At 37.5% G+C, this 72,089-nt stretch overlaps 4 protein-coding genes across 11 annotated transcripts in view; 2 read left to right on the top strand and 2 right to left on the bottom strand.

Annotated features, from left to right (window-relative positions):
* LOC116266866 (SAL1 phosphatase) overlaps positions 1–2,906 on the bottom strand; it is a 12,363-nt gene extending 9,457 nt beyond the window's left edge. For 2 of the 3 annotated variants that reach the window (XM_031648309.2, XM_031648308.2), the window contains exons 1-2: positions 2,394–2,906; positions 1,021–1,096 (exon numbers count right to left, since the gene is read on the bottom strand). In XM_031648309.2, the coding sequence (XP_031504169.1) occupies positions 1,021–1,096; positions 2,394–2,672 (355 nt within the window). In that variant the 5' untranslated portion in view covers positions 2,673–2,906. The remainder of the gene's footprint in view (positions 1–1,020; positions 1,097–2,393) is intronic. The other variant, XM_031648307.2, reaches the window with a different exon arrangement.
* A 17,187-nt stretch (positions 2,907–20,093) lies between these two features.
* LOC116266641 (ACT domain-containing protein ACR3) lies at positions 20,094–43,092 on the top strand. Of its 2 annotated transcripts, XM_031647945.2 has the most exons (9): positions 20,095–20,351; positions 22,539–22,638; positions 22,801–22,922; positions 24,375–24,420; positions 35,371–35,485; positions 37,140–37,207; positions 37,946–38,536; positions 41,528–41,632; positions 42,631–43,092. In XM_031647945.2, the coding sequence occupies exons 3-9, from the start codon at positions 22,852–22,854 to the stop codon at positions 42,946–42,948; spliced, it is 1,314 nt and encodes a 437-aa protein (XP_031503805.1). In that variant the 5' UTR covers positions 20,095–20,351; positions 22,539–22,638; positions 22,801–22,851; the 3' UTR covers positions 42,949–43,092. The 2 variants fall into 2 exon arrangements, with proteins under 2 accessions (XP_049937120.1, XP_031503805.1); XM_050081163.1 differs by lacking the exon at positions 41,528–41,632 and having other exon boundaries at positions 20,094–20,351.
* A 6,479-nt stretch (positions 43,093–49,571) lies between these two features.
* LOC116267102 (F-box protein SKP2A-like) lies at positions 49,572–64,640 on the top strand. 5 transcript variants are annotated; one of them, XM_031648674.2, is made up of 5 exons: positions 49,572–49,723; positions 51,376–51,595; positions 63,245–63,593; positions 63,665–63,806; positions 63,923–64,640. In XM_031648674.2, exons 2-5 carry the CDS (start codon positions 51,390–51,392, stop codon positions 64,285–64,287), a joined length of 1,062 nt encoding a protein of 353 aa, XP_031504534.1. In that variant the 5' UTR covers positions 49,572–49,723; positions 51,376–51,389; the 3' UTR covers positions 64,288–64,640. The 5 variants fall into 5 exon arrangements, with proteins under 5 accessions (XP_031504534.1, XP_031504533.1, XP_031504532.1 ...); XM_031648673.2 differs by having other exon boundaries at positions 49,595–49,815; XM_031648672.2 differs by lacking the exon at positions 49,572–49,723 and adding an exon at positions 49,767–50,157.
* Positions 64,641–68,321: 3,681 nt separating this feature from the next.
* LOC116267096 (uncharacterized) overlaps positions 68,322–72,089 on the bottom strand; it is a 4,023-nt gene continuing 255 nt past the window's right edge. Inside the window, exons 1-3 of the mRNA XM_031648662.2 lie at positions 71,815–72,089; positions 68,687–68,825; positions 68,322–68,576 (exon numbers count right to left, since the gene is read on the bottom strand). The exon at positions 71,815–72,089 is cut by the window's right edge and continues 255 nt beyond it. Coding sequence (XP_031504522.1) covers positions 68,392–68,576; positions 68,687–68,825; positions 71,815–72,089 — 599 coding nt within the window. The 3' untranslated portion in view covers positions 68,322–68,391. The remainder of the gene's footprint in view (positions 68,577–68,686; positions 68,826–71,814) is intronic.

The following is a 72,089-nucleotide window of genomic DNA, read 5'->3' as shown; positions in this document are numbered from 1 at the left end:
ACTTAGCACATGTTAAGCCAGACATGTACTACCAGAGGCGCAAGAGGAATTGAAACTTCTTTAGAAAATTGTTAGCATGAAAAGGAATATTGGGGCAAATGAAATTGAATGGACTTGAGTGGTTTCTATTATGAGAGCTTACATTGTTCCGTAGACTTTTTTATCTTTTCTGGACTTATATATTTTTAGTATGCAATTTACAACTTTGTTGCTAGCAGAGTCACCGAAAACTTTCTCGCATTTTAAGCGGCGAGGTTTTTCTCGGGTATAATACGGTGAGCTTGAAACAAAGGGGGAAAAATATGGTTAATTTTAAAAAAAAAATAAGAATGAGGGAAATAATAAAATAAGTGGGAAACTAATAACACAAAGTCACAAACACAAAGAAATAAGTAGATTTGCAACAAATAAAAACTAGAAAATGGAAAAAGAGTGAAAAAATGAAAAAAATGGAAACAAACGATTTTTTCACATTTCTTTCATTTTAATGTTTTTTTACGGCCCTCTTTTAAAGTTTTAAGCGGCTGATTTATTTGTTGAGCTTCTTTGCTTTCTTTTTGAAAAAAGAAAAAGTGTTTTGTGTGACTATGGCTGCAAGATATGCCTATTGAAAGTGATCTACTTTTAATTCTCCACTAAATTAGACATGCCCAAAACAAAAGTAGAAGTTGATGTCATCCCAATGTGGTGATACTGTCATAAGATGAAAACTTTGGATTGCACATATCCTGTTATGCATAATTGCTCTTTTCAATTATTCTTTCCGTAAATTATTGCTTAGCACGTGCATATTCTCTTTGAGGATTATATCTCATTTTCCAATATGCATGTAAACATAACATCAACATTAAACCATAAGTTTCAATCTACAGAGCAACCATGAGTCACATACACACCAATGTCATATTTTGGACATCTACCTGGGTTAACCCATGTTTTACTATTAACTGTTAACGTGCTACTCACTGTCTGTCAGCCAATTCATAATTAAAGAAACATTTGAAGCGTAAAAGCATATACCATAGTCAGCAATTGTTACAGGGCTTTTATCAGTCTTTGATTGGACATCTGACTGCAAAAGCGACTTCTGCACTTTCTGAAAAACAGGGTATAATAAAATTGTAATTAGTTACATTTGTATGTATAAGTCTCTGTGACAAAATAGTACGTTGGTCCCTACTGAAAAAGTCAAAAGCAACTAAGACGTAGTATCTTAAGAGTGATGCCTAGATTTTGAGTACAATGAAGCCATTCATTAGTGTTGTATGAAGAGAGGAAAGAACTACCAGTTGAAACCAAAATTAAATAATCAAGGACCAACAATATCACTCTAAAATGCTGCCATTAAAATAGACAAAATAGTAATTGTTAGATTTTAAATAGCTAGACAGAAAAAACATCCATTATAGTGGTGGCCCATCTTATCCTCATTTCAATGAGGCAATGGCAGGGGCTTCCTGGCAATTTTCATGACAGTAACATGAGAACGGTCTTCACCTTTTAACTCATATCTCAATCATTTTATGCGTAGACCAAATTTGTCACATTTAGTACTGCATAAGGCAACTAAATGTGGCAAAATCTAGCTCCAAGTTCTAACCTCAACTTGTCCAACTAGATGCATGAAAGTTGTAACTTGACTAGTTTTAAATGCAAACTCAACGGAAAAGTAAGGAAAATAAAGAAGATAGATGCATGTCTTGTCTCCTCCAATATTTGCAATAATTTTAGCGATGTTTCATAAATTGCAATGCTATATGGACAACTGAATCACATCACATTAACGCCTACTTGCAGATTCATATTAAACTTTTTAAACGCAAACTTAAGGGGAAAATAAAGAAAATAAATACGATAGAGGAATGCCTTGTCTCCTTGAGTATTTGCATTATAGCGATGACAACCTTCACGGAAAACAAAGCGATCTCCAAACAAGGAAGAGGTAAGCAGAGACACTTCAAACCATCAGGATCTCGCACGAAAATGGAGAAAAAGAATGGAATCTAACTACTAGCCACAAAATCAAACACCCCTTGGCCCTTGCCGCAGTGAAGACGTCAGTGCAATGAAGCATCATGCAGGAGAAATGCACGAGCATCTCTCTAAACATATTACATTCCCCTTCTTGTTGAACGATCGTGACACGTACGTAAGAACCATGTTTCATTGCTTCCCCACCCTACCGTCTAAGGATCCCAAAAGGGTCATTCAAATAAATATCATTGACAGATCGAAAGGATGCCTCCCCTTATGGAACTAGGTTAATCCAGTGCCTAAACTGAAAGGAAAACCGGCGAAGTTTTGGCAACGGAAACAGACGGAAGCACAATGACATTTATAGAGAAGAAGAAACAAGAAACCCAATTTGGAGATCGAGAGAGAAAAAGTGAGACCTTGCAGAGTTGGGCAGCGAGGGAAGCGGCCTTCTTGGCGACGGAGAGCTCCTTCTCGTACGCCATGGCGAAAATGGAGGCCCTGCTCCTCGTCCGGAGCTTCTGCTTCTTGGAGAGAAAGAAGTCGAGATCAGGATTCGGGAAAGGGAGGACAGACCGGCTTAGGTGGTGATGGCGGGAAGAGAACTGGAGGCGAAAGGAGGAGGCGCTGCCGGTTGGTGGAGCGTAAGGCGGCAGAACAGCCATTCCTCCTCTACCTCCTCTGATTAATAAAGCCATTGAAGTGGAGCAGCGAGAAAGGCGAGCGTGGCGGCTGCTGACCGGCGGACGCGGTTAGGTCCTTACGGGCCAAACATGGCCCAGCCATTTCTTTCTTCTTCGTGTAGGTGCGGCACCATCATCTCCAAGGTCGGGACTCTCCAGGACCAATTAAATTGGATCAGCACAGGGCTCCTTCGTTCCTTCCTACACAAATCCATACAGTTTTTGATTCTCCGAAACGCACGAGACGGATTGAGCAAGAAACCCAAAGTATACGATTTTCACCACAAATCTGTTGGCTATATCTCGTTCCTGCGCGCTTCAAATCCATTAAATTCAATGTATATTGAAATTTCAAGTAAAGTTTGTGAAAATCATTATAGCCAAAACCTCAGCCTCGTTTACATCCTTGAGCACCTTCTTCTTGTGCTGGGTTTTTCAAATTCAGTTCAGGTTACTCATGAGCGAGCCATTCGAGCATGCATTTAGTTCTGCAATGGTTGAGAGTGCACTCACAATCAAATGAATATAGCACTATATCAATATGATTAAGTGCTCTCTTTTTATCATTATATAATTCTTAACACATTTGAAAAGAATAATTAATTTTTACATTTTTCTATTTATTTTTCTAAGTGAGTTTTTTTTTTTTTAATGTTTGGCCGATTCAAAATGGATTGAGTCGTCGATCCACCGAATCCGTAGCACCATCGATTCGGTCTACGAATCGAGTTAAGATATAAACATTTAGGAGATGGTTTAGATATGTTGATTCTCTCTTCTTTTGAGTTAGATAGAGCGTGGTTTTTAATGTATTTAATTTATGACTGTCAAATTAAGTCTCCCGAGATGTCCATCAAACACCTTTTTTCCTTAGCATGGATCTGATTCAGTTGAGTTTGATAAAGACATCATGTAAGCTATTTGGAAAATAGTTGTCGCCAACTAATTTCCCTTCTTCCCAAAAAGGAATTTCAGAAGCCTTTATTTCTTTTTTTTTTTCAAGAAAAGAAGAATAACTAATTTTTTCCAAAGCACTCCCTCCCTGATCTCCGGCCGTCTCCCTCACTTTCTCTCTCTGATGCAGGGAGTCGGGAAAATAGCTTCAACACAGAAGAAACAAAGAATCTTCTAACAAGTTAACAACATAACTCTAATTTTTTCTTTTATTTTGCAATGGCTGAAAAGAATAAGAATGGAGACGAGAAATTCAGTCGACGAATCAAGTTTCAAAAAATCCCATTAAGCCGCCTCATTACGACCATCTTCTCCCTCCCTGATCATCACCGATCTCCTGTGGGTCACCATGCATGACCAGTAGCAGGGGAACGACGGATGATGACGAAACAGAGCCTTCCGCTCGTGCGCTGCCTGAAGCTGAAGATCTCGATGTCGATGTGTGCATGGAAGCCATTGGAGTCGGCGAGCTTCGACCAGTCTTTCTTCAAGACATAGGACCCATTGCTCGACCAGTAGATGAGGACAAGTGCCCATGGCCGACCCGCCTCGTCCAGCGTAGGAACCAGCAGGCCCTTCCCGCCTTCCTCGCACACCATCCTTCTCTCCGGTTCCTTCAACTCCTCGAACACCAAGTCATGCACGTCTTCTCTACGGAACAGCAGACGATTGTGGTGACTCCTGGTATCCGTCGCCGTCAGTTTCTTTACGCAAACGGATTTTACGAGCGGCAACATGGCATGGCACCTAACCACCGCCTCCGGCCACCCAAGAACCTTGCTCCGGTGTCTCGTGCTCTTGAGGAACGGGAACAGCGAGGCCCTCTCTCTCTCTGCTTCCACCTCCTTCCCCGTCTGCTTCGAGCACCCTTGTCGTTCAGCCTCTTCGGCCAGCAAGAAGAGGCCGCCATTGTCTGCCCTGTTGCTGCAACTCCCTCCTTCTGTCTTGTTCTTCATGTCTGCTTTTCAATTGATGCCTGATCTTCTGGAGGCGACGGAAACCTAAGGTGGGTACTGTGGAAGCTGAGGTTTTGGTAAGGAACGTGATCGGTCGATCGATCGATCTTGGAGGGTTTAAAAGAAGAGAGCAGAAACACATATATATTTATAGAGAGATGATCTCCGAGCAGTTAGAGGGCCTTCTATTTCCGGCGTCAACCAAAACTTTCCATTATCAAACTAGGAAACTAGATTTCGAGTTCGTTTTGTTTGAATTTTGAACCAAATCGCTAGGTCGGATCGTATAAAAGAAAATAGCATCCAGCTAAAGGAATTAAGCTTCTTCAGACAGACCATGGTGTCCATGAGTGGAACCCAGACTTCTTGGTATTTAAAGGCCCACCGCGCCAACCCCTTGGGGTGTATATGTGTCCGTAAGTATACCGATCCAAGAAAGGCGTTCGTATTGTCTGAATAATTTAATTAGTAGTTTGATTAATTAAATTTAATTAGTAGTTTGATTGCATTGCAGATATACCAATGTATGTTAATATTCAAATCAGAATGCAATGAATTTGAATCCTAATGAAATCCTCTCTCCAGCATTTGAAGAACAATGCAATAGAAAAATATTTTAATTGACCTCTTATTTTCGACAGAAGTTATCCAATGCATGTTCTCTTATTCAACCTACTAATAGTTGGTTTCCGTGCTAATTTATCTTAATGAACATGACAGATTTCTTCTCTCTGATGCATGCTTCCAGCACCCATATTTTGATGCTTCACATTTTGGTGTTTAAACTCTACAAAATCACCACAGCTACATAGAAAAATTTATTTTTTTATTTATTTGGAAACCAATTTCTTAGGCATTTTAGTTTTTGGTTTCTAAAAGAAAGGAAAAGGTAATCTGTTTGAGCTAAGAAGGATTGGGATCTCTAGAGAAAATTAAATACTTTTACAATTTGTAATACCGTTCAGGAGCATCTTAATATATCGGTGAAGACTATTTTGACATAAAACATGTTTTGATTGAAAAGTTGTTTTTATAAAAAATGTTGATTATTATCATGCCATGGGGCTATTCTTTTTTTTTATTATTATAAAAACACAATTAAAGTCTAACAAATGATCAACTTAATATACATTTTGCATAAGCTCATGCATTCTTAAGATCATATCAATAAGGTTAGATTGTGAAAAAGAACTCTGAAAATCAAAATCAAAGGGACCAAAGTGTCCGGCTTTTACCAACTTTACATATATATATATATATATATATATATATATGAACACCAAATATGATCTAAATGAAAAATCAAATTATCAAGTTTCAAGAACAAGCTGTTGAAACCTAGCGACTCCATACAAAAGATTCAGTAAACTTTGTAAATGAAAAAGATTGTACTAGATGGAAAAAATAATGATATAAATTAATGACTTGTACATCCACTTTTCTGACTCTCACTCTCAATCTTATAAATGAAGAAAAGGAACCAGCAGCAAGATAATGTTGAGCAAACAGATTAACAACAGCCTTTGCTCTGTTAACATGTGATAAGTAAGGAGAAGGCAGTCACAATCGGACTTGGACTTAGGAATGTCAAAGGATTGGATTCGGATCGGATATTCGGCCAAAATATTTTAAAAAAAATTTGGATATGGTAAAAACTTTTAACATCTGGATAAAAAATCGGATCAAATATGGATTTAAAAGATGATATCCATTCGAATTGAAAATCTGATCGGATATGCATTTAAAAGATGATATCCGATCGAAAATCAGACTTAGTTTTAAATAATTATCCATTGGAATAACACTTTTCTTAACATAATATATCCTTCCGAATTTAGATATCTGTCACCCATCTTAATCCGATGGAAACCGAATCCGAAACTATAAATCCGAATCCGGAATGTCTTTTGAAATTCTGCGCTGCTGGGTTTGGAACCGACAACCTAACAGGTTTAGATTGTTTTGGCAGTGCTTCAGCCAAGGGAACCAACATAAAATCTAGTGAAACCTGTATAGGCTTATCATTTTTCCATAAAAGGTTTATCATTTTTCCCTCTTGTGACCAATAGCTGGAAAATGAAGGTTCATAACTATATTTTCTTTCTCACGGATCCTAACCCATAATAAATTTGAATCTTATTTTAATTATATGAAACCATATAATTATCAAAAAAAAAAAACCCAGACAAACAAACTTTAATAATTAATTAAATTATTCGATCAAATAAACAATAAAACATAAATTAATGCAGTCAATTAATCAAAAATTCTTTTATTGAAGCAATTTCTTTTAACTAACATTGAATATATACATTTAATGCCCTATGCCAAGTCCTAAGTATAAATCAAAGTCCAATTTCAATTGGATTCGGATAAGAATTTGAAATTCAGGTTTGGATCGGATTTTGGCTTGTCGATACATTGGCTTGTCGTGTTTCAGCCAATTATTATCAGTCCTTAGTTGGCAAACCTGTGACTCGTTTTTGGATAGGCAGATCATGATTGGATCAGTGAGTTGATTCGTCGACTCGATTGAATTTTAAAATAACTTGAATCGAGTAAGTTAGGATGAGTCAAGGGCGAGCCGAAGCGAGCCAGGCCAACCTTGACTTCTAGTCAAGTTTTTTTTATCGATTTGAGCTGACTCGAGCGATTTCCAAACTAACTCCACGAGTCAGCCAAACTATGGAGCCTATCACAAACACATACAAAGTAACTTAACGTGAAATTATGGGTAGATTATGCGAGACGAACCCTTTTATCAGTTACTTTTTCTTGTTAAATTTCAAATACTGTAATTAAACTGGAAAGCTCCCATTTTTCAGCTTTTAATTTAAAGCTGCCCGATATATGATTACGCTATGCACCTTTTTATTCAATGGCCGGGAAATCCTTGTCCGTAATTCAATAACTAGTCTAGCTAGTTGGCAGAGCTCTCTCTAACCAACCATTTGGATGATACTAAAGCAGGTTAGAAACCTGATTCTTACCTTACAAGATTTTTTTCACTTAATTTTAACATTAAAATCAAGATCATCGTTGATTGGCGTTTTGTTCACGAACAATTTTTGTGAGAAGACGGTGGCAGTGTATCGACTTAGTTTCCCAATCAAACGCAGGATTTGCAGAATAGTCTCCGGCTGCAAGATTACATCCCTAACTCAAGGAATTTCATGTACGCTGATAGGAAAATCGAACACCAACAAATCCTTGTTAATTAGATCCATGAATCTTCTATCCGTGCCTCTAAGTGATAAGTGCAATTTGATTGTAAACTTAAAAATCAGATTCGAATATGATACAGATTGTTGTTTATCCGAATTCAAATCTGAATACGTAAATATCCGACATATCTAATCCAAATCTAATCCGTTGACATCCCTACTTGGACGTCAAAGATGATCAATTGGAATAAGGTTGGATTGAACAAATAATATTTCAATAATTAATTTTGATGGGTCTGGCTTCCACTAACTTATATACATATAAATGATTGTCTCTTTCTTCTTGAATAATACTTTTACTAAAATTTAGAAGCAGGGGAGAAAACAATCATTTGATAACGGTCAGTAACAGTCTTAATGGGCACATATTAAAAACGGTGGCTAAAAGTTAGCCTATAAAATCAACATGCCTCGAGTGGAATCAGCTTGATCAGAGGTTTCTAATGGAACAAGTTCAGTTGTTTAATGCTATGATTAATTGATTGATGAACAAGGTCTTCATCATCTGCAAGAAGGAACAAGCAACGAACATACAATGTTACAAGTAAAATGAGGTTGGTAAACAGAAATGAGAAATTAGGAACCATTTTCTAGTTAAAAATTTATAGGAGAAAAGCATTTATAAGTTCAAGCATCATTTATGCACTAAATAATTCAATGTACATATACGTTATGCATATTTCAGAACCATGAGAAACCAAAGTCGTCATTGAAATAATGTTACAACTATAAAATACATTCACTGAAGTCGTCATTTCAGAACCAACTCTTCCAACCTTTCGAAGAAACACAAATGGGCTCACATAGCTGCCAATAAGAACTATAAAACACATTCTCTGAAGTCCTCATTGAAATAATGTTACAAATCATATCGCTGAATAAGATCCAAGGCTGCATTAAAAGATATGCTTCCCAAATCCCTAGTTTAAACAAACTGAGGATCTCTATAACATGGATCTTAAATCTAAGTTACATGTTAAAAACTATGGATTTAAGTTGGATGAGGAGCATCTGACCTTAAATCTATGGAAGGATCTCACGGTGAAACAAACACACCCTAAGAGAAACCATGCAAATCCAAAGATGAAGCTCCTTTGATATTTGTGCACACAAACGAACATGAAAAAAACTTACAACATCCACCAAGTTATCATGTTGAATCAGAATACCAAATATAATAACAGTTTAACAATGCATCAAAAATTTTATCAACCACAAAAGTATACACTTCCTTCTTTTCAGTTTCAACCTGATCACATGCTGAAAGAACGATTGGTAATATTATTACAAATGGAAGATAATTTCCTTATGTAATTTCTTTTGCATAATTGACATAACTAGTAAAATCTGCAGCAGTGAGAGAAAAACTAGCAAAAAAAAGTGGTCTACTAGTAACTGACATAACTAGTAAAATTTGCAGCAGTTCATTTGAAATAGAATGCTCAACTCCAAAGATTGCGCAAACTCAAAGAAGCAGGACATCAGCCAGCCAGCCAGCCACTGTATTCCGCAAAAAACCCATTAAGCAGCCGCATTAGGAACGATCATCTTGTTTCTGATTATCATCGATCTCCTGTGGGTCACCATGCATGACCGGTAGCAGGGGAACGACGGATGATGACGAAACAGAGCCTTCCGCTCGTGCGCTGCCTGAAGCTGAAGATCTCAATGTCGATATGTGCATGGAAGCCATTAGAGTCGGCGAGCTTGGTCCAGTCTTTCTTCAGGACGTAGGACCCATTGCTCGACCAGTAGATGAGGACAAGTGCCCACGGCCGACCCGCCTCGTCGAGCGTCGGAACCAGCAGGCCGTTCCCGCCTTCCTCGCACACCATCCTTCTCTCCGGCTCCTTCAACTCCTCGAACACCAAGTCATGCACGTCTTCTCTACGGAACAGCAGACGATTGTGGTGGCTCCTGGTGTCCGTCGCCGTCAGTTTCTTCACGCAAACGGATTTTACGAGCGGCAACTTGGCATGGCACCTGACCACCGCCTCCGGCCACCCAAGAACCTTGCTCCGGTATCTCGTGCTCCTGAGGAACGGGAACAGCGAGGCCCTCTCTCTCTCTGCTTCCACCTCCTTGCCCTTCTGCTTCGGATGCACCTCTCGTTCAACCATCTCCGCCAGCAAGAAGAGGGCGCCGTTGTCTTCCATGTTGCTGCAACACTCTCCTTCTGTCCTGTTCTTCATGTCGTCCTTTGGGCAATCGATCAAGAAATCAACTGATGTAAATTAGGCACAACCCAGAACGAAGCTCTACCTGATCTGCAGCTGTGATTATAATAAAGAGTGGTTTGGGCAAGGAACGAGATCGATCGATCGATCTTGGGCCTTGGAGCGTTTGAAGCCTGAAGGAAGAGAGCATACATACACAGATATTTTATAGAGAGGGAGATGATCTCCTGATCAATTAGGGAACCTTCCATTTCGGGCGTCAACAGAAAGTTTCTATTTCCTATCTGAATCAGACTAGGAAACTGGATTTCTTCGAGTACATTTGTTTTTTCTTTTTTGTTTTTTAAAAAGAAAAACTTCCTAAAGATAAGATCCTGTGACGATATAAACATCAATTGTCCAAAATTCATGATGGCCTTTAAAATCATTTTGACATCGAGAAATCTGAACTTTATATTAGATTCTATATTTAGGCATAAAGAAATATTTATTTTAGTCTTACAACGTGCAATTGCATATATGAGTCATATTTCATCAAATGATATCTGGGTAAAGAAAAATTGGTAACCTATTCAGTTTCACCTCTAACTTGAATTTATCTTGACAATGGTGAATAGAAGCATGTCTATATGAAGTAGCTAATTAAGGCAGACGTTCTTGACATATGAACCCTCCCATTCCTCATGCCTTTGGGGTTCAGAGTTGTGTCGACGTCAGCAAAAGCGGCGATGCTCCCTTTAACGTGGATACTACGGCTTATTACCTTAAGATTCGTAAGCATAGCAGCCACGAGAATTGAACTAGATACATGTCTTTCTAGAGACTTTTAGCCTGACCAGCTATATTGTGCCCCTTTGACATTAGTTCACCATAAAATTACATATGAACAAGAGGATAGCTGTCTTTTATAACAAACAATTAATATGGATGTCAGTGAATTGGATATATACAGATCAAATATCCAACCAAACTACTTCAAAAAAAATAAAGTCGGATATAGAAAAAAATTTAACATATGATTAAGAGAATGGACCTGATTTGGATTTACAAAATTTCAGTGGAATCAACTTGATCAGAGGTTTCTAATGGAACAAGTTCAGTTGTTTAATGCTATGATGAATTGATTGATGAGCAAGGTCTTCATCATCTGCAAGAAGGAACAAGCAACTAACATACAATGCTACAAGTAAAATGAGGTTGGTAAACAGAATTGAGAAATTAGAAACCACTTTCTAGTTAAAAATTTATAGGAGAAAAGCATTTATAAGTTCAAGCATCATTTATGCACTAAATAATTCAATGTACATATACGTTCTACATATTTCATAACCATGAGAAACCAAAGTCGTCATTGAAATAATGTTACAATTTAGATGACTGAATAAGACCTGTTCCAACCTTTCGAAGAAACACAAATGGACTCACATAGCTGCCAATAAGAACTATAAAATACATTGAAGTCTCAAAAGAAAAATAAGAAAGTGAACACAGCAATATATATATATATATATATATATATATATATATATATAGAGAGAGAGAGAGAGAGAGAGATCTGTAACACGGATCTTAAATCTACGTTACATGTTAAAAACCATGGATTTAAGGTCGGACGAAGAGCATCTGACCTTAATTCTATAGAGGAATCTCACGGTGAAACAAACACACCCTAAGAGAAACCATGCAAATCCATAGTTGGCAAAGATGAAGATCCTTTGGTATTTGTGCACACAAAAGAACATGAAAAAAAAAAAAAAAAAAAACTTACATCCACCAAGTTCTCATCTTCAATCAGAATACCAAGTATAATAACAGTTTAATAATGCATCAAAAATTTTATTAACCACAAAAGTATACACTTCCTTCTTTTCAGTTTCAGCCTAATCACATGTTGGAAGGACGACTGTTAATATTATTACAAATGGAAGATAATTTTTTTATGTAATTTCCTTTGCATAATTGACATAAGTAGTAAAATTTGCAGCAGTTCATTTGAAATAGAATGCTCAACTCCAAACAAGTTAACACATAGTCAATACGTGTATTTCCATGGCTAATATGTGTATTTTTTGTATGTAATTTGCTCATCAAGGGTTTGGTATGTCCATGGCTAATATGTGTATTTTTTGTCATAGAGAGGAAGAGTCCATTCCGAACCCCTTCTCTCTTTGCCCTCGCTTCTTAAAAATTTGGAAGATAATCAGTAACAAATTCAACAATAAATGGTCAATACAATACACAATGAAAAATTTAATTCTCCATATGAGGATGTCTATGCCATTTGGACGCGTCATTAGGAGGAATTGAAGGCAATAAACAATAGATGGTACTTGTTCATACTCTTAGAAAAATTGGACATGTTCTTATATTTACAAGTATGAAAAGAAATCATCTCAAAAGTAAGTGCGCAAAAGTTTTGGTTTATTTTTATTTTTAACATTTGGCTTCTTTCACTAAACAAACATGAATACTATCGGTAAATGCTAAGTAAGAATATGATTTGTTGATTCAAATGTTTCTCTTGTTTATATGTTTTTGTGTATCAGATAATAATTATAGCTTGTGGTTTGTCATATAGGGAAGGAATCACAAAAAATTGGGATGTGAATGCAGAGGAATTAACTTGGATGGAAACAAAGATGGAATAATATATATATATATATATATATATATATATATATATATATATATATGTATTATCCACAATTTTCAAAAATGATGTGTCTAAACCCGTATCACCTTACCCAAACCCATACCATATTGGCGACCATGTGACATAGGATACAACAAAGATGAGGTCACAAGGTGTTTAAACATAAATATAAGGTTGTTAATAAAAGGAAGGGGACACTAATCCCATCAGGTTTGCGTTGGAAATATCATCAAAACTTGAAAAAAAAAATATGATATTGGAGATGATGAAAAGAAAAATCATAAGTTATTTGTTTTGTGTTATCTTTCTTAACTGCATCCAACGATATTAATGCATGATCACATTATATCCAAATAACTCAGTTTTTCTCTTGGTATTTAAAGTAATTATGTACTTTTATATTAAATGGTGGGAAATTTTTCAAAGGAAAACTTAAACTGTATTACCAATGTTAGGCACGTTTTTCGTCTTATTTTAGAGGGTAAAACAGTCATTTTCTTGATCTCATAATTAAAATTTAAAAGAAAAATAACCTTACAAATCTTTTTATTCATCACAAAAAAATATTTAGGAGAGTGTAATGGTAATGGATGCTATTGGCTGACGCAACCTGCAAGTGCATGTGGTTCGGAGTTCGCAGTGCAAGTCACGGTTACTCGGTAATTTTTTTAGAAAGCAATATTTTTGCTTTTTCACTTTTACCCTTGCAGGGAGAGAGAGAGAGAGAGTCTTTTTTTTTTTAACATATGAGGTCATTTTAGTCATTTCAAGTCTAAACACGCAGAACGCTTGAGCCAACTTGGCCTCAATTCGAACTTGCTCAAAAAAACTTGGCTCGTGCTTGATTCATTTATAAACGAGTCGAGTTCGAGCTTACAAATATACTTGAAATGATAAATGAGTCTAGTTCAAGTTTTAGGACCTCGAGTTGACTCGCAAACTGGTACTATATATAATATTGTCAAAACCGGTTCACCGAATCACTGGTTCAACCAAGAGTTAAACAAATTAACACATAGTTAAACGACTTAATGCTTACACGAGTTAACGTCTAAATGAGTTAAATGGGTTAAGAGAATCAAGTTCAAGCTCAATTTTGTGTAGTCGAGTTTTTTTGAGCCAAGCTCGAGCTCGAGCTGGCCAAGCTCGGGCTTGACTCGGCTGGTGTGCTGCCCTACCGTTATGCCAAAATGTATAAGCTGTATTCAGACATAATTCTGTTTTTTCACAATATAAAATTATTACATGTTTTTCTTTTTAATGCCACGAATTTATTCAAGGGGGGCTTTTCAAAGTTTCAGTAAGTATAAGCTAATGGGTCACTTAACAGGCGTAACGTTGCCCCTGTTCAGTTATATAAATTATCATCCTAGTTCATCATGTCTCCAATCATTATGGATTATTGCTAGATATCATATTCAAATTTAACGCCCCGAAGTGTTCTATCTGGGTCACTTCTTGGGTAGAAAAGCATATGCATGTTCTCTCTTTCTCTCTCTCTCTCTCTCTCTCTCTCTCTATATATATATATATATATATATATATATATATATATATATATATATATATATATATATATATATATATATAAAGAGAGAGAGAGAAAAATAATTGGTACTAGGTTATAAAAAATCAAAATAAGATATTTTAGTCATATATCATTGATTAACAACATTTTCTCCTTGATTTTCTTTCAACATTTTATTTTATATATATATATATGCAGTATATTGTCAGATGACTTAAACATTACAAATCGGTCAATAAAAAATAGTCATAATGTGGCCATTAGCGATGGATTAGTGCAGATATTTTATGGTGCTTCTAGTAACGATCAATGATTCTTTCAATTGCAGATTTAAAATGTTTTGGTCATCTGGCAACATTTATTTTGTATACATATATAAGAGCTTAGGACCAAGATGCTTGTTCTCCATCTGTTAGCACCCCCTTCTTTGTTTAAAAATTAATAATAATAAATATGTTATTCTTTTTGAGTGGCCAAAATGCCCCCTGTCCACCCCAAAATTTTGGACTGGACTGAGAACTTCTTCTTGGAAGAGAACACCAAATTTGGTACTTACAGTAATTTTTTAAATTTCTCTTTGTCTTGGAGAATATCCTGCACTGTCATGTACACGTATGAGGCATTAACCTATTGGTTGACCAAGTATCCTTTTTTTGGGCTTACAGAGTACCAAAGGCACTAAAAAATTGTGAGTGGCAACCAAAAGTACCCATGACCGCAACTAGAATATTTTCATTTGGTAGCGGCGGAGTGGGCAGGTCACAAAAACGCTTATATCATTATTGGTTTATATAATTTATTTTGTTCAGACCAACCTGTACCTCTATGAGGGTGTTTGATTCTCTTGATTGATTGTCTCTCATCTTTATATATATATATATATATATATATATATATATATATATATATATATATATATATATATATATATATATATATATATATATATATATATATATATCCTTGCGCCTAAAAGCATAAGTCAGGTGTTTGAGTGTCAATGTAAAAACAATGTTGTTTGAGAGTTCATGGCCCATCATATGTCTGCCATCAATGGCAGAGTCAAAGATTTCATGAGGGGAACTGAATTAATGTTTCTAAAATTTTGACACGAGCCAAAATATCATTTTTCAAAATTTTTATGTAAAACAAGTAAGATATTCTAAATTTTACATGTAATTTTTAAAAAAAGTTGTGTAAAGCCAGGGCCCGGGCCCAGGCCGTCCCTTGACTCTGCCCTTATCTGCTTTTCGTCATCTACCACTTCCCTTCTCTACATCATATGGCATCCAAGAGCTATAATATATACACTACGGATAATGTTTTGTATCTTTACAAGATTCCTGCCAATTAAAAATTAAATCAATGCATGCCTGAATAGTACAACGTGTTATGGCTCGAGGATGGAAACAATCCTGATTTATGGTTTGGATACAAAGAGCATGGTAAGAATAATAAGAATCAAAATCCAACAACTTGAAGATAAGAATGTTACTGTCAAACATTCATGGGGTCAATAAATGGCCATTGTAATATTTCTTATATTTATATTCAGCTCTATAGAGCCCTTGATTGCCATGATCCGGCCTGCTATTATACTGGACTCAGGCTCCCAGTATGGCGGATCACAGCCCGCCCCCTTAACAGTTTTGGTACAAGCTTTAAAAAAAGGATATGAACTATAACAATCAATTACTTAACAACCCCATTGATGACCCTTAGTAAGTCCCTCTCATGATTGCTCATAATCTTTAGCGACTAAATTTTTTAATGGGGTATTATAATCCACCCCTTAAGGCACATATGTCTACACAAGTGAGACCTTATAGGTTCAATTAATAAACCGGTTTTGATATCAGCTGTCATGACCTGCGTGTTTCCACACCAAGTTTGAGTTCCTAGTTTAGTGATTCCCAACCCACATCCTTGTAGCTTCACCATGAGCTTCAAACATATTATTATGAATCAAATCACAACAACCAATCACTTAACAACCGCTTTAATAAGTCCTTCAATGTTTCACATAAACTTACAACACTAAACTTTTCAATAAGGTGTTACAGTGTAAATGGCTAACTAGGTGATTGGTTGTCATGGTTCCTAACTCTTTTAGGGATGAGTCAAATCTGGTATGGAGTGGGTTGGATGCACCAAACCAAGAGTCAGATTAATGTGAAAGTGTGTTGGGCCGTGGCATTTAGTATTAGAGATGGTTCAACAATCGAACTTGAAGTCCAGATGCATAAGTCTTAAGGTGCTAGATATGATAGTTTAGTCATGCATAACAAGTTTGTGAAAATTCATTGGAAACATGTAAGAGATTGTCCTAATTTCTAGCCACTTTGAGGAACGAACCAAAAACTACTATGCGGTAGGTTAGGATTTGCCCAACTAGTATAAATGATGTTTTGTATCGTGCCCCGTGCACTTGTAGATATAATTTTGAAGTCTCAAAAAGTTGGTATATCGAAGGCCATTCATTGGTTTTCAAGATATTAAGATACTCATAATTTTGGCAGAGTTACATGTTTTAGAACTTGTATTTTACTTGAACATGTAAATGAGGTTGCATGAACAAACAAGTGCATCCTTTATGGAAAAACAACTTTTCCATGTCAATGTATGTGATTTTGATAATAAATGTCAGATTCCTTGGGTAAGAAATAAAAACATTAATCATTAATTTTTTGTTTCAATTTAACCTTGTAGATATGATCTTAAAGTGATTTAGTACAAATTTATATTAATTTTAATAAAGTGATTTTAATAATTTTTTTAATAATAAAAAATAGACGATTCTTATAACATCTTTTTTCCACAAAAATAACTTCGAACTAAAATATGATCTATGTTTAAAGTAGTTTTGGTCAAGGCACTTTTCAACATAAATTTAGAAGTCTGGTTTGTATCCCTAACCCAAATGGCTTGATAATGTACCAATTATATATATATATATAAATGAAATCTCAGTAAGCGGTGGCACTACAAGGCTTGCTTTAGTTCCCTTAAATAAGAATAAAGATGACAAGTATCATTCTTCTTGTTTTGGTGGTAAAAGCTTATACACTGGAAAGAAAGAAACAAAGACACGCTTTGAGAGAATATATAAACATAACAGAAGCTGCTTCCTTGTCAAAGAAGATTATAGAACAATTGGGAGAAAAACAATATGCGCATGGATGGTTTTAATAGCCGGAGAAAATTTGTCCACAAAAAACTTATCTGGGTACTTAGAGAACAGAGTAGTTCTTTCTTAAAACTTAATAAAGGAGATCATTCAAGATATCCACAAGAGCACCAAAGCCTATTGTTTCTTCACCTAATCAACTATCCAAGTTCTATGTTTTTATGTTCTTTGTGGGCTGTACAACATGGTGCCCAAGATAGATATGATAAAAAATGAAAGGGAACAAAATAGTTGAGGTGGAAGAAAAGATGAAATAAACCAGAGGTCGAGCGCGGCACCTCAAAGGATTTTTTATTTTCACTTAAAATTTGTGATGGATGCCTCGTCTAGAAAATTTTTCTGGCTCCGCCACTAGAATAAACTATTAGGTATAGTTATATCAATAGTGGTGGAATTCCTTATTTGAAAATTGAACTGTGTCATGGTGGGATCATGACGATGCGACTAGCAAGCTATGGATAAGGAAGGGAAGAGCTAATGGGTTGTTATTAACACATGTTTAACTACATTCAAGTTTGTGTGTAGTTTTCTCTCTAGTTTATTAATGTTAAAATGTTTTCAATAGAAAATTGGCTATATTTTAATGGTAGTCACCACATGAGCAGAGTTAGAAATTTTTCATGAGGGGGTCGAATTAAAGTTTTTAAATTTTGACTAGGGCTGAAATATCATTTTTCAAAATTTTTATACAAAACAAGTGATTTTTTTTTTAAATTTACAAATAAATTTAAATAAAAAATGAGGTGGGCCCAGAACTCTTGCGGGCCCTACCTTGGCTCCGCACGCACATATAAGAGAGAGCGAGAGAGAGAGAGAGTTTGTTAGATGCATAGTTGCAAACTCATGACTTGAACTCAGAACTGGGCCAGAGGACCAAAGAGTTGATTCGATGACTCTGAATTAGGACATAAAATTTTATAGTGCATTTTTTTTATAAATGAATAAAGAATTGAAAAATGCCAGCATTTCATGTGTGATTTTTTTCATCATCTACAATTAAATAACATGTAATAGTGTTTATTTAGTAACATTTGTGATATTTCATAATTTAAAATTATTAAAATCTAATATTCAGCTATGCACGACAAAAAAGAACATGTGTTGGTTGACGATCCTAGCTGATTTGGCAGACCCTAACTCTGACCCACTAAATGGACGATTATAACCAAATCGGAGGACTCACGATTTAGATCAGCGATCAGCGAGCTTGACGACTATGGTTGGATGCTGGATATTGCTCGATGACTAAAAATTAAAGTCTGTCTCGTAAAATAATTTATAAATTGAACGTGCGCGCTGATAGTTTATAGTGCAACAATTATTTAAGGTGCCTTATATTTACTTACTCTACTTGTTGTTAATGATTCCCGATGAATATAGTGTGACTTCTTGTAAAAATAGGTGGGCTTCAGTGAATCGGCCAAGAATCGGTTGGGAATTAGCCAAACAAATTAAAAAGTCATTTAACAAAAAACTAGCGAAACGTATAAAAAAGTAAGCATGAAACATTTTTAAATATTTTAAGAAACTATTAAAGTTGACATGCGATGGTAGTCTTGAGTCAGCCACAAAATCGAATCAGTTAGCTACAAAATCCATGGAATCGGTTCGCTACTGATTCAGGCTTTTGAGTGAGCAGGGTTTCACCCATATTCTGAAAAAGGCCGAAGTCTCCACCTAAACCCTCGAAACCCTTATCTCTCCAGGCACATAGTCTGTTTTGGTGTCTGCAAAGTATTGCTCTTCTGCGCTTCAACTTGCAGCACTTCGAGTTGCCACTCAAAGGTTGGTCGTCTACCAACCTTTACCCGATCCCATTATGCCAACCCCCTACATTGTTTCAACAAGCTAAACCGATCAATTTGAGGTTGATTTTGCTGATCAAGGTTTAATAGCAGTCATTCTATTTTAATATTTATTTTGAAAATTAATCCACAACATTTGAACTTGATTTTAAAATTCATATACAAGCCGATAGATTTGACCAATACCGCATATTGGTAAGCAAACTAAGTGAGCGACAGAATTACAACCTCCCACCATCAACGCTGATTACGAAAGACGTAGGCTATCACTACAGATGCCTTGATTTTAGGACTCCTAATTTCTGTCCTCCTCAACTAAGCATTACATTCTAAATGCAGTCGATTTTTTCAATTTTCAATCAAAAGTGCATTGTATAGCTGGTCAGACTAAGAACTTATTTAAAATCTTTATTTTGACTTTTAAAGGCATTATATCTCTACGAAAGACAAGTTGTGGAACAAAGAAAAAGGTTTGACTTGCATTAGGTATTAAGGACGACATTATGCCTTAATTCATCAAACGAATAATAACATTATAATAAGAAAAAAGAATACCGAGAAGCACCGGGACAGTCTGTTTTTGTCCGGAGACAAAAAGTCTGGGGGAAAAAGTATAAGAAAAAAAAAGTGTAAGAAAGAGCAACTTGTCCCTGACAGCGACGCGTCGAGTTCCAGTCGCCACGCCACAACAGTACCATCTCGGGAGGAGCATCTCCACATCACTGTGCACGTGTTTCTACTGGAAGGGAAATGCCCAAAGAGCCCTCCCTTTTGGCCCCTGATTAGCTGGTAAACTAAAAAGTAGCTCGTCCAGTATACAGATGAGCGTGGGCCTCATCAGATCAATTGTTCATTTGGATTCTAACGCTCCGAGCAAAGCTCAGTTATGTGAACCGTTGATTCGACTGAGGGCAGAAATGGTATTATGGTTTGCCCTATATTAGGAGAGTGGGAGGAGGTGATGCGAAGAGGGAGGAATGATGATGTTGATGACGACGATGCTTCGTTCTGGTGAGTGCGATTCCGACGTCGAAAGGAGGAGTGGGCGAATGCCGTTACCGGACACTCGTTAGGCGGCTGTCTTCTTCTGCTTCTGCTTCTGCTTCTGCTTCTTATGTGCGCTAGCAAAGCCGCCCCCGTCTTTCCTCCTACGCCGTTCCGTCTGCAAACAAGGGCCGCGCCGCCGGAAAAGTGCCAGAGAAGTGTGAAGGTCAGTGAATTCCCGATCTTCTTATTCCGTGACGTTTTTCGACATTTTTTTTGAGATTCCGACTGGCTTTGCGGAGATTCTGCGGTGTCCTTTCTTCGTTCCCGGTTACTTCATTGGGCTTGTGAATGAATGATCTCTTGTTTCTTCGTCGAGGCGGTGGCGAGCCTTACGTTTTTCTTGCAGGAATTCCTTTGATTTCCGTGTTTCTCTTCTTCGTTCTTGTTGTGGATTTGAGTTTGACTGCTCTCTGGGGTTCCTACTGGGATCGAACTCATTCTCATACCAGATTTTTTGCTTCCTGTCGGCGTCGCCTGTGGATTTTATGAGCATTTCTTCTCTTTCTCTCCTTTTCCCGGAATGGCCTTTTACACCGTTTCGGGTTCTTCCCCCTTTTCGTTTATAATTAAATTTTCCTTCCGTGTTTCCGTGCTCGATGCATTCCTCTCCATCGTCTACGGAATTTTACGCTAGAATGCCTCTTCTTTCGCGTAATTTTAGTGTCTTCCCTGTTGCTTGCTCTGTTTTTTGTTCTTCTGAGAAATCCGCTCCTTTTATTTCCAGTTCAGCGTTTTCGCACAAATTTCAATGGAAGTTTTGCTAGTTTCACGGTTCTGTTTATGGAAGAAGTCCAATTTCCATTCGCCAGAGTGATCTTCTACGTTTTTCTCATGCGTCAAAGAAATATGGAGTTCCGGAAGTTCGTCATTTTGTTTCCCTCTGTTAAGCTGCCGTCGCATCTAAGGCGTCTGGAGAGCCGACTAGACATCCGTGTCCACTAGACTACTTGCTTTCCCGCCTCTCTTGGATGGCCGCCTGTGGAGAAAGTTTTGATATCTTCTCTGGAAATCTAGCAGTTACGCCGTCTTCCCTGTCAATCCCACCTTCCGTTTCTCGCCCTCTTCGTCAGCCTCGAATTCATTGTGCCCCGGCTATTCGTTTTCCCTTTTCTTGTCTGTTTGAGCCACCGCTCCGAGTGTGATGGATTCGAGCTGACCGTACGGCAAATGAAAGGGTCCCTCTTCACCTCTCCCCTCTTTGGCCAAGTATCCGACTTTTTCCCCATCCTTTGGCCTACCTCCTATCCGTGGTTTGGTGTATCTGAAGAAGGAACGTGCAGTCCTGTTGGCAGATTCCGGTTCCGAGTGTGTCCCAATCGATGAAGAGTTTCAGGAATAATCCGTGGGTTATCGATTTGTTGGCTTCCCCTCTCTTAGCACAGCTTCCCGTCTCAATTTTCGGCTGGTGATGAATCGATCGTTGCCCTTATTTTATTCTCTCTCTCTCTCTCTCTCTCTGACTCGCTCTCTCTCGCATCAGACAGGGAATGTTAAAGAGTGGCAACTTTCTGTTTAGCCATTCCGTCTGGTTGAGTGGTCGACCATTGGTGCTTATTTTTATTAAAATGACAACCTAATCGCGAAGCTTACGATATTATTTGTTTTTCAATTTATTAAATATTTTAAAATATTTATCTATTAAATTTTAAAAAATAAAAATATCGTACGAGGCAATATGATGGCTGGCATGTCGTATGGCTAGAATGCCGGACAGACATGAAAACTGGATCCGGCAACGAGTCTAATTCTGACTAATGCATCTTATATGTTTATCATGAAAAGGAGTGGGATTCTATCTCGATTAGGCTATCACTTTGTTCTCCAGTGTGTTCGTGCTGCAAAAGATAAATAAAACGGCACCAGTGGTTGACATGAAAAGCGTCGATGATCATCTAAAGTAAGAGAATCTCGATTATTAAACACGTTTTAAAATTCTTCCTGTGCACATTTGTCAAACGCACAAACAAGCTGCGATACAAAAACTCGAGTACCATTGCGTTTTTTTAATTGGAAAATGAAGTAAAAATATTGTCGGAATGTGGAACCAACCAAGTAAAAGTTTGACAAATATAGACGTAAGCTTAAACATAACAAAGGAAAAAGAAAGAGAAATGATGAAGATGGTAACATTCTCTGACATCAGTGATGTCGTTAAATGTGGTTAGAGCTGTCGTTCCATCATGCATGGCTCATACAGTCATGCTATACATCATAACTGATTATCCAGAGGTATAGTATCTTCAGTTTTTAAAACTAGTCTTCTCTTGTTGAGGTACTAATGAATTTTTATATGATCTTTATTTCTAGACTTTTATGTGTACCTGTTCTGTCTTCCTTTCCATGTGCGTAGACATCTGCTTGAGATTTCCGAAAAAGAAGAATCGTGAGATTACATATCACTTTCCCAGATTTTCCGAGAGCAAGATCTGCGACCTTGATTCCGAGATAAGGTTTGTCTCTTTTCTTTTTTGACATGATAAACCGTAGAGGGCTTTATTCTTGTCTTCCTCCGCATATCCGAATTCTAATGGATGGTCATGATGGGCGGTGGCAATTGTAACTTTGGGCTCTTCACCTTTTCAGTACTCACTTGCTTTATGCCCCACATGCAGGAGCCTCGGCTAAGAAGTAGAGTGGACAAAAAAGGAAGCCAAGGCGCATGCATGGGGAGCATTTGCTGGCCTTACTTTGATCCTGAGTACGAGACACTAAACCAGAGAATCAATCCCCCGAGGTAGGCCTCCTGCTTCCTTCCCACGGTTCCCGCTTAAAGTCAACCACCTAGCTCCGAAGACATCGCTGATTTTGACACTTGCAATTTTATGCGCTCCTTTTTTCCTTTCCTCTTTGTCCCAATCATTGGAATCTCTAGGTTGTGGGCTTGCTTGGACGCCCCTTTATCTAGAAGTTCTTTTAATTTGACAACATGAGAACTGCATCGAATCAAGAAGATTTTCTTGGTTGAAGGAGGAAGAGAGTTAGAGAGCGGCAAAGAAAATTGCAGGGAAATAATGGGATGAACTGCTCTTGTACTGAAAGTATTCGTACGTAGTGAGTAACTTTGGAATGTGAAAGAAAATACTTTCTTCACTTAGGCGTTTGTCTCTTTTTTATGTATTCAGAAGCACCCACTTTCCTTCCATCCCAACTTGCTTTGGAGAAATCAACTCTCAACTTGCCTAAGAAAGGACAGGCATTAGTGACAGTATGGCTCTTTTATGTGGTTGAACTCCACTCTGACTCGGGGATATTAAGATAATTAAGGATCTTCCATTGTTGAAAATTTTACTCTTTTTTTTTTTTTGGTCTCAGCTTTGGTGAAATCAACTTTCTCGGCCTACCTAAGAAAAGGGCGGACGTTAGGATACTATGGTCCTTTTATGTAATTGCGCTCCACGCTTAAACCGAAACATTCAGATTTGGAGTCTTCCATTATCGAAACGATGGCTTGTTATTTGCGGGATCTTCCGTTATTGAAAAGGTGGCTCTTTATTTCGCTCCCGCATGCAACTTTTTGGAGGTTTTTTTCTTTTTTGTTTTTTTGTCAATCTCATTCTTGTATAGAAATAAAGGTGTTACATCTGGAAGTCAGGAGAATGGTTCGTTCTTCTTACCTTTTATTGAGGGGTACTTTTTGTTTGTTTAAGGGTATTTTCATCCCTGTCGTTTTTTTTTCTTTGGAGTTTTTCTTTCGAGTTTGTCCTTACAAGTGTTTTTTCTTTTGTCTTTGTTCTTTTCAATTGAAAGGCATTTTTGTGTTTTGGCCTATAATATTTACTTCAATCTGAACAATCTGTATAATGAATCTTTGCAAAGGTGCATGGAGCTGGTTGTATGCACTTGTCCATGTATAATTTTTTTATGCATTAATATGCTTAATGCTATTAAAGAGAACTTTTTGTAAATACAAAAAAAGAAATCGAAAAAATTTTAAACGATTAAAATGATTTTCAGAATACCCCAATTTTAACCTTTTTTTTTTTTTGCAATATATCAGTGGTGCACCCAACTCACTCTCTTAGCTAGGCATCTTGACCCACTTGTGCAGCAGCAGGTCCATGCAGAACCGGATTTTAGCGATAGACCCAAGTTGGATCGCCCCCGATTCTTCGTCGTGGACTCGGTTCTTTGTAGAGACCGAGTCTCTTTTGGGTTGGTGCTGACCTGCGTCCTCTTCACTTTGCAGGGTATCCATTGATAACGCCACCTGCAGCGACTGCACGCTCGTCAAGGTAATCTCTGCCCCCTCTTCCACGCGAACCCACGCTTCTTTAGACGCACGAATGTAATGAGGAATAGGAGAATGAAATGATGCCCGGCAAAAGGTGAGATCCGTTGACAGCTACCGGCAACCGGGAATCTTCCTCCCGAACTGAAAAGCGAAATTCGGTGTTTTTTCTTTTCTATAACAAGTTTTGTTCAAAGGACCACCTTTTGGTCATAATTGCGAATATGAGCTTCTTTTCTTTTTAAACTTTTTCGGTAGTAAGTATGACACATGGTCCCCTGTTAGGGACCATAACATCTAACCTGCTTTGAGTAGGACTGCTATCAAATAACTTTTATCTCCAGTTAAAATATTTGTCAAGATAAGTGTTTTCCCTCGTTTTACAAAAGAGAAAACCACTTTTCAAGTTAAGAAGACATCGTCGGAAGACATAGAAGCTCTTGTTTTCACCAGTATATGGTTTATGGGGTTGGTTGTGATAGTTGTTAGCAAAAATAGGGCCCACATAAGTAAAAAACCTGAGGTCTGTGAATGGAATTATGGGAGGGTTCCGAAGAATACAATCCTCTGAAAACTTTTTTCCTCGATGAGCTACGTGGAATTCCAAAAAACAGCCCTGAATTGAAAAGTTTCATCTTTCAACTGTGTTATGATTCTTGAACAACAAGACTAGAAGCAATATTGTGATCAAATTCGATTGAAGTATTCCTAAATCAGTGTACTTCAAATTGAGTTGGACAAAGAGTAAGTATTTAACCGTTGGTGGAGCCAGAAATTTTGGGTAGAGGGACATTCATTCAAAAACTTTAGAGACACTGATATACTTAAATGATGAAATTACTTGAAAGCAGTAGTGTAAAAATAGTGATTTTTTGTGGGCCTGGTGTGGGTAACCATTAACACTCTCCCACATGTGGCTCTGCCTGGGATATTTAAAGGATATTTAAATTGATTTAAGCTCATCTTATTTAAAATATATTAATTATTTTATGTTCTTGTATAAAATTGAAAACACATTTAAAGATTTAGTAATACCAAAATCTCATCTAAAACTGCATCTAAGGCATGCTTCGGTGACGGTTGAAACTGGTTTTACAAAAAACCAGTTTTGGAAAAACCACCTTTTTAAAAGGAAATGAATAACTTGTCTCCACTCTCTCCTGTTACAAAGTAACTTTCCACAAAACCCGATTTTCAGAAAACGTTGTTTTTTAAAAGGTGTTATCTAATACAACCTTAAGTGTTTTATATTATAAAAAGGACAACTAGGTTTTTCCCGACTTGATTAGAAAACCCCATTATATTATCTATCCTAAGATCCGTGAAAATTTATCATTTCCCCTTAAACGGTTTGCTACTTGATCCAATTTTGCTAATTCTCGGGTCTTATTCAACAGAACCGCAAGTTTTTTTCATATTATAAAAAAGACAATTTAGGTTTTCCCCTACTTAATAAAAAGATCCGTGATATTATCTATCGCAAGATCCTTGAAAATTTACTATTTTTTCCGCTTAAATGATTTCCTACTTGATCCAATTTTGTCAATTCTCGGATCTTCTTGTCCAGTAGTTTGATCTAGAAATCCATTTCAACTATTAATGGAAAATGAGAAGAGTAAAGGAGAAAGGGCTGTGCAGATCCACGCCTTTGAGGCCATATGGTATCTTGATTTGTCATATAATTCTCTTTCCTACGTCTGAACTTAGCTTTCCAGAAGAAGGAAAAAAACATGTGTATCTGTGGTTGGCTCCGAGTGTATGTCATATCACTGTCCTAACCATGCCTAGTTGAATGTAGGATAGGTTCTGCCGAGATATGCTTAGCCCTTGTCACATCCAGCTTTTGCACCGGTGGCGTTCGCTTTGATCCTTATCCCTTCGTAAGGGATGAGGCTCTCTATCCGGACTCTCTACCACATTGTGGGTGCTTCACTGGACTATGTAAAGCCACTGGACCCGTCACTCTTTCTAGAAGAAATTCGAACTCAGTTTTGTTTTCAACCTTTACCTCACCTTTATGCTTTGTTGCTATCACTGATTTGCCTTAGGCAAATTTATAAAATAGTCAAGATATCAACTGCGTAAAGTAGATTAGGCTAAGTATTTCAAAGAAAAAGTTTACATCGATCTAGTTAGGTGGCTTAGGGAGTGGGTGGGAGCTTCGCTCTGTACCATAAATAAGCCTTTACAGTTGATGATTTAGTTGTTGTCCCTTGAAGGTTGGGGGCCTCAAATGTTTATATATATATTGAATTTATTTTAGTCCTCCCCAAGTGTCCACCAGCCGTCAACTTTTACTTAGAATCACAAACAACCCTTCAACATTAATGCGAAGGTTGTGGGCTCATTTGTGGTCTTTTAAAGGTTGAGGGCTTGTTTATTTATTATTGGCTCAAATGTTGGGCTCCTTTATAATTTTGTATTTATTTAAGTCCTCCCTTATTACTATACGTTGCCCCTGATAAACAATTACATGCTGGTGCCCACGTCTCCACTAGCATGGTGTCGGCAAGGGAATGGTCGACCAATACAAGCTAATTTCCTCAGATTTTTTTTACGCTGCCTATAACAATTTTTGTGCTGTTTTTTTTATAAAAACCATTGTTATGTTGGGAGGCTTCAAACAATGTAAAATTCTATAGGGTTGTTTCATAGTCCGAGATCTTAGATCCGACCTTGGATATTGTGAGAGGTTTGAAGTTATATCAAGCAAAGGATCTAACATCAGCGGAAGTCTTGAAATTTATGGATTTGAGGTTGAACTATTAAGAACTGGAGATATCTTTTCTTCGTAAATAAAAATTGAATGATCAAGAAAGCTTCCACAAAAACTGCACCTTTGAATTCATTGGGAGAAATGCTCGTACCTAGCCCGGCCCGGTCCGATGCTAGAAACCCGAGCCCGGCCCAGCCCAGCTAAATAAAAAAAATATTTTTTAAAATATTAAATAAAATATTTTGAGTGTAAACAATATTTTTAATAATAAAATATATTGTTAATAAAATAAAATAATATTAAATAATTTACTGAGCTGAATCGGGCCCCATTGGACCGGCCTGGGCTGGTTTTTTTGGGGCCAGACCCAGGCCCGATGCCCACCCTGATCGTATCCATTGTAACCACTGGATTGAAAGTCTCGTCGTAGTTTTGCCCAAAATATTGTGTGAAACATTTGGCAAACAGTGTGGTTTTTATATAGTTCATTGCTACCATCCAGTTTATACTTGACTTTAAACCCACTTGGAACCTACTGTAGTCTTCCATTGAGGTACCGATATTACTTCCCAAGTTTCACATTTATAGAATGTTTCTATCTACTCATTCATAGCCCTTAGCCATTAACTAGGTTTATAGGTTTGACATAAATAATTGGAAAACCTATGTCACCAAAATGCGGGGTGTGGGTTTGGGTGCGATACATCTCAAAAAATTACGTTTGCAGCGGTGCGGCGAGGGTATTTATTATTATTATTAATTTATTATTATAATATATTAATAATATCAAATTTGATAAAAAAAACTAAAAAAAACTGAAATCAATAGGGTGCGGGTTGGGTGCGAATCTGGGTCGCACCAGCACCCGCGTCGCGTCGACGCGAGTGCGTCACCAGGGTTGCCGCACCCTGGTGACATAGTGGAAAACCAAAGAGAAGCTTTCATAACTGATCTATCAATCAATGAGGTGCCGAACTCGTTTAGATCTCCTTACATGTTGACTAACTCGTTCATCATTCATGTCCTGATCTCTTCAACTATAGACTAGCCCAAAAAATTGTTGAATGGCAGCTTACTTTATGTTAAAAGTCATTGCTAGGCTTAGCTTGTTCCATGGTAGATCAATCATGGTTGGACTGAACATTTCTTGCATGTGCACTCACAAGAGGGCAAGAAGATACATGGCTGAGCTGCCATGGGCAAAAGCTCCCAACTTAACCAAGGATCATAGACCTTACTCTATAATGAGAGTGGGTCGGTGGGGCCACATTTCTTGTCAAAGTTATAGGATCATAGATCTTACTCTATAGTGAGATTGGGTCGGTGGGGCCACATTCCTTATGAAAGTTAAATTCATCAAACACCACATTCTACGAAGTCTATATTCGTTTACTGCCTGGATCATAGCATCTGAATCCCTTATGCTCATCTGCATATTCAACAAAGCTACATTTTAATGTTTTGTCTTAAAACTTATTTCTCAAAGATGTATTTATGTGAAACCAAATATGCAAGGATCATTATATGCAGGATGTTGCCCATAAAGAACTCAATAAGAATACTTGTGCTCCAAGATAATCATAGGCAATCGATTTATGATATGAACAACATCTGAAAAGTCTCTGCCTAAAGGCTAGCTGACATATTAGCATCATTCTCAAAGTAGTCTCTGCAATGTGTCGGTGCTTCCACTCAACTACCCCATTTTACTAGAGAGTGTGCAGGCAAGATATTTGTTTACTCATCTCATTATTTTGAAGATATGCAATAAAGTCTTTGGATTAATACTCTCATTCACCATCACAGTCAAAATGCACAATATTGGAGGAGAGTTTGTTTTGAATTAAGACATGAAAGTTCCAGAAAAACTTGAAAGCTTTAGATTTATTTTTCATAAAATGTATCCAGGTATAATGGGAAAAAGAATATATGAAGATAACATAATAACAACTACCAGGCAATGAAGAAATTGGGGTAGGCCTTGACACATCAGAATAGACAATCTCAAATGATTTAAAATCTCTTTTATTCAAAATATAAAAAAGAACATGGCTTTATAGAGTTGAGAACTACGGTACTGTTTGACTTTTGAGTTAAACTCTAAGCTAGACTCTATGCGAAATTACCTGCAATAAGTCTTTCATTAAAACTTCGCGTACAATGACCCAAAAGGTTGTGTTATAAATCAAGCTTATTACATTAGTATAAATTTAAAACATCTGAACTATGAATACGCAACTGAGTGGATGCACTAATAATTAAAGAAGCAACTAGTAAATCAATTGAAGAAGAAACTGGAACTGTGGTTAGTAGAGTTTCCTTGAAATAGTATATATTATTCTCTTTTACCAAATGTCTTCTTCATTGAAGATCCTTGACATACACAAAAGAGGGAGTGAATTTGACAGAAGAATGTGTATAATCAACATGTTTAGACACTGAAACAATATTTTTTTTATTATTTGAAGCAAGGAGGACATTAGACAGGGATAATGAAGAATTAGACATGAGAATTTGTGCATTTCCAGTATGAGTGATGGAATGATATGATCCATCTAATGTGATGATCGATCCTTGTTCTGAATAAGTAGATAAGTTAGGCAATTTTACCTGTGTTTCTAGTGACATGAATGGCTGCCCAAAATCCACTTACTATTGTCCTTGATCATTTTGTTTGAAGTTCATCTTGAAAACACAATCATAAGTATATGTTGTGAATCATCTGGTATAGATTTATGTGTTTATATTGAGTTCTCTACACTCCTCCCTCGTAAGCATTCCCTTTATTTTGTGGATTTTACTAACAATTTTCCTTAACACGCCCTTTCTTGTTACATCGAAAACATGTCATGATCCTTCTTTGATTTCTAATTCTTGTAGAGATACTAGGAGTAGGAAATTTTCAACCTGACCAAATTGACATTGCCCTTGTCCTCCTTCATAACTTCCTCCTCCACAAACATACCCAACTGAAGTACCAGCCATCAAGACATTATGAGAAATTTCATCATCTGCATTGAAATTTGTTCCCTATCCATCTCATGCTGAAGCAGTTTAGCCTTGAGTTCATCAAAACCGAGCAGAGCAGGAACACCAGAGCAGTACAAAATACGTGTATGTTGGTTTGAGTCCACTTAAAATTTGCTGAACTTTGTTGTCATCTAAAACTGCACTCCCAATCATGGCAACCTGATCCGTGACTTTTTCATCTGAGTCAAATATTTCACAACATATTTTGATTCTTTCTTGAGATTATGAAATTTTCGCTTCAGCTCTAGACCTCTTGCCTCTGACACTTGAGAATATCTCATAGTTGTGCTGCAGTAAGATCATCAGAAATAATAAGTGCCTCCTCTGAAAGTGTTGAAGTGATGTATGCCACAAGCGATTGGTCTCTTTTCATCCATTTGACATATTCTGGATTTTTCTCCCTCATGATGGATTCTCCTTTGCCATCCTTACTTTCTTACAAGATAAACTGCAGTCGGTCTACAGAAGTTTCATCTAGATGCCCAAATAGATTATGACTCCTTATAAAAGAAACTAGTTGCCACTTTTAGGTCAGGTAAGTTGTATGCATAAGTTTCTGGAAAACAAGTTGGGTCAAGAAACTGAAAGAATTGTTGTTTGAAGTGAAATTCATGAAAGAGACAAAAACAAAAGAATATTAGGTGAGAGAGTGAACATTTTTGCCGGCAACAAGAATCAAAAGTTAATGTAAATGATGTGCCACAAGCAACAGTAACTAAAAGACGATGTTTTGTTTTTCAACCGATGGACAATTGTGCATAAATCTGTTATTGTGCAAGCATAGGAAAAGACATTGTTGTGGCTATAAAAGTATCTTTTAGGATAAAATAAGTGAATGCAGACCGGACAAGGAAAGTAGCTCTAGGTATATCGTCAAAATACAAGTGGTTGAACACAGAGTGGCAGACTGAATACAGTAAGACGACAAACGTTTCAAGGAAAATTACGTGCAAGAGAAGAAGAAAGTGTTCAACACCATAAACTGACGTCAAGAAGAGTGAGGACATAAGAGAAATTAACAGAATGAGATATTTCAGACGTTAAAGTTGCGACATTAAAGAGAGATATGGATATAAGAAATAGCTTGGAGATTAACACAAACTAGAAAAGGAGAATAGGGTGAGAAAAATGAGGCAATGATGAAATCTCTGAGGGAGAAACAATGAATAAGGATGAATGAGGTGACTAGAGGTATGATGAAATTAAGTAGATAGTTATCTTTCTTGGAAGAACAAATCAGATTTCTTTGGGCATTCCTTCTGGAGAAACCACAAGACCTTTGCTCTGATACCATATAAGTTTTGATGCATCAGCCTTGCATGTCCATCGTAGTGGTACTTTAGCATAGAAGAAATTGAAGGAGACAAAGAAGAGGTAAAGAGGGAGACGACTGGCTTGCATATTGCAGCCTCAACCCTAAAACACACCTATATATATATATATATATATATATATCGACCTTTAAAAGTTGAGCAATAATGCCCTCAATTACTGAAATTTACAGAAGATGCCATTATTGAGAGAATAACAACACATGAGAACAATAAGAGAAATAAGAAATCACCTAGACCTAACATGTTTGGAGTTAGGTCCAGAGCTAAACACATTTAGACACTCCTTAACACTTCACAAATGTGACTATCACAATTTCTAGTAGTAATAATATCACCGACATATATGAGTAGCCAACTTGGGATGGTCTTCTCTACCACAAAGATCATTACTCTTGTAAGGGACAAAATCTTGTTGCTTATACAGATGCAAACTAAGTTGGAGATTCACATGAGGAGTATCAGGTTATTATGTTTTCACTGAAGAAAATCTTTGTTTTGTGGAGTAGTTGGAAACAGAAGGTCGCAGCTCTGTCTAGCATGGAAGCGGAATACAGAACTATGTGTGGTCGGGACAACTGAAGCTACATAGGTGAGAAATTGTAACGATAATAAAAATTTAAGGCGACAAAGGACCACCTCACAATCACAGTCTTCAATTCATGTCAAACTACTCTCCTGGAGAGCAAATGATCATCATACAAGTCGAAGCAGTAGAATAGCACGCTGATAGCCTTTGAATCCACTCTTCCTTCAAATTCAAAGGCACGAAAGGATGACTTTATGAATTCCCAATTAACGCAATCATATGCCTTCACTAGGTCGATCTTCAAGCAGCAGGCTGGACGGGAACTGTGTCACAGTGTGTTCATAATTTCGTGACGTAGAATAACAGCGTCTTCGAGGCTTCGCCTTAGCAAGAAAGCTGGCTAGCTATGTTCCATTAATTTGGTCAAAATCAGATTCATCCTGACCACGAAAAACTTTGACTGGAATTTGTACTTAGAGTTTGACAAGGCTATTGGCCGAAAGTCCTGAATCCGGCAATTTCTGTCCTTTTGACTTTTTTTTAATTTTCTCAGATCTGAGAAAGGAGTTAGCCATTTCTGTGAAATCTCTTCCTATGCATTCCCAATGGTTCTGATATAAGGAACCTGGGAAACTATCAGGTCGAGGAGTCCTGTAGGGATCAGATGCAAATACGATGTCTCTTGTCTCCTCAAGGGTCGTAGAATGGAGGTGTTTGCTATTCTCCTCCCCCATGACTTGAGATCCCTGTTCTGCTCCCACGAGTCTCACCGTTGTCTTCCAGCATTGCCAAAAGCTCGCAGAAGAAAGCATCACAAGTGTTTCTGATTTTCGTGGGGTCTTAATTGCCTGCTATTCTGTGTATGCAGTTATTGGTGTGCAACCTTTCGCCATTCCTTGAAGAAAGGGATATTATGATCCTCCTTGGACAACCACTTGATTCGAGCTTTTTGATGCTGGGCACTCACTTCTTCATCTAGCGTCTCTTGAAGCTCCTGTTTGAGCACCCTCCTCCACCTTCGACTGATCTATAATTCCATATCAATTGCTGATCTGAAACTGATAACGCCGTCGCTAGGATTACCAACCGATTTCTCATCCAATTTGAGAGGTCGGATCTAGTCAGCTTGAGTTGGTTGATGAATTTAATTAGTGGGCGCCAAAATTGGGCGTCCAATAAGCCTGAGTGACAATGTGCTGCATTCATCTCCTTCTCTCCAGTGTTTGAAACATAGCCTGACGACTAGCTGGATTTCATCACAGTAGATTTTAAATTTATGTTTCGTAGCAAAATCCTTGGATCCAAGGTAGGGTTGGGCTGTGTAGTTGGTCGGGCTAAGGTCCTCTTTAAAGGCAAGTTTCTAGTTATGGGTGTTATGCTCTGCATGTTTAAGTGGTTGGACATGTTAAAGGGTACACTACTGTCGCTGCTGACGCCAAAGCAGCTCATGGCCCCTGAAATAGGAGGATGAGGAGGCCTTTAGGGCTCTTTCCAGGCGTTGTTAACCTTTCAGTTACGTGGAAACAGTTGACTTTTTTTTTTTTAAGTGAATGGGACTCAACTGGTAAGAATTTCTTTGAATGCTAATGTACAGCCCCTAATTACATAAAAAACTTCATCAATTCAATATATTTTTGTGGTGGTTAAAGTTTATTTGTCCATTTGTAACAAGGGGAAGAGATACCAGAACACGAAACTTAGCGTGCTCTTGGCGGCATAAAACTCTAGGAAAGGTAACTTGGTGGTTAAGGCCTAAGCCTACTTAAGCTTCTTCAGACCATGGTGTCCATGAGTGGAACCCTGACTTCTTGGTATTTAAAGGCCCACCGCGCCAACCCCTTGGGGTGTATATGTGTCCGTCTTGGGTCAAGGACTCTTTAAAGGCGTTCGTATTGTCTATCATAACTGTAGAACACGTTAAACAACAACATTTTACATGATTATCTCTTAGTCAATCTACTCTGAAATTTTATCTTGAGTTAAGCATGAGAATAGTGCTTGTACGTTATTGATTTGCAGTTCATAAAACTTTGCAGTTTCTTCAATAAATTTGAAACCCTAAGGCTTCCTTTTTGAGATTTGAGTGAAAAGCCAAGTCCTTGACAACAGTTTCCTCAATGGAAATGGTAAAAACAGTCACAAATATCATTTTCACATTTTAAACGGTGAAGTTTTTTAGGATATAATATTGCAAGCTTTAAAAAATGGAAAATACAGAAAAAAATATGGTAAATTTTAAAAATCTTAAAAATTGGGGAAAAAAATAAAATGAGAAACTAATAAAACAACATGAAAATATAAGTATATTTAAAAATTAGAAAATAGAAACAAACAGTTTGGCATGGTATTAAAGAAAACGTGAAAAAACACATAGAACAAAAAAAAAAGGGGGGAAATGTGAAAATACATGAAAACACATAGAATGGAAAAAATGGGAAAAAAACGAAAAAAACCAAAATTAAAAAAAAAAATCATTTTTTTTATGTTTTATTCAGCCGACTTTTTTTCATATTTTTAACGCATTTTTTCAAAAGAAAAACATGTGTTTTTGTGATCAAGGGTAGAAGTAAGAATGGTGATCAGGTTGCACATGTAGATAACAAGTTGAGGTTAAACATCACCCTGAAAACGCACATAAGATGGTGAAAAGAGAATCAATAATCACATTTCGTTTCTTGTGACATTCCATGCCAGTACTGGTTTTTGACGGTCTGACCAATAACCTTACTTGTAGCATAGCATCTCGAATTCCTAGCTAGAAGCTTTAAATTTATGAAGCAGGCAAGTCGTTGTATAAGCATCTCGAAAGGTGCCTTACATGAATATCATATTTTAGAAATATTTCATGTATGACAATTTTTTTTCTCTTGCTTAATATATCGTTCTTGAAAAGCGCTGCAGTTTCACGTTCATCGTACGTTTTGTTAATGGTAAACTTTAATGTTTGTATTTTTATCAAGTTTTGTTCATGTTACTAGAACATTCATCCTTTCTTATATAACATATGCAATTAAATGAACGAAATCGAAACTTAAACATGTTTTTGTTATTCACTAAAAGATTAGGCACGTTTTTATAAAATTTTCATTATGTTTTTTAGTATGGCTAGTGTTCTCATTTGACTATATCTACTGGGCTTTGACCTGTGTTAGACGAAAAGTTCGGTTGGTTCACTATTTATTGCTCCTAGAAAACAGAGCTCCAATATTATGAACTTAGAAGACGTGGAAGTGTAGAAAAGAAACCAAAAAACGAAAAATATGTGCGTAAATTTGTCTCCGGCAGCCAAAAAATTGAAGCAAGTACTGACTTGAACTTGGCCTTTTTCCTTTTTTCCGCGTGCTGCAGGTTGACAGCGTGAACAAGCATGGTATACTGCTGGAAGTTGTTCAGGTCCTGACCGACCTTGATCTCAGCATTTCCAAAGCGTACATCTCCTCTGATGGAGGATGGTTCATGGATGGTAAGGAAATTGAAAAATAAAAATAGAAAGTGGGTGAAGGAGAATTGTCACACCTTGTTTGGTTTCCTGGGAAAGGAGGTTCCTCGTCTGTTGGAAACTATTAGCAGCTTGGGACCCCCCTTTTCCGGCCATGGTGGAAAATTCACGATCATCTACGACGTTGCCTGACGCATAGTATAAGCTGGATTTCGAACTTATAAAATGGCCTGAAATGCCTATGTTCGCAACTTGCTCCTCTTGTGTAAGTCTTTCCGGTAAAAAATAGCCTGTTCTTGTGTGTGTCATTCATGTCCAAAAAGAAAACTTGCTGATTTCCCTGAATAGTTGCAAATCGATTCGGACCTATTCAGTAATAAAATTTGATCATATAGATGTGATTTACACAATTGAGTTTTACTAGAAGCTACCATGAAGTTGCTGGAATGTGATATGTATGTAGGATTTCGTAGTATGTCAGAAGTCAGCCCCATGAAAATGCTAAAATTTAGTGGTTTAAACATACATATCTTGTAAACTAACATATCATTACTGGGGCGACAAACTTTTAAGTTGATTTCTACATGAGCCAAACAATTCAAATCAACCAATGGAGATCACTTCTACACGGTCCAATTTGGTTGCAAAGACTTAAATAAATAAATAAATAAATAAATAAATAACTGAGGTTGAAAGGCTCGTTGTGCATCTCGACCCTTTACTGGATCGACTGCGGATGGTAGGTTCTGCATTAATTATGTTAGTTCTGGGTATTTTGACATTGAAATAGGAAACTTTTTTGTGTAGGCTGAAAATTTGATGCTCAATACTGGTTGAGTATTTTCTGTTTTGAAGCCCTCAAGGGTCAGTTCTTCCGGAAGCCCAAGGGTTATGGGCTCCATTGGAGCTCGGGCTGCACTTCAATTAGCGCACCATTTACCTTTTATGGGGAGAAGAGATTTTGATGCCCGTGTCATTTGAGCTAGTAACTGGCCGTCCGTCAGTAATTAGCCCAAGCTAGTGTGTCAAACCTAAGGGTGGAAACAGATGTAGGCATGTGAGGACAGTTGCTTATAGAGTCCCATATAATTTTACATATCTGTTGACCACAAACATTCGCATATCTATAGGGTCCAAAATTTATTTAAAGGGTCCAAAATGTATATCTAAGATGCCCGTAAGCATTTAGGTATTTATATGTGGTGCCTCTAACTATTTGTTATATGCTTAAATGATCCAAAGTTTTGTTAATTATTACCCCTTAACCAAAACTTTCTAGTTCTGCCAATGGTCAAACCACCACCACCACACCCCCCCCCCCCCCCCCCCCCCGCACACACACACACACACATCAGCATGGGCTGATCTATACTTTTCCTGCTGCTTGCTTTGCCCTATGACTGTTTATTTGCCTTTAGTTCTAATGATTTCTTATGGTAAGATGCATAAGACAACCACATGTTTGTTGCGCCCGTAGTTCTCTGTTACCTCTCAATCGCAGGTGTGACCTTGTGACCAACAATCGTAGAATAAGAAGTCAAACCTGTGATTCTTGAGCCTGTAATTGTGGCTTACCAAGGGGAAAGCAAGCCACGGCTTGGGATTCTTTTGTGGGTACCAACTACTTGGCGCGGTTTTGCATGTCACTGACTGCATGTATTGCTTTGTCCTTGGGCAGTTTTCCATGTCACGGATCAGCAGGGAAACAAAGTGACAGACCCGAAGATGATCGAACAGATCGAAAAGGTGAGGACCTTAACTGACACCGTATTTCTTTCATAGTATGATATCGCAACACGTACCAGAAAAATGCATCTAGCTGGCAGAACCGAAAAATTTGAGGTTGATCAACCTAGGCATTTAAGCTCGGATCCCCTGTAAAATTTTATTCACCATGGCCCATGTAAGTCCGGCAACTTATTAGTCATGATAAAGATAGGGGAGAGACTGGTTTACGTCCGGTTCAAAGTTGTTCCATAGCGAATCGTACCAACCAAATTGTTCTCTCTAACGTGGTTCAAGTTGGAGCTCAATGGGTCTATGTGACTATGTCTAGCCAGTTTTATAAAACTTTAAATTTATAATTTGGGTCTAGTTATATAAAACAACTCCATGAAACCCAAGTCACTGCCACATGGCCAATTAAAAATTTGTTAACTAGATGCTCAGCATTTGATGGAAAAAAAAAGGCTCTGCCCCTACCTGGTTCATAAAGCAAGATCAATGGTAGCTTATGTTCTGTATATCAAGTCAGTCTTTTTGTGAAGTTTAAAACAGAACGGTATATGATGGTATGTGAGTAGGAGTATGGTACATTGACAGATACCGAACATTCCGGTGCACTCCATGAAGTTTGTATCATGATTCATGGAGTTATTTCTTGCTTAATGATATTGGAGGTTCAATCCCTGTGCAATTCTGATTCTTGTCGTTCTTTCATTTTTTCTTTCCTTTGAAATAAATGATGGTGGTATTCCTTAACAGGCACTGGGGGCAAATGGGTCTCCTAAGACGCGCGTCCAGTCGGTCGGGGGAGAGTACACAGCGATTGAGCTCATGGGCAGCGACCGGCCGGGCCTCCTCTCCGAGATCTCCGCGGTGCTGGCCGACCTCAACTGCAACGTTGTGGCTGCACAAGCCTGGTCTCATAACACCCGCATTGCCTGCGTCTTCTACGTTACCGACAGTGCCAGCTCCCGGCGCCTCGACGACCCTGCCCGCCTCGCCGACATCCAGGAACACCTCCGCAATGTGCTCCGTGGCGGGGACGGCGTCGCCCACACAAACGTCTCTACGGACCTTACCCGCACCGATCGGAGGCTGCATCGGATGATGTCCGACGACCCGGACAATGAGTTGGTGGTTGATGGAGGGTATGGGGAGAAAGCGGGCCCGTGCTGTGATTTCCGGCCGAGGATCACGGTGGAGGGATGCGACGAGAAGGGATACTCAGTGGTAAATGTAAGGTGCAAGGACCGCCCCAAGCTGTTGTTTGACACTGTGTGCACTCTCACCGACATGAAATACGTGGTGTTCCACGCTTCCATCGTGTCCGATGGGCCTTACGCCCTCCAGGTAAATAGACCCCCCAGTGGCTTCACCCTTTCACTATATGAGTGCTTACTGTATGTTGTAGAGGTAATTGCTGTGTCCTGCTCCTCCATCTCTGTAGCTTACAAAACATGTACCTTACTTTTTGACTTTTCATATTCGTTTTCTTTTAAAATTTTCTATTTTGTTTATTTTTCCGAAAATCATTCATTTAAATCTGAGGAGTGTAAAACAAGTAGAAGATGGTACAATGAATGTTCTAATGTATAAGAGCTTTCGTTTTTGCTGATTTGTTCGTAGTTGATATTTTTAGTAGATGGCTCTAAATGTTAACTAGGTGGGGACATTTTGGATTTGGATGTGAAACATCGAAAGATATTCTGCGTGGTTTGCTAGTTAGGTATAGCTTTGTAAATTTGTGTCAAATGAAACTGATTGAGACACTTGCATATCTAAACCTGAATGTTTTCAATAGTGTACATGGTTATTGTCCACACCCATGTCGACACAAGTGGGCACGCTTCCAGGCGAGTTCATGTGCCATAGATGGCATAGTGAGTACTTCCAAGTTCCAACTATATGTTTAAGATAAATATTTGAAAATAATATCTTTGAACTTGGGATGGATTAAAGTGTTGTAAATATGTTTCCATGACACAGATATTGAAGGAAAGTTAATGCTGGTAACTTATCAGGGAAAGCACATCAAACAAAATATAAGAAAGACCCAACATGACCAATGTTTACACGAACATACAATTTAGGTGGATATAAAGTTGACTAAGCATTAGCTCTCAATTATTTCACCCACTAATTGGTTAACAAATTTATCAATTGCTGAAGCTTTTGTGGGTGGCTAATTGGTGAAACTTGCTCATAAATAACACACCCATGAATCTAATAGATTACATTCTACAAGGGAGAGTCTGTTGATAGGGCTAGAGAGAGGGCCTTCAGGTTTGCTTCTTTTTAAGGAACTTGATCAAAGAAAGTTTGAGGCAGAGAGAGAAAAGCAATCCTCACAGAGGTGAATGTTGTGTCCATCAAGTACATGTTAGGTGATTAAGATGCAGGAATGGACGGTTACTCTTGTCTTTGTTTACATGGCCAACTCCCATGTATTTTGAATCATATTCAATTGGCTTTTTCTAAGTTCTGATTAGTCTAATGACTCTAATCCATTGTATTGGTTTTCATGGGATAACCTATGTCACATAGGTACGGGTACGGGTGCTGGTATGGGGAAGTGGGTATGGGTACATCGTTTTCGCCAATTTTGGTACGGTGGTACGACAATAGTTATATATTTTTAATTAATTATTACAAATGAAATCAGCAAAAAAAGTAACATAAATATATGATGTCATTTTTGTTGTAGATATGTTGTATGAAGGTAAGGAAGAAAGAGGAAGAGGCGTCAGGAAAAAATAGGTTCATTTAAAGTGACATAAGTATTATGTATGAGAAAGAAGGAGGAAGAATGTACCAAGACGTACCGCAGTGCAGGTACCGGTACGTGGGTCCTTCCCACGTACCACTGTGACATAGGGGATAAGTAATCATGCTAGACATCATGTTCCCTAAAGGATACTGGTGGTATTTGAATGCCTGCAGCTGTTAGAATTAGGCATTAGGTAATGCAAACTTCAACTAAATTATACCTTTTCTAGATAAAAGCATTTGTACACTATCCTGCCTTCATGATGTACACGGTGCATCCTGATAACTTTCGGTGATCATACTGAAGGGTGTACAAGTCTAATACACTTAGTTGTTAACGCGACGCCTAGGCATAGGCTAATTATCAGTGCATATCCCATGCTAGCGCCTAGGAGTGCCTACTCAGGACTAGGTGTGCTGGTGCCTAGTCCATTTGGAAGTTTGGGTGATTTTAGCCTCTGATATTTGGCTTCCCAAGACATGTTATCCCTTGAATTTAGCTTAATTTTATTGCAGGGACTCTGATTTGACCCAATGGTTGCAAAATTTATGTTGAAAACAGAGAATTTTTGCTATAAGTATCTCAGAAAATTACAATTTGTGCAGAAATTAGATTGCTTGCAAGGTCTATCTTTCACCTGAATTGATTGAGTTAGGATTGTAGGTGTGATTTGAGTTCTGCTAATGTATGCATTAAACAACTTAAGTCAGGGTTGTGTGGGCGTCTTTTACAGTCTTTCACATTTGTTCATATTCAGTTGCCATCTACCATAGGTCCAGTTTAGAGAGCACAGATTCGAAGTAGGTATTATTTTGGTTATTTTCTGTTTCATGTATATTGTCTAAAGGTCATTTTCAGTTCTACCATGAGAAGTCTATCATCTGGTTTAAATTCAATGCATTAAACATTTTATTTTGCAGTTTTATAAGTTGAATTTGACTAATCCTAACTTTCTAACATGCTAACTTGACATATAAAACATAAAGCTAACATTTTAGAATTAAAAATAAATAAGCAAAATTGCAACAACTTTTGGATGCCTTTTTAGGCTAGGCACCAGGCAGCGCCTAGCCACCTTGACAACTAAGCTAATACAGAAGAGGCTTTGGTGCTCATTGCTGCATAAAGCACTATTCCTGTGCCATGCAAAAATACCCTACATTATGGTCTGGTTTGTATCAGGTTGTGGGATCTGGAATTATTTGATCCAGAACTCTCTGCTGGACCAAGACTTCCAGATACAGAAGTCAGCAAAGTCGACCACCTTAGATGCACCATGACTTGCAATTGGGTATTTGGATGACGAATTGGACTTCACAGCGATTCTTGACCAAGTTTGGTAGATGGAATTTCAAAACTTGTTTTAAAGAATCAAGAATTTTCTTGTGAACTTCTTCCTATTATGAAACATGTACTCTACTTGATCAAACTGAGAAGAAAATTCTGCAGTATTATTTTTCAGAGAGGGATTCCAATCTCTGCAAGTGTGGGCAAAGGAGAATTCTCTCTGAAAAAAAGATTCTTTATGACAACCAAGAAACTTAATGCAAGTTACTTGGGCTTTCACTTTTCAGGAGTACTACATTAGGCATATGGATGGTTGCACTCTCAACTCAGAGGCAGAGAAAAACCATGTCATCCGGAGTCTCGAGGCTGCTATTCTGCGTAGAGTATCTGATGTGAGTAAATGACAAAACCTTGTTCACCAATTGAATTACCTGATTGGTGAAAATCAGCGGAACTTTTCACTAGCTGATTGATCTTTGAACATCATTACATAAAGCCATTTGAATTCATGATCTCGGACATTTGAAGTTTGAATAATATGTCGAGTCATCTCCTATTTTGTGTAATAGATCTCTGAAACATTTTTGTGGGCTTATGTGCATGAAATTCCATGCTAATGAATTCCTATGTTGCCCTTTTAGTTGTTTATAAGGTGTTCTTGGATATTGAGATGAGAATTTTGTTACCCATTCACTTGTCCTTTGAACAGTTGCTTGAATAGGATTCTATCTCCCCCATTTTCCCCAAGTTCCATGGCCATTGAGGAAAAAAAAAATCTGTATCATTATGTCAAATGTGATAACATCACTTTCATGTGATGCTTTATAATGCTCTTAGTCGACCTCATTCATTTTCATATTATCATGGGTTGTGCATTGCATGCTCTTGTAATGTGCTTTTGCATTAGTATGTATATACGTATACTGTTTGCAGAAAAAAACAATCCCTTGTTTTTCCCTTAGCCATTATAAGTTGTTGCAAGATGTATGATTCTCCGTTTCGATCTAGATTTGAGTTGCTTCAAGTTTGGTTGCATAGAAGTCTCTCTGATTTCTCTCCATTGGCCTGTCTCTTGATTTCTGCTTGGAGTTCCAACTGTTCCTTGTATATTACAATAATTTCATTTAGATCCCTAAAACACGACATTTGATCACCTAAAGGCAAGTCCTGGTCTGGGACTAATTACCGAATTTCTACCAGGTTGATCAATATAATTGTATGCCATCTTTGTACTAAGTCACATTTATGCATTGTCTCACTACTTACTGGTCCAGCCCAAGCAAAGGACATTTGAATCTTCACATACTGCATGATACATGCAGACCCTTTACATCTTGTTCCCTTTTTATAACTAAAGGCAGTTCTTCCTTGTCTCATGTCATTTGCATAGGGTGTGAGCCTAGAATTGAGTGCCAAGGATAGAGTGGGATTGCTATCAGACGTAACTCGAGTCTTACGCGAAAACGGGCTCACTGTGATGCGTGCGGAGGTGTCAACAGTAGGTGCCAAAGCTGTGAATGTGTTCTATGTGAGGGATGCATCAGGGAACCCGGTGGATATGAAGACCATTGAGTCTCTGCGCAAGGAGATAGGCCATACCATGCTGCTTAATGTGAAGGCACCAGACTTGGACAAACCCTCGCAGTCTGTGGGGACGGCTAAATTCAGCTTCTCTTTTGGAAGATTATTTTGGAAATTCTTGCCTTGAATGTGCAACAAACGGCAATATTTCTTACTGTGACATATATGTGTCATTAATGTATTATCTCACGACAACATTTCTTACTGTGACATATATGTGTCATTAGTGTATTATCTTCCCTCTCTACGTGTATCCACGGGGAGATTTGCATTTGGAATTCTTATTGACATCCATATAAGGGAGAGAAGAAAAGAATAAGAAACTCCGTTTCTCAAATCAAATATTCCTGTATCATTTATCTGTAGCCATATACTTGAAAGCATCGGGTGGTGCTAAGATGTGCAGAACCTTGCTGATTAGAATGGCAGAAACCCAGCAATATATTTGCAGATAAACTGTTTCAGCTTTTCTAGTAAAAGGTACATCCTTACACTCATAGGCTATGTTTATTTACTTTGGATCTGAAATCTAAGGTAATTTGAGATCATTGAGGATCTTGAGTCCAAAGATGTAATGTCAATTGAATCCTTAGTGGATATAAAATCCTGACTGCTGATATTCACAATTTGTTTAAACTATCTACAGTGAGTCTCATAAATTGTGGATTTCAGATTAGCCTTTGATCTAAGATCCATCATGATTGAACATACGCCCAGATTTAGGAAAGAGCAATGTTGTCAACAGTGGTGTGGATCAGCTGGGCTTGAATTTTTCAAACAGTGTTGTCTACATGGGTGTGTATCAAACCCAGTTTTGATCACTCACTGGTTTTGTCTTCAAAACAACGTTTTAGAGTGTCATCTAAATGCGCTTAGATGTTCTTAAACCTGAACGATTTGCGTGAAGATACCTTTTAAGAAAATGTTGGCCATATTCCGTATGCGGTGTTTGATGTGTATTATATTGGTAATAAGAATGTTAATGAATCGGATTCAGATCGAATCTGAATCCAATGCCCAACTGAATTGCTTCAAGCAAGTCAGATACAGAAAAATTTGTAACATTCGACTGAAAAATAGGATCAAATTCAGATATAAGGAATGAGCATCTGATCAGTTGGACATATAATTTCAAAATATATAATCGGTTGGATTTATTAAATTTAATTTTAAATAAATATCTTATATCTACTATCCATATATTTTGGAACCTGCGTTTTAGCATATAATATTGCAGTTCAGATTCAGTTGTGAATTTTAAAATCAGATTCCATTGTAAATATAAAAGTTGGGTTTAGATCTGTTTCGGATTTCAAATTTAATTTTCAGAGTCAGATACAATATACACATCTGAGCATTTAAAACATTCGACAAACTGCATACTGGATAAAAATATTTTTCAATTTAAATATGATCCATTGACATTTCTAACGGGCACTAAAATGAAGGAGCTGATATATATGGTGCCTTATGACTAATATAATATCAAATCAATTAAATATATTAATGAGGTAATATTAAATTGTTTTTATTTATATTAACATAAAAAACCCATTTAAAACCATTCGTGCATCAGCCATTATGCGAGCCGATTGTTTACAATATTTCTACTGAGCTATTTGGCTTGAACTTCATTAACAGACTCAGCCAAATTCAACGACTGGTGGTCCGTGAGTTTTGACCTACAATTCACTTGGGAAAGGCAACACTCGGCCACCCAAACCCTCTTTCCCACTTAATGGTCTGTTTGGATGGTCTGTAAATCATGTTAAGTTCCAGATATCAGAATCTAAACAGGTTTTTCAAATGTTGTTCTCATGCTGAACAAGTTTTTCGACATGAATTCAGGTGTCATCCAAACAGGTCCTTTAGCATTTATTTGCCGACCAACTTTAGCTACAAAGGTGAAGGTTAGATGGCCAATTCGTACCATATCATCGTTTTCTATATAGAGACTACTATTCTTTTTCTTCAGTCATTTTCTGGCAATAAACATTGTTCAGATGACATCATCCAGCACGCAACACTGTTTCTAGTTGACGAGCAGACCAGCGTTGTTTTTTTTTTTTTTTTTTTTTTCTTAAGTGTATCTCTTAAAGTAGTCAAATATTACCTTCCATGACTATATTTTATTTTATGCTTTTAGCTAACGATTTTTGTTTTTCAAGTTATCAGAAATTTAATTCTCGATCTTTTGCTCAAATTTAATTCTTAATCTTTCACTGAATCTTTCACTGAGCAGAAAGAAATCCCTTCATCCATCTTCATAGGATTCGAGACTGTTTTTGATGTTTCAAAGTGATGATCTCTTCATGCTTCAACTTATATATCTGTGTCACCTTCCTTTCCTCTACACCTTTTTTATCACATGTAGAGTTGACACTAGGGAATTCAGACCTATTAGCTTCCATTTCTTCTATTATTCCTAAGGCAGAGCTAGAAATTTTTCATTAGAGGGACCTAATTAAAGTTTCTAAATTTTGACTAGAGCCGAAATATCGTTTTTGCAATTTTTTTTTTATAAAAAAAGTTGAAGTGGAGCCGCGGCCCAAGCAGACCCTTCCTTGGCTCTGCCCCTGGTTACGCCACCTTTTTGAAAAGTATAATCCTTACTAAAAACTTGTACATAAGCAAAAGGAAGGTCTGAAAAATCAAAAGTTCCCGCATTTTATATTCTGCAGCCATGGTTGGGCAACAAAACAAGTGAACGGCACTGGTGATACTCACATGAGATCATACTCCCATTGTTTATTTGTGTGGAAGGAAGGTAACCGGCCTTATCTTCATTCTTTTTTATTTTTTTATAATTAGTGAATCTTTTTTTCTTTTTTTTTGCAAATTCAGATTGTTGAAAGCCACATTTTTGAAGTAGAGCTTGAATGCTTCCAAATTTGAGCCCCAAGGTGCATAGTATAACATAACGATTATGTTGATGGCATGAAAATGACATGACGCTCATTTGATTCCCATAGGTGTTATGTTTCCAGAGTGATGTTCTACTACCGCTGAATGACGTTGATGCATGACACAAATTGGCTGGGCTCCAAAACGTTTGACTCGGGCACGCCCACCCAGGGGCAAAGCAACATTTGGGCTTGTGTGGACTGTTGCCCATACAGTCCCACAATTTTGTTTATTCACACATATTGGATCATCTCACAAAATTTGTCAGTTTAACATTTGTTTATTTATGTGTATATTGTGCCCAAAATTCAATTTACTATTAATTTAAATCTAAATTTTTTGAATGCTTTAAAATTTAGTTAATTTGTATACATGCCCCTCGAACAAAAATTCCTAGCTCTGCCCCCACGTCTACTTTAACGTTCACCCGGACCAGAATATCTTCATTCAAGTTGACCGGCCTGGAACCTGAACCCCTACAACTCTACTGCATTATATATGCAAAACAATTAATAAAAAAGCAAATCAAGAACTTGAATTAGTGAAAACAGAGAAAGAACTTCGAATCCCATGGACTATCTCTAGCATGAACTGGAAACTAAACCAGTCCCCTCGTGATCTCCTCTAGTTGGAGATGAGCACTAACTGTTGAAATAGACAGACAAGTAGGGATGTCAACTGATCGGATTCGGATCAGATACATCTTCAATCATATCCGTTTTTTCGGATATACATATATTCGGATTCGAATTCGAATAAAGCAAAGTCATATCCGAATCCGAAATCCGATTTTACAATCTGAATCCGATCCGAATCCAATTTTTATATTTATATCCGAATCCGAATCCGATCGGATGTCATTTATTAAATCCAAATCCGATCCGATTTCTTAATCGGATATTAAATTTTTATCCATATCTGATTTTTTCGAATCGGATCGGTCGAATATCCAATTCAAATCAGATATATTGACATCCCTACAGACAAGGTCCATTGTTCACCATCCTTTTCTAAGCAATAGCGGAATCTGGGCCAGAGGAAGGTGTGGGCACTTGCCCACACAGACCTAAAAAACAATGTTTATTTTTTATATTGATAATTCTGGGTAATTTTGCTTTTTCATTTATACATTTGGTGTGCCCCTTAAAATTTTATAAGTAGTACCCCTTAACCAAATTTTCTGGCTCCTCTCCTAAGTGGATACTAAAACCAAGTACTATTACCATAAAAGAAAATAATAAATGGATTTACATAGAATATATGAGATGGATAAGACAAGGGGGTGTCTGGCTACTAGGGATCTTAAACCTGAAGGCTGAATTAAGGTGGAACCATGGCTTTAATGAAAATCATGAATTTAAGATAGACATTATGCATGAATCACAAATTAAAGGAGATAGTCTGACTTGAGATTCGTGGATTTTGAAATGAGAGGACGACAAATTCATCATGTAATCCATGCATCAATCAAGCAAAGTACTTAAGACCCTAAATTGATCTGAAATATTTGGATTTAAGATCCCAGAATCATAAAATCACCTCTGATTTTTGACATTAGGGAATCAAACACCCTAATGGCAGCAAGGGTTGACGGAGAAATGTAAATGGTGTCAAGCTAAAACCTTAGATCGAGTTACAATCTTCATTTTGTTGCATAAACTTTTTTATGGTGCTGTATTTAGATATTTATAAAAAGTGGGAAAAGCAGATTTTTTTTGGCTGAAAAATGCTAACATCAGGAATGGAGCCAAAAAATTATGGTCAGTGGACACTAATTGTGAACTTATAAATTTTTAAGGGGCACCAATATATAAACGAAAAAAATTGCTTTGAAATATCAATATAAAAATAAGCATTTTTTTGTTGGTCAGGCTTAGACAATTACCTACATATCACCCACACCAGCGACCCAATTTTAAAACTTATAGAAAACTTTAGAATTGAGGGACACCAACATGTAATAAACAAAATTATTTGAAGCCACTAGTATGCAAATAATCTAAATTGTATAGCTCCCTGAGACTGTGTTATTAATCATGCTAATGATGCATAGAGAACCTGCATGAGGTGGGGACATTGTAAATGGATAGGCTTTGTTTTCGAGATTTCGGCCTTTTTAGCTACACCGAATTAAAATGCACCCAAGAGTTCGACCCGAGTGTCGATATTTTCAAAGGGGTTGGCGCAACAATTGGGGTGGAGGCCAAGAGGCGACCAATTCAAGCAGACCCTATATCATGGAAAAATAAAAAGTTGGGTGGCAACTTCAGTAGAAGGTGGGAAACCGTGTTCACCCATAACCTATTCAGTTGAATAGATTTTGCATCAACAAAAAATATTAAAACAAATTACTTGTTGTCAAAAATAAATGAACAATATAAAATCACTCACAAAAGAAAATTTAAAAAATATATATTAAAATTTCACAAGTGGCACTCTTGGGTCAGCTCCGTTTGATGTCAATTCTATAGGAATCGACTTGCCCATTTGAAAATTGCCTTGAGGACTACGCTTTCCTATTTCTCCTCTTCCTTCCTTGTCTATTGTATGACGCCTTGTAAAGATGATGACGCCTTTGAAAGATGATGACGCCTTCATCTCCTTTCAATACGAAAAGGAAAAATTTTTCATTTTGTGGTTTATGTTTTGCCTATAACTTTAAAAAAAATAATCTTTTCAAATTTTTCTTAAGTTGCATTTGCAAAAAAGAATGTTAAAAAGCCTTAAAATAAATCTTCATTAACAATAAACCACTTAACATATTCTGATGATAATTTAATGATAAAAGATAATATTGAGGAAAAGCTAAAGCTACACGTTCAGCTCTTAGTTGACAGTTTTGACGAATACTTTGTGGACTTTATAAAAAACTAGAATACACAATTTGAGTTTTTAAGATTACAGACAAAAGAAAGGAACAAAAATAAAATTCTGCTACAAATTTGACAACAATAAACGGAATTCAATGGAGGCTATCGGATCGGATGTTAGTAAGGCATGGTCTTTATTTTATTTTTATTCCATTTTTTTTTACTGTATTAAGTCGGGACTAGGAGAGGAGGTTGCACAAATTCGTCCATGCTCTGGTCCAAAATGAGCGCTGCTCATCTTTTTGGACCTAAAACTGTTATTCAAAGATTTCTCTTTGACACACGTATTCAAAGATTTCTCTATGATTAGATTCAAATATTATTTAGACGACTTCTTCTACATAAGTTTCTATTTCAGACCTCGAGAGGTATAGGTCAAAAGGGCAGTAAGACATGTTATTTGATATGTTCACATGTTAGATTTGTGGGGATAGGAGTGAAGCCAATTTTTTTTTTTTTTTTTTTTTTTTTTTCCATTGAGCATTAAATGAGCAGTAAATGTATAGCTAACAAATTTTTAATTTGTTATGAAGCAGTGACCCGAGTTTAGTGACATGAGTTTAGTGAAACTGTCCTATATTGGACCTAAATTCACTTAAGTTTAACCACTAATTTAAACTTTTTCATGGTAAAAGAATGGTGCTCATGTATGGTAAGAGAAGGTGAGTTTTATGTACAAAGTTGAAGTTGAAGCATATAAGATCTCACCATCTTTTCAAGGGAAACTTCCGTTTTCACTAGATTAGTTAACCTTCCTACTCACCCGATGAGTTGCTCTTGTGCAAGAGAATGAAACTTAATTTGCAGCTTGAAAGTGGCGCTCATGACAGTAAATTTAGAACATGAGTGGTTTTGCACACTGTCCGGCTCAGTGAACTACTGGTTCTCGGTTGCTGCGGGCAGAAGAGGCGAGTGTCCAGGCGTGAGACAGGATTGCGACCAGGGCTTTTGACTCTCCTGGGGAACAAAGCACCTCCACAAGAGCCAACGAGATCAAAGATAACTTCTTCTGGGGCTACCAAAGAAGGAGCTCTGCGGTGGGTCCTCCCCTCCATGGATCAGAGGTTTAGCGTCCACTTCATTCCTGCGCTTTTGGGCTCAGGCGAGGTCCTCTGCCATCCTACAATGGTGAGCCGTGGTAAAGCCACGTGCTATCCGCCGACCTTCTCGTGTTATTTTATTCCGCCGTGGTAAACCGCGCCCGTCCTCCCTCCCTCTTGGCAAGTTCAACTCCCACCATCAACGTTTTTTCTCTCATTCTCTGTCTCTCTCTGTGTACGAAAAAACGCATGCCCACCTTGTTTATCTCTGTATTTCTGTTGAGAAACGGATGCCCAACTTGTTTATCTCTGTCTTTCTGTTCACAAACGGATGCCCACCCTGTTTATGTCTGTATTTATTTTGAGAAACGCGTGCCTAGCTTTCCGCACACTCCTCCCCTTTCTCTCTCCCCCTCCCTCTCTCCCTCTGGCAAAAGGTGGTCGCTGTTCTGATCAATCCTCTGTACGAGAAGGGTGCACCTGAAGTTTTACGGCGGCCCCACGTCACCGGATATCGGACACGTAGTCAACCGATCCTTTTCCCGATTGTTCAGTTCATTTTTTCTTCCCTCGTTGCTTCTCCTTCTTCTGTTCACTCTCGTTTCTTGTAGGGACTTTGTCTTGAGAGCTAGTGGTTTTCGGTTTAGAGACTCGTTTGTTGTATTGCTGCTTATGACATGCTGAATTAGGGTCTGTGTTGCCTGAGATAATCGTCTTAGGGTGGGGCTTCAAAAAGATGTTTTGATATCTTGGGCTTCTTTGGGTGGTATTTTTTGGGTGTTTGGCTTGGTGATATTGGGATGGTTTCGTTTCCATGCATGCAAAATGGGATCCTTGTTGCTGAAAGAAATCGATTTTTCAACTCCTTTTCTTATTCTTTTCCCGTTAATGGATCGTTTCGTTCCGATGCTTTTGCTTGTTGTGTCGTTCAGGTATATGGTCTTCCTGTACCTAAAGTGCAGAATTTCCTCTTTTGATGCTTTAACTGGTCTGTAAGCTATTTGCAAAGCCGTGAAACTCATTACATTCCATCAGAAGTGCTTCTTGTCGATTGAATTTCAGGGTTGGCATTGGTATACTGGTTTCTAGATATCATAGTTTCTCTATGTGGTGAGCCGTCAGTATCAACTACCGGATGAGTCATGCTCTTCAGGAAGCTATCCTTTGGCCGGTGACGATGATCTTCTGTGGTTTCAAGTCCTTCAGAATTTGGTTCTCCATTGGCACGGTTGCGTCATTTGATGAATTCCTTCTGACCTATGACATATACAGGGTTTCGTCTACATGACTAGTTTCTTTGAGAAAAGACTCTCATTGGATCATGCTGGGATTCTGTGGTCTTTGACTAGAAACCCTGACTGTCAGGGTTTGTCTTTTCTTGCTATTGTAGCTAAGTCTAGCACCACGTTTCGGCAGGGCAGTAGTCCACGGTCATGCATGTTGCCACTTATAACCTTCTCTCTCTCTCTCTCTCTCTCGCTCGCTCTGCGCGCGCGTGTGTGTTATGTACGAACAGAGGATTCGTTTGACGATTTGTTATCGATGGCTATTCTCTGATTGGGTTTTCCTTATATTACTTCTGGACTCGTATAGTTGGCTGGGAGAAATTGGGTGTTTACCATTTTTTTTTCGCCCTGTTCTGTGTACGCCTGTTCTTTTTTCCATCCTTGCTGGTCTCTTGGTGTTTCGTATTAGGGTGGGAGAAGGGGGCCAATTACAATTTTTGGGTTTGAATTACAGGAGCTGTGAGAGGTATGACAACAGAGATCTTGGCCATGGAGCTGGAGCAACTTGCTGTTGTTGGGAACAACTTGCCTGGCGAATGGAAGGACCTTCCTCCAGAGCTTATTTTGCGGATTTTATCGCTTGCAGATGACCGTACTGTTATTGTGGCATCTGGTGTGTGTACGTGCTGGAGGGATGCCATCAGCTTAGGCCTCTCTAGCCTCTCCTTGTCATGGTGAGAAAGAATATACTGCCCTTTGGTTCATCTATTCGTTGTCACTTTTCCTTCGGATAGTGGCTTCCTTATCTCTTTGGTATTTGTGATTTAATTCTTGAATAACCTCAGATATAACGTTGAACGCTTCTAACATGGAACTGCACTCATGGATTCCATTTGTGCTTCCACTTGCATGATTGAAATTTGAAAAGTTATCCAATATTTCTTTAGTAGGACTTTGGCCTTGGAGTCAACTGCCGTGGTCTAAGATGTACTGTAATTTACGGGTGGTAGTTCTGGTTTTCTTTCTCATCATCTGTTACCTCTTCAGTAATGTTCTTTTTCGATCACTCCTGTGTTTTTTATGGGCCTGAAAGTCAACTTTTCACCTGTGTGTTAAACTTGCTCTTAAGTTATTTTTATACTTTTTCCTCCTGATTTAGAGTGCAAAGTACTCCTTTGGTATTCTATTATAGATTTAAGCTTTTTTTAAACCTTATTTTGGACCTCCTAATGCATTGATTATTAAAGGGATGAAGCACACTGTTAGTCTAAAAATATAAAAATCATTGGCTTATGGAGACCATTTCTTGAAAACATTAGCTTAGCAGTTTTTGGCTGCACTCATGGAGGTACCTCTCCAGTGAATGTAGCCCGTGAAGTTTTTCGAATAGGTATCCTATGCTTGTTTTGTATTCCATCGTGAAGTTTTTTCTAATAGGTAACCTATGCTTGCTTTGCATTCCATCCACCTAACTACAATGAGTTTGTAAGAGAATCACTTTTAGCTAGTCTCTCCAATGACCAATCTTGCGAGTGACCTATTCAATCAAGTGGACAAATAGCCAACCTTCATTTTCCCTGCAGGTGGCAATATTCTGCCGCTCATTCTTTATTAGTTCCTTTTATGGAAAGCAATCTGGCATATTTGTGTTTGAGTTCTGAAAAACATGCAACCAGATTATGAAAGCAAAAGTTTGTACCTCCGATGTTACTGCAAATGGGTAGATAAAGGCATAGCTAGTTCAAAAGTTTGGAGAAGGAGGGATTACCATTTACCATCTGATCCTGTTTGATCAAAATGTCACATAAAGTTCAAGGTCCCATGAGGGACAGGAGTATAGCTATGATGCTTTAAGGAATGTGGAGTGATTGATTATGGTTACGAGAAAGTGTGAGTACATGGAACTTCTTTGCATTAATGGAGGCCATGGAGCAGCTGTTCCTTGTACGAATAAATAGGTTCAAGATTGCTTACCTAGCTGATAACATTTGAATATGAAGAAAGAAACAAAATATGCCAATATATGTAGACGACTCTATGCATGGCCATTAATATCTGGAAATTTTAGAAACCTGAGTTAAAATTGATGAACCAAGTATTTGGTTAGCAGATAGATCATGATTCCATTTATGTGGAAAACATCACTTTGATGTAGGGAAATCAAAACAGCCATGTCAACTTCTGAACAAGACAAACCTAAGCAAACTCTTCTAATAATGCTAAGCACTTTAGGACTTGAAGCTGCATTTCATTATCATCATGGTCATCAAAGTGGCTTTTAGTATGGGCAGAAGGATTTGTGAATGGGTTGCAATGAAAGACATTGTTTACCATTGTCTTCCACATCCTAAAGTGTGGAAGTCTGCAGCAACTGTTGTTTGTTGTGCCAGAAGCAGTAGAAGGCAGTCAGATGGAAGGTATTGAATTAAAAACCTCATATAGTCCTTTTATTCCCAAGTAGATATTCTTGTTGCTATTTCTAGTCTGCCTTGTTCACCTAGTTCCAAGGCATAACAGGCAATAGCATTGAGTGTCTAGCTGGTACAGTTACTGAGTTACTAAATGTCTCACAGAGATGTAATCTGCAAAGAACATGAGTTTAAAGTTAAAATGGATTCTTGCTTAATCACCTTTCTGATAGTCATATTGTAATCCTTTCAAGGTTGTAAAGAAAACCTTTGAAGGATTAAAGTATGATTGTTAGAAAGGAGATTAATCCTTTCAAACTTTTATCATGAACAGCATTTTAAACTTTTGATGCTTGCATCCTTTGGAATTATGGTAGCTAGGGGAAATCATTGGTCTCTTGATCTCCACTGCTTCCACCAGGTTTCTGTCATGAGATCTATCAATTCGTACTTTCTTGTGGTGCTTAGAAGTTTAGAATGGAGAAAGGATAACTTGGGGAATCCATGCTCCATTTCATCTGTCATTGATCGACTTATTTTATCCATTCTTCAGAACTATGGAGCTTAAAAGGATAAAATGGAGAATGGATACAATTTTGTGGCGGAACTCTAAGGTCCCGATTGCCCTTTTATCTACCCTTATTGGTATTTATAGTGGTTGGGATAAGGATATTACTACCTAATGAATTTACAACTTGTGCGACAGGGTCTGATCTTAATGTATCTGCTGGTAGGTGCTTGTGTATTTGAAAGCATTCTAAGATGCAGTCTGTCTGTTGCTTTCTCAAGCTTAAAATTTCACTCAACCTATGTATGGCTGATTGTTCCACTAAATAAGCTAATCCTGAACTTTCTGTACATGAAACTGTCCGACCACTTTTACTCTTTCCACATTCTTAAAGGCTGTTGAGATTGTAGAGATTCCAGGTCTGGCCTTTCTAATTCTTTCCACATTCTTAAAGGCTGTTGAGATTGTAGAGATTCCAGGTATGTGATCAACAAACTGATTTTTTTTTTTCATACTCCCACTACTCTACATATGTGCAGAATGGCAGCAGTGGTGGAAAGTATCCTTTCAAGATTATATTTTGTCATCTTCCTGCAGAACGTGTATTTACATTTAAAGTCCTAATGGTGCTGATTTATTCTGGTCTCTGAGAATCTGAAGTTCTCAGATCTATGAAATATAGACATGAATGTAGTTGTCGAGCTTTAATGTTGAGCTTTTTTTTTCAGGTATTTTTTGATAAAGTTGTTTTTCCTGGAAAAATCTCAGGAACTCAAAAAAATTAAAAATATGTAAAGGATAATAGTAGAATTTTGTGAAAAGCTATGTTTTTTGCTATTTTTCTCTCAAAAATATTTAAAAAATATAGAAAAGCTTTTCAAAATTTTAAAAGTGAAGCAACTATCATTAAAATTATTTTGGTTTGGCTGTGTTAGAGTTCATATGAGTGCAAGCATAGTCACAAATAACGTTTTAGAGTTTTAAACGGTGAGGTTTGTCTCGGGTATAATATGGCGAGCTTGAAAAAAAAGGGGAAAAAAAAGAAAAAATATGGTAAACTTTTAAAAATTAAAAAAAACTAAAAACTGTGGGGAAAACAAAATAAGTGAGAAACTAATAACACAAACATCAAAACATAAGTAGATTTTCAACAAATAAAAAATGAAAAAAAACTGTTTGGCATTAAAAAAGCATGAAAAAAATGAAAAAACGAAAAACACGTTGTTTTCATTTTTAATGCTTCTTTTCAAAAAAATGGTTTTTTTTTTAAGTTTTAAACGGCAATTTAATTGATTGTGTTTGTTTCGAAAAAAATGTGTTTTTTGTGACATGGGGTGCAAGGGAATGGAGCTGGTATCGTGGTAAGGAGGAATGACAGAGAAAGTGCAAAAGTAGGGTGGCGGTGGTGCCATGAGGTTGGACACGTTTGCCTAGATGGTTGTGCAGGAAAGCGACTTGTTTAGCAAGAGAGAAGGGGCTTGGTTATGCGAAGTGGGAAGAGAAGTGGATGTCAGTTTTTTGGAATATCAGTCTTGATATTCACCACAATTTAGTCTTGCAGAAAATAAGGAATAAGAAGACAAGAGGAGAGAAGGGAGATGACTGCCATAACTGCATGCAGTCTCAACCCTAAACTTTATAATCTCTTGTTAGATACAAGGCCACCAAAAGGGTACACCAAATTACTTCATATGCCATTAATGAAACATAAAGGCACGTGAGAAATAAAACAGAAATGAAACAACGCTTATTTCTGATGGGTTTGGACCTGGACCAAGATCCAAACCCGTCTGGTCATCCTTTAACATCCTCCGTCAAGTTGTGCATGTTCCTTTTACCATGCACAACTTGCTCTTGAGAAACCAAAATTGATGACTAGTCAAACCCTTTGTAAGCAAATCAACAAATTGATTATTGTTGCGAATGTGACATGATTCAATCTCCTTGTCCTTAACCTTTTGACAAATGAAGTGTTGATGAATCTCAATGTGCTTCATCCTACCATGAAGAATGGGAATTAAAAACTATGTTGATGGTACTTTGATTCTCACACAATAAGGAGGATTGAATAATAGGCTCTCCTAAATCGCCCAGTTGATTTCTCACCCATGTAGCTTTGGCAAGCCCTGCTGCCATAGACCTATATTTAGCTTTCATACTAGATCGGGCTATGGCCTTTTGTTTCTGACTACCCCAAGTAACATGATTTTTTCTAGTAAAAACACAATAGCCTAAAACTGATTTCCTCTCATCTGGATCTCTTGCCCAGTCTACATTTGTGTAAGTAATTAGCTCATGCCTTTTACAAGAATCACTATTGCAATAGACAAGCCATCTCCAATTGTGCCTTTCAAATACCTTAAGATTTGTTTAACAACATCCATATGATTGTTTCTAGGAGCATGCATAAATCGTGACACGTGATTCACATAATATACAATATATGGCCAAATGAAGGTAAGATATTGTAACATGCCAAGACTGCTGCGATACTTTGTAGGATCATGATATAGATTCCCATCCTCTGAGCTCAACTTTTGATTTAATACACTAGGAGTACTAGACACTTGATTCACATAATATACAATATATGGCCGAATGAAGGTAAGATATTGTAACATGCCAAGAATGCTGCGATACTTTGTAGGATCATGATATAGATTCCCTTCCTCTGAGCTCAACTTTTGATTTAATACACTAGGAGTACTAACAGGTCTGGAATTTGTCATGCCTATCTTGCTCAAAAGATTCAGAGAGTATTTCTATTGTGTCAATGTCAAAGTATCTTGTTGTTTGTCAACCTTCACACCAAAAAATATCTTAACTCTCCCAAATCTTTCATTTTAAAACTCTTCATCAAAAAATTCTTTACTTCATAAATATGGTTATTACAATTTTTTAGTGATAACAATATCATCAACATATATAAGAAGCCAAGTAGAGATGTTCTTGCTTTGATAAATAAAAAGAGAATGGTCAAGAGTACTTCTATGAAAACCACATTGTTGAATTTGTTGGGAAAAACTATCAACTCACGATCGAGAAGTTTGTTTTAAACCATAAAGGGACTTGTGAAGCCTACATACCCAATTTGCAGCATTCTTTCTCTACATACCCTGGCGGTTGTTCCATGTATACCTCTTCTTTTGACTCTCTATGCAAGAGCTAAGCTTCCAACCATGATCAACTGCCGACGAGATGACGATGCGAATTGTGCCCATTTTCATCCTTGGACTTAAAGTTTTGTCATAGTCTTCTTCAAACTATTGTGTATCTGTATGTAGCTACCAACCTCGCTTTATACCTATCAATACTTCCATCCGGTTTGTGTTGACTTTATAAACCCACTTGGAGCCAACTACATTCTTCCCTTGAGGCCTTGGAACAATTTCCCAAGTCTTGCATTCATAGAGTGCCTCCATTTCTTCATTCGTAGCTTCTACCCATTGACGAGTTTTGGAGGCTTCATTGTAAGAAACAGGTTCTTCATGTTTAGTTTTTGAGCCATAAACAACTGAAAGTCTAGGGAAAATTTTTTATAACTAACCCAATGATCAATGGGATGACGAATGCATTCTGATCTTCTTATAGACTCTTTGATTCCTTCATGACTTGTGTCCTGATCTCCTCTATGATAGACAAAACCAAAAAACCGGTGAGGTGCAGCTTGTTGCACATAAGAACCATCATTCCGCTCGGGTATATCTACATTATAATCATCACTGGATTGAACCATTTCTGACTGCACAGACAAGAGGATGTGCATGACCAACTTTCTCTCCACAAGAGTTCTAAATTCAACCACGGGCTGTAGATTTCCTTCTGCAGCAAGACTTAATGAATGGGGTACATTTCTTATCAAACTCATACTCATCAAATACCACATTTGGTGAACTTTGTATTCTCTTGCTGCTAGGATCATAACATTGATATCCCCTATAATCAGTGGTGTGTCCGACAAACTTGTATTTGAAAGCTTTATCTTGAAACTTATTTCTCAAAGAAGAATGTATGTGAATATAACAAACACAACCAAACACACGAAGGTCATTATAAGCAGAATGTTGACCATAAAGATCATGATAATGAGACTTATTTTCCAAAATACTCATGGGCAGTTAATTTATGATGTGGACAGCAAAATGAAAAGCCTCTGCCCAAAGGCTGGTTGGCACATTGACATCATGTATCATGCTCAAAGCTGTGTCTACAATATGTCAGTGTTCTCACTCCGCTATCCCATTTTGCTGAGGAGTATGGGGGAAAGATATTTGTCTAGTTATCCCATTATTTCGAAGATATTCAGTAAAATCTTGGGAAAGATACTCTCCTCCACCATCACACTGAAAATGCACAATACTAAACAAATATTTGTTTCAAATTAGGGCGTGAAAGTCTTGGAAAAGTTTGAAGACTTCAGATTTATACTTCATAAAATGTATCCAAGTATAACACGAGAAGGAATCGACAAAAATAACATAGTAACGGCTGCCGAACAATGAAGGAATTGGGGCAGGTCCCCATACATCAAAATGAATACTCTCAAAAGGTTTAGAAGCTTTCTTATTCAAAGTATGAAATGGAAGAACATGACTCTTACAAGTTGACAATTTGAACACTTAATTGACCTCTGAGACAAACTCTGAACTAGACCTTGGAGTAAGATCATCTGCAACAAATTTCTCAATAAAATTCTGACTACAATGACCCAAACGATTATGTCATAAATCAGGCTTCTTACATTGCAACAAATTCAAGACATCTGGACTCTGAACCTGCAGCTTAGAAGATGAATTAGAGACTTGAGAAGGAACTGTTGAGCCAATCAAAGAAGTGGCTATGGCTGACGATACCGAAGCTTCCTTGAAAGCGTACATATTCCCTTGTCGATGTCCCTTATCGAACGTCTTCTTCGTTCGAAGGTCCTTGACATACGCAGAAGGGGGAGTGAATTGAATTCAACATAAGAATATGTATCGTCAACAAGTTTAGACACAAAAACAATGTTTTTCTTTATATTTGGGGAAAGTAGAATATTAGACAAGGATAACGAAGTCATAGGAATTTGTGCATTTCCAGTATGAGTAATGGAATGATATGATTCATCTCACGTGAAAATCTTCTTCCAAAATAAGGGAATAAGTTAGACAATTTACGTACATCTCTAGTGATGTGTGTAGCAGCCCTAGAGTCTATGTATCATTGTCCTTGATCATTTTGTTTGAAATGCATCTTTGAAAGAGCTGTCATAAGTATTTGCTGCAGATCATTGGGCACAGATTTAGAAGGCTGACTTTGTGTTATCTGCATTCCTCCCTTCTTGTTCTCTTGTTGGTATGTCTTTTCCCTTATTTTGCGGATTATACCAACAATCTGGCTTTACATGACCTTTCTTGTTGCATAGGAAGCAGGTGGGAATTCTCCTGTGATTCTTGGTTACTCGAGGGATATTAGGAGTTGGTAAAATTCATTTGCCACCTTGACCAAAATGACCACATCCTCGTCCTGCTTGGTAACCTCTACCTCCACGACCATATCCACATCTACTATCAGTCTTAGCACATTGTGAGAACCTTCATCACTAATCTCGAAGATTTGTTTTCTACTCAACTCATGCTGAAGAAGTTTACCCTTGAGTTCTTCAAAACTAGGAAGAGTATGAAAAACTTCTAAAGCAGTACAAAACATATCATACTCTGGGCCTAGCCCACTTAGAATCTGTTGAACCTTATCACGGTTTGAAACTGCATTCCCAATTGTGGCAAGCTGATATGTGATCCACTCCATTTGTGTCAAATATTCCATAACGAGTTTTGATCCTTTCTTGAGATTTTGAAATTCTCACTTTAATTATAAAACTCGCATCTCTGAAATTTGAGAATATGTGTCTACAAATATGTCCCACAACTCTGCTGCACTAAGTTCATCAGAATTAGTAGCAACTACTTCATCTGAAGGGTGTAAGTGAAATATAGTACGAGAGATTGGCCACTCCTCATCCACTTAACATATTGTGATATTTCTCTGTTGTGATAGATGACTCTCCCTTATCATTCTTCACTTCTTGAAAGATAAACTGTGGTGGGGCAAAGGAAGTTCCATCTCGATGCCCAAATAGATCATGGCTCCTTATAAAAGGAACTATCTGTCGTTTCCAGGTTAGATAATTAATATGGGTAAGCTTTTGGTGCACAAGTTGGGTCAAGAAACCAGAAGAAATGCCATTGTTAGAAGTAGAATCCATGAATAAATGGGAAGGGAAACTTTCTTATGTCGTCAAACAGAATGTCACAAGAAAGGCAATCGTTAGCGCTCTTTTCTCTCTTTTTTTTTGGCTTATCAAGTCCCTGCTATGCACAGAGTAGAATCCCTGCTATGCAGAGAGCTGAGACCGTGTGAAACAGATATGAAATTAACAGCACAATGGATCTTTAATTCTGCTGAAAAATAGGGCAGAATATAAAGATATGGAATTCTATGAGCAGATTAAAAACAAGGCAGAACATACACAAATTTGATTCTAATATAGGCTGAAGGAAAGATGGCAGAGAATAGAATGAATGATTAAAAAAAAAATCAATGCTTCTTAGAGCATGTCTTAGTTATTTCAAAACGGCTCTATAGACAGATTCAACTCTGTTTTAGGTTGAAGAAAAAGAGAGCAGAAAATAGGAGGAATAGAAAAGGACGTTCAGCACCTTTTTTTTTAACACGTCTTGATGATTCATCACTGTTCGATGCTTGACGAACGAATATGACGCAGAGAATAAACCGGATGGAGTAGAGAAAAACACAGATAGAAAGGACATAGACACATCTCATTCCCATCTCTTAAAAGAGATTACATCTTAAGGGACTATATCACAACAATATCCCAGTATTCATTTCTGATGATCGTATCAAAATGTCACAATATTTACCTGATAAAATGAAATTTCTAATTTTTGGCAATAAAATTGTGATATTCTCAAAATATGGGCAATATTTATGACTATGGTTTATAATAAATGAATGCAGGTAAGATCAATTCATAATCTACTCTGCAGTCATAATCCTTAATTAATCCTTAGCCATCTTCTTTCTCTCAAGTTGAATGTTCTTTGAATGAGCAAATAGTTTAGATTTTTATGGTCTGTAATACTGGACAGATTTCAGCATACAGATAGTGCCTCCATAATTTTAAAGTAGATATTGCAACTGCTAACTCCAAATCATGCATAGGATAATTTTCTGTGTATTTTCATGGTTGGTAGGAGGCATAATGTAATAAGGATATTATTCTGCATACGCAAACCACTGCGCAAAGTATCACTGTAAACAAAAAAGTGATGCTCTCCTTAGCAAAAGTGAGTACTAGAATAGGTGCAAGCTTTTGCTCCCTCACATATCATCAATTCAAGCTTCACAACATTTCTAGTTAGACTATGGCACACGGATGCGGAGTGTGGGTGCGGTGCGGATGCAGGTGCGACACATCCCAAAAAAATTGGGAGCTGGGGTGCGCCTAGATATATATTTATTATATATATAAATATATATATTCATAGTAGTGTTATCTATATTGTACGATACGGACCCGTATTATACAATACGACTCGTCTGGATGAAGAAATCTCAAACAATATGGGTTCAATACATGATATGCCTACGAATCACACCCATATCAAGTGTATTGTACGATATAGGTGGTGTGTCATACGATACACCCCGTATCTTACTATATGGCAGTGGTAGAGCCACATGGAGACTGGTGTGGGCAGCACCAGTCTCTTAAAATGTCTTTATTTTTAAATAGGCATATTTGAACATTTATCCTTATATATATAAGTGCCCCACAAGATATGAGTATTTTTATATGAGTGCCCCTCCAGCCAATTTTTCTAGCTCCGCCACTGCTATACGAGGTTAAATATTAAAATGGGGCCCAAGGCCCTTTTTGCTTCATTCTTTTAAACCGAGACCCTCTCTCTGAACTTCTCTAAAGCCTGTGAGAGGGAGAGATTTTGCTGGTTTCTGCAAAAATCACTGATTTGAGGAAGAAACCATCGATTTGATGGAGTCGCGATGTAGTTTACTAAACTCTACAACACTCTAAAATCTAAACTATATGATAGATGCTCTTCAAACTTGTGAAAGATCATGAATGTTTTAATATGTTATTTTGAATCTCTTAGTCTTACTTTTCATTTTTCGAATTTGTTGATGTTATATATGCCTATGGTTTATGAATGATGAATCATTAATTTTCTTTATGCATGATGAGTTTTTTTATATGAAATGCATTGTTCTTAATTTTTCTAATTTTTTGGCTATTTTCTTGATTTTTTACTAATTTTTAAGTGTTTTTTAAATTAACAAATCGATTTTATGATACGTTACGGTACATCTACGATACGTTACGATGCAGCGTATAGGTCGGCCCGACCGATACACGATACGTTATGCCAGTGATAACGTTGATATATATATATATATATATATATATATATATATATATATATATATATATATATATATATATATATATATATATATATATAACTTAGTTTAATTTGTCCTTTTTTTTACTTTTATTACTATAAATAAATAAACAGAGGAGGAGAGAGAAGAAAAAATTTTTTGAGAGGGAATAACAGATGGTTCTGCACTCTTTTTAAGGAGTCCATTTGGCATAGTAGTTAGAAACTTAGACAAGTCAAGGGGAAGCAGTTATAGAAAATTCTTAGTATCTGCAATAATAGCTTGCTAATTCCAGAAAACTGCAATTCTCTGTAGAGGTAGTGGGTCGTTCTCACATCCTTATAGTTGTTGGCTTTATTATTTTAGATCACATAAAGCAGCAGGTGATTTGGATTATGTTCTTGTGCCAAATAAAGGGGTGATTGTATATGCCTCTTGTGCCCAATGTATAGTTCTACGTGATAGTCAGGGAAAGGACCCAATATCCTACATGTAGAACATATAATTATACCACTTCAGGAGAAGGGCCAGCAGGAGGATCATCAGGATCAGTGATTTATCGTGATCTTCTAGATACTAAAAGTTTGGTAACTTTGTCCTTTCGTATGGTTTGAATGGGTTCATAATACCCATTAGAATCTGAAATTTGTATGTGCAGTTACAAGTATCTCTCGTCTCATTCAAGAATTTCAACATGCATGTAAGCCTATGCTCATACTCATCAAACCATCATTTTCCGTTGTTTAAGTTGGAAAAATTCTTACATTTTCCTTCCATAAGTAGGGGGGTGATATTTTCTTTTGAATCCCCGCAGGAAGTTTGTCCAAGTAATAGCAATTGGGTCCTGATATCTGCTGCTGTCTCCCTCAATTTGCTGATCGAACTTTATGGATTTGGATGTGTGTTCATTTTATGTTCTGAACCAGATTGCTTTTCATGCATATGAACACTCAAATCAGCTGTCTTTCCTGCATGGATTGGAATGATAATATTATTCTTTGTTGCAGGTGCAAGGCCAACATGAATAACCTAGTGCAATCTCTTGTTCCCAAATTCACTAATCTACAGACGTTAATATTGCGCCAGAACAAGCCTCAGCTGAATGATGAAGCTGTGGAGGCGGTGGCTAATCACTGCCTTGATCTTCAGCACCTTGACCTGAGCAAAAGCCTCAAGCTCACCGACCGTGCATTGTATGCTGTGGCAAATGGTTGCACCCAGCTGGTTAAACTAAATATCAGTGGCTGTTCTGACTTCAGTGATGATGCCCTTGCATTTCTGGCTAGCCAGTGCAGAAGCTTGAAGCACCTAAACCTCTGCGGATGTGCAAAGGCAGCATCTGACAAGGCCTTACAGGTTATGTTTACTATCTGATGATGGCTTCGTATCATGGAATTGTTCTCTAACCTCTGAATCTCATTCTGCAGGCTCTTGCTTATAGCTGCAACCAGTTGCAGTTCCTGAACTTAGGTTGGTGTGAAGGAGTTGGTGATGTTGGAGTAATGAGCTTGGCTAGAGGATGTCCAGATTTGAGGGCTTTGGATTTGTGTGGATGCGTGCTAATAACTGGTTATAGTACCATCAACTTTATGAGTTCCCTCATATCTCTTCTTTCTTGGTCTTCATATTCTTCATCACACTCTTGTGCTCCTCATTGACTTTCTGTTATTCATTTTTGGTTGTAGATGATAGTGTGGTTTCTCTGGCAAATGGATGTCGTCACTTGAGGTCCCTTGGCCTATATTACTGCCAGAACATTACTGACAGGGCCATGTACTCTCTAGCAAACAGCCGCTATGGAAGGAATCATGAAGTCTGGGAGTCGGTCCTGACCAAGCACGGAGAAGGCCTGAGGAACCTGAACATCAGCCAGTGCACTGCGCTTACAGCTCCAGCTGTCCAGGCAGTCTGTGATTCCTTCCCAGCCCTCCATACATGCCCAGACAGGCACTCACTCATCATCAGTGGCTGCCTTAGCCTTACGTCTGTGCACTGCGCTTGTGCTCTTCAGCCATGGAGGTCTGCAGGAAAGGCTACCATTGCTCAGTAGCAGTTTGAGCGAGGTAAACTATTGCTCTTCATGAGTGTATATATAAGGGACTGCTTATGAGGTTTGAATAAAAGGAAGGGAGGCATCTCTGTATAGAAATATTACACGTACACGGGCTAGATGTGATGAGATAGCGTCTCTAACCAGCATTGTTTGGTGTTACTTTTAGTTTAAGAATACCTTATAGTGTTGGGTCTGTATATATGCGAAATGCTGTGCAGCCAAGTACCAGGACCACGAATCTGTAAGCCAATTGGAAGTATTTCGATCTATGGACAAAGTTATTATGTAGGTTGCTGCTAGAATTCGGCCTGGTGTAGGGAATTCATGCCTGCTAGGGTCTTTGGAAACAATTTATCAGTTCCTCTCTCTTTCTCTCTCTCTCTCTCTCTCTCTCTTTGATCACCAAATTTATTCTGGTTGATTCCAAACTTTCAGAAAAGAACAGATATCCAGCCTTGTTCAGTTTCTATCTGGTTCAGTTTCAGGTCCGTGGCGCTGCTACCTGTGCTTTCTTCTGCCTGACCACATTGGTCCTGCATGAACAGGTTGCTCAGTTTGAAATCGAATAAAAGGAAATATTCCTCTAGGATACTATACACGTGGAGGGTGTTTTATTTGCCTCAGATATGCTCGTATCTCATATATTCAGAAGTTGAAATCCATGGGTTTAAATCAGACCTTTTCCCCACTGATAGCTGATCAGGTATTCTGACAGTGTAATACTGTGAATCTTAGCTCCGAGTTAAGGATTATACATAAACCATAGTGTCTTTTTGTGGATTTTTCGGCCGATGCCATCATGGATCTTAAGATAGGGAAGGTATGACTTCGCTCTTGAGGTAAAGCTAAGTTTCAATCATCTTCTGTCAACTATTCATGGTGGCTTCCACATGTATGGCTAAAGGAAATACAGATCCTAAAGCGTTCATCCTGTGGATTGTAAATACATCACAACTTGCACTTCAATGTTTAAATTATCTATTTAAAAAATTTTCTCCAAGGGGTTTGGCATTCCTGATTGGGTCAGCGGTTGGTAGGGCGCTGGCCCCTTGCGAAAGATAATTGAGGTGGGAGAATGGCCATGGAGCTTCATGCTTCAACGGGCAATGAAGCCTCTCAGCTCAGGGTAGTCTTTCCTACTAAAATTCTAAAAAGTTTAATCTTTGAGTTCCAAAGCAGATATACTATTCATCTGTATCTTCACTTAACATTGGACTAAGTGGCCGTTTAATTGTGAAAATAGATCATCAAGAAAAGGTAATTTAAGGAGAAAGTCTAACAGGGCAAGGATGTCGACCGAAATCGAAGCCTTTTCAGTGATGTTGAATGGAATGAGAAACTTGGCCATATCTTCTTTTTCTTTTATATACAGGTAAAACTATCGCTTAACAATGGAATGTACTAGTAATAAAATTATATTATGTAGGAAAATGTTATCTTGCCGATGTTGGTTATCCAAATGTTCTCGACCCTTTAACACCTTATTGAGGTCATCGTTATCATATTTGAACGTAGCAGGTGCTACGCAAAATCTTAAAACTGTAGAGGAACTATTCAATCATTGACATTCACAGTTTCAAACCATAGTTGAAAGAGAATTTGGATTGTTGAAAGGGAGGTTCCCCATATTATAATGTCAAGTAGAATATCCATTGCACAAACAAGTTCATATTATACCGGCGACTTGTGTATTGCATAAGTTTATTTTACAACATAGTCATAATGCTGAGAAATTTGGTGTTGATTAGGGTCCATCAAGTGAGATGGCTTCATCTACACCTTTCACAGGTGAACATCAAATTCCAATGCAAACAACTTAACGAATAAGTTGCATCCATCCATGACAACTCAAAAGTCCACTAATTATCATAATAGTAAGTGTGTTCCATGTGACTACTCGATAAAATTGTTATATATATATATTGCATCGTATTGTGTTGACTCTATTTGCAAAACTGTTTTTCATTATCATTGTATGGGCCTAATTCATTATTTTCTATGGGGTGTTGAAGATGGAGTCCCCAAAAAAGTACTTTGTTTTATTTAAAGGCAGTTGGGAGCATTGCCAGCCGCAAGCATATTGTTATAAAGGATCAAATTTCAATATACAAGTCTTTCCCTCTTTTGAAGCAGGGAACGTACATTTGAAGGCCTACTTGAATAAGAAGAAGAATGAGATAGAAAATCATTGAAATTGTGTTTGTGGATATGTGTCCTTTGACTAATTTTTGTTATCATGTACTCGGTTTGTACATGATGAATTAATTTACTGGCCTGTACTAATATGTTGCACTTTTGTTGTTGTTGTGGGAACTGGATCACAATCTCACTTTGATGAACTAGAGTACAGTATCGCTTTGTTTTGGATTAGAACTCTTTATATATGGTTTGTGGTTACTCGTTCAATTATTATCGCTTCACCCAGATGCTATTTGGCTGTTCCAAGGAAATATTTGACTTATAACATTTCATTAGTCCACCTATAATGAGCCTATTTTAATTTTGCCATGCCCCAGACGAGGTTGCATTTTGCAGCATGTATTTGGGTGTTTGAACAAGTATTATGTGGGCTCTATTCGATGGATCTGACATGAGTCTCCATTTGGATTGCGTCTATACACGTCATATTTTTTTTTGAGCGGTAGCAATTTATGTATACTCAAAACATGTTTCAATTGATTATTTTTTGAGTGGTAGCAATCTATGTATACTCAAAACATGTTTCAACTGATTATTTTTTGAGTGGTAGCAATTTTATGGATCTGACATGTTTGCACACTTGTGTCATCAAACACTGCAAAATAATCCCTGAAATTAGAATCCCGCCCAGTCACACACGAGCTTATTTTGGAATGTGGATGAAAATCCCTATTCAACTGATTCCAAAATTAAAATCCTGTGATTTTGACCCTACGATTTTAATCTTGGTACTGTCAAATGCTACCTGAGAATAGTTTCTTGCACATACCATTTCTCAGTTGCTTTACCCTTGTTTTTCCTCAGTGCAGGTGAAGCTTCTTTACAAAAATATATGTATGATATTTTATCATTACGGATATAGATTTATATTTTTCAATCAACGTTTGACGCGCATATTTTTTACCTCACGAGTGTGTCATAGCGCCAGGTACTTATTCATTTATTTATTTGTACAGATTTATCTCACTTTATGCTTATTTTCTTGTTTTGCATTTATTTATATATATTTATAATATTTTCAATTACATTAGTTTTTGGCTTATGCAATTGTTTTGTTTCTACATTCATAGCATTTCTTGAGGCTGATTTCCGAATTCCACTTTGAGTATCCATTTGGTGATAGAATAAAATGCTTAAAAAGAACTTCATTGTTTTCCTCAAAAAGGAAAGAGAAGCAGCCAAACATTGTGGATAAATGATGGCCAAAGTTTAATTTAGAGTTTATGAGATGAAGTTCCTTTGTGGTTCGTATGTCTATATTACATTAAGGAAGATCAACAACCAGAGTGAGTGGCGAGCATTGTGTCCTCAGTTTGATATTCACATAGGTGATATTCTGAATTGCAAATAATAATATACACACTTAGCTGAATGGTGCATCCACCCAAGTCCTAAGACTGAGAAGGGAAACTTCGGCCTCTCACTCGGGCCCATTCACCCCAAAACAATCCCAAATCAAACTAATTTTATTAGAGCATATTATATATATGTAAAGGAAAGTAATATTTATATTCCAAAAATATCAACAAAAAAGTCATGTTCTAATTTAGTTTTTCTAATTAATTTAGACCCGAAAATAAATCAGTTAAGAATCCTAATGTTGCCCATCGATTCCATAAAGACCAGACCTATGTCATGGGTGTTGGTGCCAGTGCCGCCTTAAGCACGAGTATGACATTTTTGAAGAAAAACATGGTGTGAATTCATGCGACTTGGGAGCAGGACCAGACCATTCTCCAACCAACATCTTCTCTCTCATTTTCTTTCTTTTTGTTTTCTTTTCTCCCTTCTGTGTTTGCACAAGATTGGACCTTCCTTTTAAGAGAGAGAGAGAGAGAGAGAGAGAGAGATTACATTACAATTGGCTGTTGTACAAAATACAGTTTCATGTATAAACAGTATTTAGGACAACGTAATGAAGCGTTGCAAAGAAGCAACTAAACTAGGAGGCCAATGCTTGGTGTCTCTTACATATGACAGATCTGTATAGCGAGCATCCATTAGCGTAGCAATTGTGAACTGGTTCTCAGCTAGCAAAGGAGCGTGTTTGTCTGCATATAAAGCTGCTGCAAGAGCTGCATGTACTTCTGCAACACACATTCAATGAAGAGAAAAGAAGATAGAACATTTCAGCTCTTACAAGCACCAAGTCATCAACCAACAGGAAGAAGAAGAAAAAAGCATTAAGTTATTGTACCTGGATATCCCTTCAGAGAGATAGAAACATCTTCCATCTCAATGATGGCTTCATCTCTGTCACCAAGCTCATACAAAGCTAGAGCTCTTCCAACTCTTGCATAGTCCGAGAAAGCAAAATCTTTGTAATTAGTAGCCACCTATGATGGTACAAGAGAAAATGTTTAAGTGAACAATGCGGATGGTGTTGGCTGAGTATTCATAACTAAAAGTTCAAGCAAAGATGGGCAAAAGGACGTGTAGCATAAAATCTTTACAAGACGTAACAGTAGAAGAAAATCACTAAAAGTGACGGAGAAGTAAAGTACCAGAAGAATGTTAATTGTTAAGTTTCTTCCTATTAATTCCAAAGCAGTACCTCATTCTACCAACATTCGTACATATAGATTGTGTTTCGAGAACGCTGCTGCAGTTTTTCTTACTTGTAATAGGAGGAAAAAAAAAACTGAGACAACTCATGAATACAGAGAACAAGAACCAAGGGCTATCAATTTGCAGCAAGTTCAGAATACCAAACCGCTAATACATGATCTCTCTGACCTGAAAATGGCGACACATCCAATCAACACTAAACGATAGTGGTTGATTTGTTTGGGTACAAGTGGCGTCTCACAGTTGCCATGCTAGGGAAGAACCTCAAGATATGGAACCATGAAACCAATGACTTTGCCTAATTGGAATTTGGTAAACAATCTATAGTCATAATGATCCACCACTGAAGCTCCCTTTTTTTCTTTCCGGGTACGAAAATGTCAAGAGTAAGGTATCATTTAGATAAAGCCTGATGACAACTCTAGCAAATAGCTACACTTTTTCCATCACATAAAGGGCTCCTAAACAGGTTCACTTATGGTTCATTAAAAGATCCCCAAACTAACTCTGTTGTGGTATTTGCCATGTCATACTGCACACAGTATCATTACAGATTCAGCACTAGAACCTAAGTGAACAAGAGTTTTGAATCTTTAGATTGATCCCCTAGCTGAAAATGAATCAATATATTTGAATTGCCAACATGCATGAATTTCATCACCGCCAGAGCCACATGGAAGGAACCATCCTAGTAACATGGACGCTTCAAGAAAGTTGCCTCACCCAAGTCGACATGACTCAATATAGGTGAAAATGGTGGAAATGAACAATTTGCTCTCTTTTTCGTTAAACCATTGATAAAACCATCACTTGAATGGAGACTTCGGGCCTTTCACAATACACTGCCCAAATAACATATCAAGTATTGTATTTAATCATGCCCACCCAATGCCAAATATTAGATCCATCTGATATATATATATATATAACACCTGCACCTGTGTAACACCGCAACCATGGTTATGTGAGTTTGCAACCTAGAGAAGTTCCACTCAAAGGCACAAATTTTTTCGATATCTAAAAAGGTCCCTTTTTTGGGGGCCAAAACAATATGAAACATTTTTAACAGGAAAATTCCTGATATTTACAAGATCACCAAATTTATTTCTCGCAATACTATTGAGATGTTATTGCGATATTACAGCAATATTTTTCCTTTTGCACAAAAACCCACTTTAAGTTGCTTTTATTGTATGCCCCCACTTTTTTGTTTATTTGAAAATTAAACATTATGTTGTAACTTCAGCAATATAATTGTAAAAAAGTTAGAAGAGAACTTTCGATTTCACAAATTTTGTATTTTTTAGTTTTTTGGATTCCTAAGGTTTTCTCAATAAAAGCAACTCTATCAATACTCAAGAAAGACCTTGCAGACAAAATTTTGAAAATATTTGTATCTACAGCCACATTCTTCATCATAACTTGTGAAATGACATGTGAAGGGTATACTACTTGTTTGAGTTTTGACTGATCCAATAACTGCACAGTATAAACATCTATTATCATCATCAAATATATACCATAAGTGTTGCTAGTGACACAGACGTTCCACAGTTAGCATAGCAGCGAGATCCTACAACTACAGTTGAAAGTTGAAACCTTATTTTTCTATTTCAATCCAAGATGAACATGGTACTGATTATGAAGAAGATGTTTTACTGCAAATCTAACTGATGTTAATCCGATGCAAGATGAGTAGCTAATCAACTAAAACGTCCTCTTGGTATTTGTTAATTGACTGTACCCAACATCTCGAACTGCATACTGGACTTTCTGTAGACAATGATACAGCTACCGGATAGAAATTCATCAAGCCAGAGGCCCACTGCATCCAGGAGAACAAAAATTTATGCCAGAACTCCAACCCAAAGAGGAGCGTGGACATGTAATCAGAACAAAAGGTCCTCAAACGTAGAGTGAATCCAAGAATGGAATCATATCTCAACTCTATTCATCAGAACCAAATCAACTTATATATTCATTGCTAATATCTTTTTCATCCCAAAAGTTTAATTCATGCTAGCAAACTGATACCTATGTCATCCATTATACCATAAAACACAAAAATTTGATCTCTAAAACTTGGTTTTCAATGGCTGCTCTAAGCATTAAAATGGTTTTTATCAATATACGTATTCAGAACAGGAAAGAAGAGGAATTACGGTGCAGTTAGAACTTAAAAATAACAATATTTAACTTCTATGAGGGTCAAGGAAGACAAAAATGCAATAAAAATACGATGAAAATAATTTGCAAAGCAATTTTTGTTTTCTTTGAAGCAAAAAGAATAGAATCCTGCATTAAAGACTGAATAACGAAAGAAAGCATATGAATGGATATTCCATAGCATAAGATTCCAAATACATTAAAATGAAGATCTAGACGACACATTTGAAGATGACTCATGGAATATATTTGGGAAAAGAATAGCACTTAAAACTTGTGAGCTCGCTTTACTGCAACAAGTTGCGTTGCAAGGTCCCTCGCGGCACAAAGTTTAAATAATAAAAGATTGAGATATCTTGCAATGCGAGCTACTACAGCATTTCCCTTTTTTGTTCTTTCTCAAATGGATGCCCAAAAAGGAGCAATTGGAGAATCATTACAGCTTTAGTTGGTTAGGAAGCAATCCATCCATAATTTGTAGTACTTCTTTAGTTGTTTCAGAAGCAATCCAGCACAGTTTACAAACAGATAGACAGTCAAAATCTTTGCTAATTGATCGAAGTGGGTAAGAGAGAGAGGCGAGAAGGGTACCTGAGAAAAACATTCTAAGGCGTTACTAAACTCGCCCTTAGCTTGAAACTCCCTTCCTTTATCAAGCAATTCAACGGCTTCGGCGACCCTTCTTTGGAGCACAGAGCTGGCGTCCCTCTCGGACGAGGTGACGGGGTCGTAAGTCGGGAGCGGAGGAGCGGCGAGGAGTAGCGGCGGAGCTGCAAACGTAAGAAGAACGGTGCTCATGGGAAGAGAAGTGAGGAAAACCCGCCTCGTAGACAGCAGGGGCGGTGGCGATAGGGAGGCGGCAGTCC

The sequence above is a fragment of the Nymphaea colorata genome, chromosome 13, assembly GCF_008831285.2.
Source record: "Nymphaea colorata isolate Beijing-Zhang1983 chromosome 13, ASM883128v2, whole genome shotgun sequence".
Lineage (NCBI taxonomy): Eukaryota > Viridiplantae > Streptophyta > Magnoliopsida > Nymphaeales > Nymphaeaceae > Nymphaea > Nymphaea colorata.
The sequence above is the reverse complement of the archived record's forward strand: the minus strand, read 5'-3'. Positions and strand labels throughout refer to the sequence as shown.

Excerpts from the sequence above, each read along its gene's own strand:
- LOC116267102 (XM_031648674.2), top strand. The coding sequence starts at position 51,390 with ATGACAACAGAGATCTTGGCCATGGAGCTGGAGCAACTTGCTGTTGTT. Across the intron at positions 51,596-63,244 it reads TCTAGCCTCTCCTTGTCATG|GTGCAAGGCCAACATGAATA; the intron begins GTGAGAAAGAAT and ends TCTTTGTTGCAG. Across the intron at positions 63,594-63,664 it reads CATCTGACAAGGCCTTACAG|GCTCTTGCTTATAGCTGCAA; the intron begins GTTATGTTTACT and ends CTCATTCTGCAG.
- LOC116266641 (XM_031647945.2), top strand. The coding sequence starts at position 22,852 with ATGGGGAGCATTTGCTGGCCTTACTTTGATCCTGAGTACGAGACACTA. Across the intron at positions 22,923-24,374 it reads CAGAGAATCAATCCCCCGAG|GGTATCCATTGATAACGCCA; the intron begins GTAGGCCTCCTG and ends TTCACTTTGCAG. Across the intron at positions 37,208-37,945 it reads TGATCGAACAGATCGAAAAG|GCACTGGGGGCAAATGGGTC; the intron begins GTGAGGACCTTA and ends ATTCCTTAACAG.